The sequence below is a fragment of the Zea mays genome, chromosome 1 (assembly GCF_902167145.1).
Source record: "Zea mays cultivar B73 chromosome 1, Zm-B73-REFERENCE-NAM-5.0, whole genome shotgun sequence".
NCBI classification, from domain to species: domain Eukaryota; kingdom Viridiplantae; phylum Streptophyta; class Magnoliopsida; order Poales; family Poaceae; genus Zea; species Zea mays.
In genome coordinates, this window is record NC_050096.1 from 143,319,880 (window position 1) to 143,391,968 (window position 72,089).

Consider the following 72,089-nt stretch of genomic DNA (forward strand, 5'->3'; position numbering starts at 1 on the left):
GGACGAAACTTGTCCCTTTTGAGCCGAAGGCGAAAAACACATTCCCTTCTTTTCGTACACAACGAAGCATAAATCTGCTTTTTCATATTTGTCGAAGCCTTGTCATTGGAACTGAAGCAATTGTCTGTACTCTATGATATGATGATGATGATCCTATGTATGTATAAATGAATGTTTATGAATGCAATGTATGATGTGATGTATCATGCAAACGAATGCCCAAACACACACATACGAAGCCACATTCATAAGCTTCATTCCCTTAAGAATGACTGAAATCTCTTTGCCACTTATTTTTCGGTGTAAGTTCTGCATCCCCTTAGGAACGTCTTTTGAACATTTTTGCCTTCTATTTTGGCGGTATTCGCGTTGACTTTTCTCGCTTCGCCTTATATTTCGGTGGTATTTGGCTCTGCATTCCCTTAGGAACGACTTTTGAGCAGAAAACTTACGTTGCGCTCCTTAGGAACGGCTTTTTGTAGTTTCGTCGTGCTCTGCAACCCCTTAGGGACGACTTTCGAGCTTCTCCCTGTTTTTTTTCTCTCTGCACTCGATGGTGCATGGTCAGATTTTACATTTACATATCTTGGGGGATTTTGCTCTCGTAGAGCTGAATAAGAAAGGAGAAATTACAAACTATGGCCCCATTAAAAACCTTTCTCCCCATTTGGAAAGGAAAAGGGTGCCATAGGAAAAATTAAAAAGATTACATCAATTTATACATAATATCGTCGAAGTTCATCCACATTCCAAGATCTAGGAATGTTGTTGTCGTCCATGTCCTTTAATATGTAAGAACCGGGTCTTGACGAAGATACTACCAGAAAGGGTCCTTCCCACTTCAGCTGAAGCTTGCCTACTGTGTTAGGGTTGGCTACTCTCCGAAGCACCAGATGTCCTGGCTTAATGTCTTTCAACCGAACTTTTCTATCACACCATTTTATTGTTTCGGCTTGATATTTGTTGATATTTTCCACAGTCTGAAGTCTGGTCCCTTCTATAGTATCTTTTGCCATAGAATAATTAGCTTCGTCTTTGTTGGGGCGAAGGCAAAGACGCCACCCTTCGCTCGAGGCCTTCGCTGCAGCCGCTGGTCTGACAGAGACAAAACGGTCAGGGACACCCTTCGCTTGATTCGGCACTTTGACGAAGGCCTGCGGCGACGTCTTCCCGCGTGCGGCCTCGGACAGTCCCAAGGCCCACGTGTGATCTGGCCCATTGTAACGGGCCCCGCGTGGCCGCCTCTGTATTACGGGCCTAACTTGTAAAGGCATACTTGTAATTACAGCTTGTAACCCTGCTTTATGGGAATATTCTGGGGATAAACTAGGTGTCTGAGGGCACATGCGTCCTTAACACAAGGCGTTGGGCACTCAGATACCTATAAATACCCCCGCACAGTGCCCGTGAAAGGCTAGATTAACAGAGCTATTGCCCCCGAGCACGTAACCCTGTTGTCACCACTGTCCACCCTTGTTGGCCTTCTTGCTGCTGAGAGCAAGTTCCAACATTTGGCGCCCACCGTTCGTGCTACGACCAAACCACCCGCGATGGCACCCAAGAGAGCTAACCCGAAGGCAGACGAGGCTGCGAAGGCAGCATTACTTGCCGCAAGGAAGGGCAAGGCCCTCGCCCTCACCCAATCCACCCACCAAGAGCCCACCGACGACAATATTCCCCGCACCTGCGAAGACGACACCCTCCGCACCTGCGGGCCCGAAGGACAGTCGCAGCCGCCCCCAGGCTTCGCCCCACTGGAGGGCGCGGATCTCACCGAGGACGACGAGGTCCTCGGCGTCTCAACAGAAGAACAGCTACAGCTGGGCGCCCTGCGCCTCAAGAACCGCAACCTTCAGAGGCAGAAAGAGATACTGGAGGCCAAGCGCCAGCGTGTGTCCGCACTAGCCAAGGTGCGGCAAATGATACGCGACGAGGAGCAGAAGGCCCAAGACCTCGAGCGCGACATCACGCTGATGCAGCGCGAAGGCCACCTCGGTCCACAGCAAGAGCCACCCCTCCAGCAGCGCGCACAACCGGAGGACGCGCGCGAAGGCCACCTCGGCCTGCAGCATGGCCCACCCCCGCAACACCGGGCGCAGCCGGAGAACCCGCGTTTCCCCCAGCATGACTACGCCTTCCAGCACAGCGCGCCATTCCAAGGGGTCAACTACCTCGACGAGCGAAGTCCCCTGGCGCCACACCTGCAAGTGACACCTTGGCCAGCGAACTTCCGAGCGGGGGCGTATCCCAAGTACAACGGCAGCACCGACCCGGCACAGTATATAATGAGTTATCAAGTCGCCGTTGCATCCGCCGGAGGGGACGACGCCACAATGGCGAAGTCTTTCATCATCGCTCTAGAAGGCCCAGCACTCACCTGGTTCACCAGATTGCCCCCGCTATCCATTGATTCGTGGAGAAGTCTCAGGGACAAGTTCCTTCTCAACTTCCAAGGGTACCGTCCAGACACCGACGCTTTGGCCGAGCTCTCACTCTGCAAACAGCTGGAAAAGGAGACTCTGCGGGAGTACTACCGAAAATTTTTAACGCTCAAATCACAACTGCCCTCCGTCGATGATCAGATTGCTATCCACTACGCCATCAGTGGCCTTCGGGCTGGCGTCCTCTACAGCCACTGTATCAGAGATCCACCCAGGAACCTCCAGGAGCTATATCAGCTCTTTGAAAAATATGCCAAATCCGAAGGGCTCCACCAGCGCAAGGTTGAGTCACAGCGGAAGCCCAAAGATGCCCCGCAGTCTAGCCGCACGTGGACGAGGACTCCGCAGCCAGACTCCGGTCGAGATGGCCGCAGTCAACAGCAAGTGCACAACATCGCCAACCAGCAGCCTGCTGCTGACCCCCTCGTCGCCAGGAATATCCCCCCAGGGCCGCGGAAATGGAGCTCGTGGCAGGGGCCGAGGGCGAGCGCAGCCGCCGCGCCGGTTCTACTGCCTTTTCCACGGCGAAGACTGCGCCCACCAAACCAAAGACTGCCCCGAGACGAAGGCCACCAGAGACAGAATGGCGCGGGCGCAGCCAGCCGACAATCCCAGAATTGTCGCGCATAATTACCAGCCACCCCCTCCACCATATATCCACGCTCCCGCTCCGCATCCACCGCACCACGCTTACCAACACCATCAGGAAGTACAAATCGTACCTCCTCCACCCCCACCACCACACCAGCAACACCAAAACATCCCCCATGCCCCAAAACAGGAAGACTTCGCCGATCAACCATATCGCGGAGTCATTCACATGATAACAGGGGGGTCCAGCACTGACTTCGACACCAAGCGGCAGAAGCGGGACCACTACCGCAGCATCAACCATGTCGCGGTCACTAGCCCAGTCGTGCAGACGAAGTGGTCCCACATACCGCTAACCTTCGATGCACGAGACGTCGATCTGCGCAGCGCCCCCCACATTGACGCTATGGTCATCAATTGCAGCGTGGCAGGCTGGGACTTACACAAAGTCCTAGTCGACAACGGCAGTCAGGCGGACATCATCTTCCTGCACGCCTTCGACCGCATGGGTATAAGCCACAACTTGCTGAAGCCTTCGGACAACCCTTTGTATGGTTTCGGCGGCAAGGGCACCTTTCCAGTTGGCAAGATAGAGTTGCCCCTCTCCTTCGGTGTAGCACCCAATGCCCGAAGTGAGCAAGTAACCTTCGACATTGTCGACATGGTATATCCATACAACGCCATCATGGGCCGGGGCTCCATCAATAAGTTCGAAGCTGCCATCCACGGGTTGTACCTATGTATGAAGATACCAGGCCCGCTAGGCGCCATCACAATCTACGGCAACCAGCAGACGGCGCGCAACATAGAGCGGGACTTCGTGCCCGGTCAGAGGAACGTACACTGTCTCACGACCCAGCGCGAGGTCCCTGCGCCGGCCAGCCCAACCGACAAGCAGCACGACAAGGCACAGTTGCAGTGCCAAGCCGGGACCAAGACTGTCCCCCTCGATCAGGCCACGCCCAAGCAGACAGTCACTATCAGCGAAGACCTCACCTCACTTGAAGAAGAGAAACTTCTCTGCTGCCTGGCCAAGAATAAAGATGTCTTCGCCTGGTCCGCCCTCGATCTGGTCGGAGTCAGCCGATCCATAATTGAGCACAGCTTGGGAATTGACCCTTCGGTGCGACCCAAAAAGCAGAGGCTTCGCAAAATGTCAGACGAAAAGACAGAGGCCGCCAAGGCGGAGGTGCACCGCCTCCTGGAGGCTAAATTCATCGAGCCAGTGGCTTACCCCACGTGGCTCTCCAATGTTGTGATGGTGCAGAAAAAAAGCGGGAAATGGCGCATGTGCATAGACTTCACCAGTCTCAATAAGGCCTGCCCAAAGGACAATTTCCCGTTGCCGCGGATCGACAAAATAGTCGATAGCGCGGCCGGATGCGAGGTCATGTCCCTCCTCGACTGCTTCTCCGGCTATCACCAGATATACATGAAGGAGGAAGACAAGGCTAGCACCAGCTTTATAACACCCTTCGGCACTTATTGCTTTGTCAGAATGCCGGAGGGTCTCAAAAATGCCGGGTCCACCTTCTCCAGACTCACCAAAACAGTACTCGAAGGGCAGGTCGGCAGAAATATATTTACATATGTGGACGACATCGTCGTCGCCAGCAAGAATAAGGAGGACCATCTCGCCGACCTGGCAGAGACATTCGCGAACATGCGAGATGCACGACTCCGCCTAAACCCGAAAAAGTGCGTCTTCGGTGTTCACCAGGGCAAGATATTGGGCTACCTGGTGTCCCGCCGCGGCATCGAGGCCAACCCAACCAAGATCCAAGCCATCATCGATATGTCGCCTCCGCAGTCCGCCAGGGACGTCCAGCGCCTGACAGGCAGGTTGGCCGCTCTCAACAGATTCATCTCCAGGTCCGCCGAGCGAAGTCTCCCCTTCCTCAAAACACTCTGCGGCGCGAAGGACTTCGCCTGGGGACCGGAGCAAGCAGCGGCCTTCGCCTCACTAAAACAATACCTGTCGGAGCTGGCCATCCTCACAAGCCCCGACTCCTCGCTCCCCTTATTGCTCTATGTCGCGGCTTCGCCGCACGCGGTCAGCGCGGCACTGGTACAGGAGCAGACAGTCGAGGGCGCAGTCAGACAGTGCCCTGTTTACTATGTCTCCGAAGTCCTGACACCGTCCAAATGCAACATGACAGAGCTGGAGAAGATCGCCTACGCAGTTGTTATGTCCTCGCGCAAGCTGCGCCATTACTTTGAAGCATTCAAGGTCCGAGTCACCTCAGACAGGGGGCTCGGCGAACTATTCAGAAACCCGGAGGCATCAGTGAGGATTGCCAAGTGGGCAGCCGAACTCTCCGGCTATCACATCAGCTTCGAGCCCAGGACAGCTATCAAGTCGCAAGTCCTGGCAGACTTCGTCGTCGACTGGACTGGGCCAGTAACACAGCCGGACCCGTCCACAGAAAAGGTCTGGACTATCCATTGCGACGGTGCATGGTGTCATGCGGGGGCAGGCGTCGCTGCAGTCGTCACCTCACCAGCCGGAGTCAAAAACAGATATGCGGCACGCCTCAGCTTCGCTCTGGAATCCGACAAATGTACAAACAACATAGCAGAGTATGAAGCGGTTATCCTCGGCCTCCGCAAGCTAAGGGCCCTCGGAGTCACCACATGTATCATCAAAACAGACTCCAAGATAGTTGCCGGCCAGGTCGAGAAAGACTATGCAGCAAAAGACCCCGCGCTCATGCAATACCTCGCGGCTATCCGAAGTCTCGAGAGACAGTTCAAGGGATTCACCCTGCAGCATGTGGACAGGGCCAAGAACGAGGAGGCCGATGCATTAGCCAAGGCCGCCGCCAAGGGCGAGCCCCTGCCCTCCGACGTATTCTTTCACACCATCGGCACGCCAGCCGTCTGGAGCCCCGAAGGGCTCCAAATAACTAATGATAGCGAGGGCCACCGTATAGTCAACCTAATCATGACCGAAGACTGGCGGGCACCAATAACCCTGTTCCTACAGGGGTACTATCATCCAACCGATGTCAGTGAGGCAAAGCGCCTCAGACATCGAAGCCGGGACTTCGCACTGATCGAGGGCCAATTATACAAGAAAGGGGTCAGTCAGCCAATGCTCAAATGCGTCACCGAAACCGAAGGCATGCAAATCCTACGCGAGGTCCACAGTGGCACGTGCGGCTCGCACGCGGGGCCAAGGGCCCTGGCTGCAAAGGTGATCCGACAAGGGTTTTACTGGCCTGCAATGATCTGCGCCGCAAATCGAGTCACAAGGTCCTGCGAAGCCTGCCAGAAATTCTCTCCTCGGTCAGGCAACCCCTCGCAATATACAAAGCTGATTGCCCATACATGGCCTCTCCAGCGCTGGGGCCTGGACATTGTCGGGCCCCTGCCCACCGCTCAGGGGAACCTCAAGTTTGCCTTCGTAGCCGTCGAATACTTCACCAAATGGATTGAAGCGAGGGCTGTTTCCACAATCACATCCAAGACTGCCCAAAAATTCTTCTGGCAGAACGTTGTTTGCCGCTTCGGAGTACCGTCCGAGCTAACAGTTGACAACGGCAAGCAGTTCGACAGTCAAGATTTCAAGGATTTTTGCTTCTCCATCGGCACCAAGCTTGCCTTCGCTTCAGTCTATCATCCGCAGTCCAACGGGGTCGTGGAGCGTGCCAACGGGAAAATCTTCACAGCTGTCAAGAAGATGCTCCTCGATGAAAAAAAAGGCAGATGGACCGATTTATTACCGGAGGCAGTCTGGGCGTTAAACACAACTGAGTGCAGGGCAACCGGGTTCACTCCTTTCCGCCTTCTATACGGATCGGAGGCAATGACCCCCCAAGAAATAAAGCATGGGTCCCCGCGTACAGTTCCGTCAGCCGTCCCCGACGTGGACGAGCCAACTTCAAAAGATCTCATCGACGGAGACCGTGTCTTCGCCCTATAGGCCCTAAACAAATACCAAGCCCAGACCAAAGCATGGCGCGACCACGCAGTCATCCCAAGGGAGTTCAGCGAGGGGGACCTCGTACTCGTCCGAACAGCTCGGACGGAGTCCAAGGGCAAGTTGGAGCCCAAGTGGGAGGGCCCCTTCATAGTCAAGACAAAAGCTTCCCCCAGCGCTTACAGGCTCACAACGCCAAACGGCGAGGACCTGGAGCACTCCTGGAACATCGATAACCTTCGCAAATTTTTTGTTTGACCCATTTAGGGCTGATTTCGCCCTTGTAATTCGCCGCAATCAAACTTATACCGGCCCGCACTCTTTTCCTCCCGGGGGGTGAGGTTTTTAACGAGGCGGAGCCATGTAATATATGTGAGAAAAATCCCCCGCAAAAGCATGTGTCGAAAAAAGACCGCGACAACGGTCTTCGGCATTCGACCAATTCGAAGTCACCGCGAGGCTAAGCGTTAGCCACCCTCGCGTGCGACAAGTCCGCGCAGAAGTCGCCTAAGGGTGCAGCCGGACCAAGCACAACAAGTGCGCAAAAATCCCAAGTCTATCGCGAAGACTATCCGCGCAGAAGTCGCCTAAGGGTGCAGCCGGACTAAGCACAACAAGTGCGTGAAAATCCGAAGTCTATCGCGAAGACTATCCACGCAGAAGTCGCCCAAGGGCGCAGCCGGACTAAGCACAACAAGCGCGCGAAAATCCAAAGTCTATCGCGAAGACTATCCGCGCAGAAGTCGCCTAAGGGTGCAGCCGAGACTAAGCACAACAAGTGCGCAAAAATCCGACGCCTATCGCGAAGACTCCGCGCAGAAGTCGCCTAAGGGCGCAGCCGGACTAGCACAAGTGCGAAAAAATCCGAAGTCTATCGCAAAGACCCCGCGCAAGAGCCGCCCAAGGGCGCAGCCGACCTAGTACAACGAAAGCAGAAACGACAGCAAGACCAACTGTAATCACACCGGCACAGCATAATCAACCATACCAGACAAAGTACACAGCGCCCTCGCAGGCGCAGGCACGCGAGGGCACACAACTCCATTTTACAAGACCTTACACATACACAAGCGAGGGCACCACGCTCTACATCGGCTCAACCTTAGGAATAATTCCCATCTCCCTATAATTAAATAACATTATCCTAAGTTCCTCACCCGCAAAAAGACTTCGCAGCTCCCCTTCCCCTGCACCCGCGGCGGCCGGCAAAGACAGCAGCTCCTGCCGACCGGCCCTACTCACGCGAAGCCGAGCCCCTTCCTCCGCGTTAACCCTACGCTTTGCAACCGCCCTTCGTCGTCGGAGCCCGGTGCTAGGGCCTGGCACGTCTGGCGCGTCCGCAGCGTTTGGCACAGCCTCCGCCGCAGCCACGTCCAAGGCCGCAAAATAATCCAAGTCCTCCTCCGACGACTCCTCAGTCCACTCAACCGAGCTCCCAGAGTCAGTAAAATCAAAAAACTCAGATACAGACCCACCATATTCATTTCCATCTTCCGCGGTCGAAGCCGCCAAAAACTCAGTAGTAGCGGTTGCGTGCGCAGGCCCAAAATCTTGAACCTGCGCAGCAACCAAAATTCAGTACAACATCCAAAAATTCCCCAACCCTAATCACCCACTACGCCACCTGCGAAGGCCCTGCCGCCGCGGGAGCCTCCGCCGAGGCCTCCGCCGCTGCCTCCGCCCCCACCGCCGCGGGATCTTCAGCGCTCGGCACAGCAGCTGCGGGGGCATCGGGCGCGCCTTCGACCACCTTTGGGGGCAGGTCTTCGCCGGCCGCAGCAGATGCGGGGGCGCCTGGTGCGTTTTCCGCAGTCTCCGGGGTCGGTCCCGGGGCGACTCCAGTCGCGGCCTCCGCAGGGGTCGTCTCCGGGTCAGGCAACACGCTGTTCAGCGCCCCGAAGTCGTCCACCCGCTCGCCGCGCTCCGCCTAAGACAAAACGCACAAAAATTCAGCAAACACACGCACAGACCGCATCCAGCAAACGCCGAACAAACGACAACGTTACCTGAGCCCTCGCAGCCTCGGCCCGCGCCCTGACCACCTCACGACCGTACGAACCCCACATCCGGTCATAAAGGGCCCCGGCGGATTCCTTCACCACGGGGTCTTCGACCTCAAAGATATCTCGCCCAAAATCCTCATCTGCCTGGTCGAGGGCCTCAAAGTGCCGGCACCCTTCGCGAGAGAGTGCGTTCATCGCCGCCTCGCAGGTGACCAGGGAGGTGAACGACATTAACCCCGCCAAGACAGTGGGGAGCTCCTGCAGTTCCTCCTGCACCCATTCCAGACAGCGAAGCCCGGCCTCTCGCTCCGGCACCTCGAAGTCACCGGTCCGCACACCCAGCTCGTGATATGCAGTCATGAGCTGCGTGCGCGTCCGTTCGGCCTCCGCTCGCATCGCGGCCTCAGCCCCCTCCGCGCGGCTCTCCAGGGCAGTAAGCCGCCCCTGCAGCTCTCCGGCGAGCTCCTTGGCGATATTGCCTTCCGCCCGCACCAGCCTGGCCTCCGCCTGCGCAGCCTGCTCTTTGGCGATGGCTTCGTTGGCCTCCCTCCTCTCCCCCGCCAGCTGGCGCCGGAGGTCAGCCTTCTCCTTCTCCAGGGCGGCCACCTTGTCCGCCAGTTTGCGGCACTTGCTGTCGGAGGCCGACTTCTCACGGACAGCGTCAGCATGTTGCGTCCGAAGTCTCTCGACTTCGGCAGACAAAGCTGCCGTGAGGGCCCCCGACGCTGTGCGGCTGGTGAAGTCAGCCACCTGCAGAGCACACGTAAGGCCGTTGCTAAAAAAAATAGCTCAGCGGACCTGACTCAGCGCCTCCGTCGCCTGACTCAGCGCCTCCGTCACTCCTTTCAGCCGGCGGGTCGCCGCGCCCGCCTCGTCCCTGACCAGCGCGAGGGCCGACACCTCGCCTCCGACGCCAAGGGTCTCACCCCTTGCCTTCGGCGCTAGCGCAGCTGTCACGATCGCCGCGCCAGGCGCAGCAAGAGCAAGCTGGCCCTCGTCCGACCCTGCAACGCGTCAACAGATTAAAATAATAATAATAATAATAATAATAAATAATATATATATATATAGACTTACCCCCAAGATAATCATCCACATTAATCTCGGTGCCGAAGTCGGCAACGCGTTTGCCCGGCAGCGGCAACGTCCGAGCCGCCTTCGCAGCCTCCGCCACTCCGCTGGCCGGCGGCACCACCTTCGTCAGTCTGGGGCCTCCGGCGCCCACCGTTGCCTCCGGCGCCTTGCTAGGCGCAGAGGCGCCCGCCTTCGCCGGCAGCGGCGGTTTGCCTCCGCCGGAGGCCGCAGCCTTCGCCGGTCCCCGCTGCCTTTTCGGCCGAGCTTCGTGAACCCTGACAGTCGCCTGGCGTTTTTGCGCCGCCCCTTGGCGATCCTTGTCCATCACTGCCCACACAACAGCACCGATATTTTGCCCGTAAGGAAAAACTCTCCACCGATGAACCATACGAGATGTAAAACAGTCCTCCTCGGCCGCGCAGGGGATAGGAACGTCTTTAGGCCAACAACCCCCGGTAACCCTCAGCATCCGAGCCGAAGACTCCCGGAGCTCGGGCGAAGACATCCTTTCCCCCGGGGCCGCACACGTCCTCATTAACTCTCTAGCAAAACTATCAGACACCCCAAGTCCTCCCATCGCAGTACCTAATTTTCTCTTTTTCGAGGAGGTGGCGGCCACCAGCGCAGGGTCGCCTCCAGTCTCCACTGCCGGTTTCTTCCCACGGCGGTCCGCTTCGTCTTGACCAGGGTAGCCGTCGTACGGCAATTGATTTAATTCGAAGACTCTGTTCAAACGTTCATTTGACCCGCGGATATCAAAGCTGCGCTGGCCTTCCGTCCTCGCCACATAATGCCCCACGAGCCGCACCGCCAAGTCCTCCGCATCACGCACAAAGGCGGCCGGGTCACGGTTTCGCAAATTCAGTGCGAAGGCAGGACTTCGCACCACCCTTCCTCCGTGAAAAGGCATCTGGCGAGGGCATACTTCGCCCAGCGCCCAGCCGTGCGCCAAGGGCCATACCCCGTACGCCACGAACTCTTCAACTAAATCACGACCGCTGCTCTGACCGGCGGCGCACCGAAGGGCCCCTTCATCTGCATCCTCTTCTGCCACTTCAAAAGGCGGATACGCAGAGTAATAGTGAGAGCACATTTCAGACACGGGGAGTCCTTCATGGCCTTCGACAGTAGCCTCAGCAACGTAAAACCAAAATTCATTCCAATTGCCCCACTTGTTGCGGGCGCACGGAACCAACTCCACTACTGGCATTGTGGTCTTGCCGGTCTTCGGCGTGAATGTGCATGACCCGAACTGGGCAACTCCGTCCTCAACCATCCTTTTCTGCCAATGCAAACAATAATTCTTCGCAAAAACTTCAACTGACGGCTGTCCGCCGTACGAAGTCGTCGCCCAGACATACTTCGCCAGCGCCACTATGGCGTTCGGTGTCAGCTGATGTATTTGAACGCTGAATCTACGCAGGACTTCACCAACAAACCGGTGCGCAGGCAAGCGGAGTCCGGCGACGAAGAACGCCTCGAAAACAACCAACTCGCCCTCCGGCTCGGGGACTTCCTCCGTCCCCGGAGCACGAGCGACTTCGCCGCCAAAGTAGCCCAACCGCTGCATATCTTCAACACGGGCTGACGTCATCCGCGACACACCAAAATCAACAGAGTCGCCGGCGCGCAACTCCTCCACCATCACGCTACTCAACGTCTCCTCAGACGAGGCGGCGGCCGGCGGCGTGGCGTCGGCGGAAGAAGAAGAGGATGGCATTGCTACGTACCGTCGGTGGCGGCGGGCGGTCTGCTTCACTCGAGCCAGAACGCCGGCGAGCAAAAGGAGCAGCGGAGGAAGAGGAGCAGCAAGACGGCGGGCGGCTAGGGTTTTACGGAGCGCGGAAGGCAAAGTTCAAACAGCGCCGACCCCCGCCCCCTTTTATAGGCAGGGCGCGGCTCTTCGGGAAACCCGCAATCCGACAGGCCGCGACGCTTCGGGAAACCCGCAATCCAACAGTACGCCGTCCATCAACGGTCACATCAAAAACCCCCGCGGAACCACTTCGAGCGAGGGCAGCGTCTCCGCCATCTAGCGACGTCTTCGGCACCAGGTGACTTTGTCGAACTGGTCCCTCGGAGGGCAAATGTTGGGGCGAAGGCAAAGACGCCACCCTTCGCTCGAGGCCTTCGCTGCAGCCGCTGGTCTGAAAGAGACAAAACGGGCAGGGACATCCTTCGCTTGATTCGGCACTTTGACGAAGGCCTGCGGCGATGTCTTCCCGCGTGCGGCCTCGGATAGTCCCAAGGCCCACGTGTGATCTGGCCCATTGTAACGGGCCCCGCGAGGCCGCCTCTGTATTACGGGCCTAACTTGTAAAGGCATACTTGTAATTACAGCTTGTAACCCTGCTTTATGGGAATATTCTGGGGATAAACTAGGTGTCTGAGGGCACATGCGTCCTTAACACAAGGCGTTGGGCACTCAGATACCTATAAATACCCCCGCACAGTGCCTGTGAAAGGCTAGATTAACAGAGCTATTGCCCCCGAGCACGTAACCCTGTTGTCACCACTGTCCACCCTTGTTGGCCTTCTTGCTGCTGAGAGCAAGTTCCAACAGTCTTCTACCGAAGCTACTGTTCTTATTGACCCCGCTTTAGCCTCTTCGGGGGTTATAGCTTCGTCTCCAAATAGTAATTTGAATGGTGTAAAACCTGTTGATCTTGATATAGTTGTATTGTGGCTCCACACCAATTTAACCAACTCATCTGGCCACTTTCCTCTGGGCTGATTGAAGATTAACTTCATTATTCCCGTCATTATAATATCATTTGCCCTTTCAACTAGCCCGTTTGATTTCGGGTGCCTGATTGATGCAAAATGAATTTTTGTGCCGATCTGATCGCAGAAATCTTTGGAAGTTTAGCATCAAACTGTGTTCCATTGTCCACAGTTATAGCCTTCGGCACACCGAAGCGACAAACTATATTCTGCCAGAAGAATTTTTAGACTGTAGCCGAAGTTATTGTAGCCAAAGGCTTCGCTTCGATCCACTTAGAAAAATATTCTACCGCGACCACGACATATCTCAAGTTGCTCTGCGCTGGTGGAAGTGGACCTAGCAGATCCAGGCCCCATCTTTGCAACGGCCAGGTTGGTTGTATTAGGTGAGTCAATGATGAAGGTTGCTTCTGATCTCTTGCACATTTTTAGCAATTTTTGCACTTTTGAACCAAATCTGTTGTGTCCGAAGCTGCCTTCAGCCAATAGAATCCTTGTCGGAAAACCTTTCCTAGAAGAGGTCTGGATCCAATATGAGATCCACACAGTCCTGCATGTATCTCCTTCATTAGTTCTATACCTTCGGTTCTGGATAAGCACTTGAGAAGTGGGGAACAAACTCCATGTTTATATAATTCTCCCTCTATTATGACATATGGTTTTGTTCTTGCTTCCATTCTTTTGTTATAAACCTCATCATCCGAGAGACAATTACCCTAGAGGAAAGATATAATCTCAGTCCTCCAATCTTCACTATGGACAGGAGATATTGTGAGCACTGCTCTTTCGAGGAGTTCCACCGAAGGTGCTCTTATTGTCTCAAAAAATACTTCCGAAGGTAGAGGAAGCCCTGTGCCGCTGACTTGGCTAGTAGATCAGCATGCTCATTTTCCCCTCTTGGAATATTCTTAACAGAAAATCCTTCGAAAGAAGCTTCAAGCCTTCGAACTGTGTCCAGGTATTTCTCAAGCTTCGGATCTCTTACCTTGCAACTCTTGTCAACATGACCAGAAATAACTTGAGAGTCGGTTTTAAGGACTGCCCTTCTTATTCCCATTGCCTTTAACTTTCCAAGTCCCAAAAGTAAAGCTTCGTATTCAGCAATATTGTTTGTACAACTGAAATCAAGCCTTGCTGCATAGCATGTTCTGACTTTGGAAGGTGCAACTAGGACAGCAGCCACACCTGCACCGAAGGTTCCCCAGGAACCGTCGCAGAACACTGTCTAAGCTTTGGCATCTTTATTTGCTTCTTCTTTCTGAGCCCCTAGCGTCCAATCATCAATGAAGTCTGCTAACGCCTGGGACTGAATTGAGGATCTATGCACATAGTCAATAGTGAATTCGTTAAGCTCTGCAGCCCACTTTCCAATCCTTCCAGTAGCTTCTCTGTTCCTCATGATATCCTTCAGAAACTGTGATGAAGGAACAATTATGTGGTATGCTTGAAAATAATGTCAAAGCTTCCTGGATGCCATTTACACAGCATACAACACCTTCTCCAACTCTGTATAGTTTTTCTTTGATAAACTTAGAACCTCGGAGATAAAGTATACTGGGGCTTGATTTTTAATTTGTCCTTCAAGCTTCTCCTGTATAAGCGCCGCACTCACTGTAGAGTGCGAAGCTGCCACATACAATAGTAATGGAGCCCCTGGCGCAGGTGGAGTTAAGCGCGTTTAGGAATGCGAGGATAGCGAAGAGGCATCTTACTATACTTCTTACGCTCATGGCACGTCGAAGTTGTAGACTCGGCGCCAGACGTGGAAGGTGATGAAGAGTCGGTCTCGTAGTAGACCACTGTCGGGGACCATAATTAGGGGTACCCTCAAGACGCCTAATTCTCAGCTGGTAACCCCCATCAGCATAAAGCTGCAAAGGCCTGATGGGTACGATTAAGTCAGGGATCAGTCCACACGAGTGACTCGATCATGCTTCACCCGAGCCTAGCCTCGGCCAAGGGCAGCCGACCTCGAGAGACTTCCGTCTCGCCCGAGGCCCCCTTTTTATGGCGGACACATCACCGGCTCGCCCGAGGCCTTGGCTTCGCTCAGAAGCAACCTTGACTAAATCGCCACACCGACTGACCAAATTGCAGGGGCATTTAACGCAAAGGTGGCCTGACACCTTTATCCTGACACGCGCCCCCGGCAGAGCGGAAGTGACCGCCGTCACTCCACCGCTCCACTAACCAGTCTGACAGAGGGACAGCGCCGCCTGCGCCACTCCGACTGCAGCACCACTCGACAGAGTGAGTCTGACCGGCAGTCAGGTCTTGACAAAGGCGCCACGGCGAACTCCGCTCCGCCCGACCCCAGGGCTCGGACTCGGGCTAAGACCCGGAAGACGGCGAACTCCACTCCGCCCGACCCCAGGGCTCGGACTCGGGCTAAGACCCGGAAGACGGCGAACTCCGCTCCGCCCGACCCCAGGGCTCGGACTCGGGCTAAGACCCGGAAGACGGCGAACTCCGCTCCGCCCGACCCTAGGGCTCGGACTCGGGCTAAGACCCAGAAGACGACGAAACTCCGCCTCGCCCGACCCCAGGGCTCGGACTTCGCCTCGGCCGAACGACTTCCGCCTCGCCCGACCCCATGGCTCGGGCTCGGCCACGGCAACAGAAGAAGGACTCGACCTCGGCTTCGGAGGAACCCCCACGTCGCCCTGCCTAGGGCACAGACCGCCACGTCAACAGGAAGCGCCATCATCATCCTACCCCGAATCGACTCGGGTCACGGAGAACAAGACCGGCGTCCCATCCGGCCAGCTCCGCCAGAGGGGCAATGATGGCGCTCCACAAGCTCTATGACGACGGCGGCCCCCAGCTCTCTTACGGAAGCAGAACAACGACAGCAGGGTCTCGACCGCTCCAACAGCTGTCCCTCCGCCAGGCTCCGCCGCACCCTCGACAGCCACGACATCACACCAGCAGGGTGCCCAGATCTCTCCGGCTGCCACATTGGCATGTACCTAGGGCGCTAGCTCTCCCTCCGCTAGACACGTAGCGCTCTGCTACACCCCCCATTGTACACCTGGATCCTCTCCTTACGACTATAAAAGGAAGGACCAGGGCCTTCTCAGAGGAGGTTGGCCGCGCGGGACCGAGGACGGGACAGGCGCTCTCTTGGGGCCGCTCGCTTCCCTCACCCGCGTGGACGCTTGTAACCCCCCTACTGCAAGCGCACCCGACCTGGGCGCGGGACGAACACGAAGGCCGCGGGACTTCCACCTCTCTCACGCTCGACTCCGGCCACCTCGCCTCTCCCCCCTTCGCGCTCGCCCACGCGCTCGACCCATCTGGGCTGGGGCACGCAGCACACTCACTCGTCGGCTTAGGGACCCCCCTGTCTCGAAACGCCGACAGTTGGCGCGCCAGGTAGGGGCCTGCTGCGTGCTGACGAACAGCTCCCCGTCAAGCTCCAGATGGGCAGTCTCCAGCAACCTCTCTGCCCCGGGACGGTGCTTCGTTTCGGGACTCTTGAGTTCATGTCCTTCGACGGCAGCTACGACATGATACTCCTTCCACCGCCGCGCGACTACGACAATGGCGGCCGACAACCCACCAGCCGGCGGCGGAATCGACGACGTCTTCCCCGCGTGGTGGAAGGGCAACATTCGGGCTCGCTCCGTTCTCTCCCCCGCCAACGGAGGAGGAGACGGGGCCGTCAAGGCCAGGTGGGAGGCCGCGCTTCGTCGGCCGTCGAGCAAATCGACGCCCCCGACACCCCGACGGAAGGCACGCCGGACGTCGACCTCGCGTTCAAGACGGAGGCAAGCGCCGTCCCCCCGCGGCACGCTGACCCCGAGCAAGAAGACAGCGCCGGCGCGCTCGCGGAAAGCCTGCAGGACGTCGCCCTCGGACCAGAGATGATGGTGCAACCAGTCCCCGATGTGACTACGTCGCTCCTCGTCGACCAAAAGGTAACGACTAACTCCCATCTTGCGTCATTTCGACTCGGCCTCAACCCGCCAAACGACCTCGTTTTGGCGGGCGCTCTCATTAAGGCGAGTGCAACCCCACTGAGGTTCCGTATGCGGTCGCCTTGGGACCGACTGACGGACGTCTCGACCTACGGGCCCTCTGGGTCCGAGGAAGATGACGATCCCAGCATCGGTTGGGATTTCTCCGAACTTGGCAACCCCAGCGCCGTGCGGGACTCCATGACCGCATGTGACTACTGCCTATCCGACTGTTCCGATGGAAGCCGCAGCCTTGGCGACGAGAGCTGCGGCCCAAGCCGCGAATGTTTCCACATCGAGCTAGGGGATCCCTCCGAAGGCAACCATCTTGGCATGCCGGAGGACGGTGATCTCCCTAGGCCGGTGCCTCGCGCCGACATCCCACGGGAGCTAGCTGTGGTCCCCGCTCCGGCGGGAGGTTACGACCCACAACTCGAGCAAGTCCGCGAGGCGCAGGCCAGGCTCAACGAGGGAACAGGAGCGCTTGAGCCGATCCGTCGGGACGTCGGACAGGCGTGGGTGGGCCAACCCCTGGCCGGAGAAATACGTCACCTGCCCCGAGGTCTCCAGCACCGCGTCGCCGACGATGTCAGGATCAGGCCGCCGCCCGCATCCAGCGGGGTTGGTCAGAACCTGGCAGCCGCAGCAATGCTCATCCGCGCGATGCCGGAGCCGTCAACCACCGAGGGTCGGCGAATCCAGGGAGAACTCAAGAATCTCCTGGAAGGCGCTGCGGCCCGGCGGGCCGAGAGCACTGCCTCCCGAAGGCAAGGTTGTCCCTCGGAACCTCATGCCACGACTTCCCGATTCATGCGGGAAGCCTCGGTCTACACCGGGCGCACGCGCAACACCGCGCCTGCGGCCCCGGGCCACCTCGGCAACGAGCACCATCGACGCGACCGTCGGGCTCACCTCGACGAAAGGATGCTCCGAGGCTACCACCCCAGGCGTGGAGGGCGCTACGACAGCGGGGAGGATCGGAGTCCCTCGCCCGAACCACCCGGTCCGCAGGCCTTCAGTCGGGCCATCCGACGGGCGCCATTCCCGACCCGGTTCCGACCCCCGACTACTATCACAAAGTACTCGAGGGAAACAAGACCGGAACTGTGGCTCGCGGACTACCGCCTTGCCTGCCAACTGGGTGGAACGGACGACGACAACCTCATCATCCGTAACCTCCCCCTGTTCCTCTCCGACACTGCTCGCGCCTGGTTGGAGCACCTGCCTCCGGGGCAGATCTCCAACTGGGACGACTTGGTCCAAGCCTTCGCTGGCAATTTCCAGGGCACATATGTGCGCCCCGGGAATTCCTGGGACCTTCGAAGCTGCCGGCAACAGCCGGGAGAGTCGCTCCGGGACTATATCCTGCGATTCTCGAAGCAGCGCACCGAGCTGCCCAACATCACCGACTCGGATGTCATCGGCGCGTTCCTCGCCGGCACCACTTGCCACGACCTGGTGAGCAAGCTGGGTCGCAAAACCCCCACCAGGGCGAGCGAGCTGATGGACATCGCCACCAAGTTCGCCTCTGGCCAGGAGGTGGTCGAGGCTATCTTCCGAAAAGACAAGCAGCCCCAGGGCCGCCCATCGGAAGAGGCTCCCGAGGCGTCTGCTCCGCGCGGCGCCAAGAAGAAAGGCAAGAAGAAGTCGCAATCGAAACGCGACGCCGTTGACGCGGACCTTGTCGCCGCCGACGAGTATAAGAACCCTCGGAAGCCCCCCGGAGGTGCGAACCTCTTCGACAAGATGCTCAAGGAGCCGTGCCCCTACCATCAGGGGCCCGTCAAGCACACCCTCGAGGAGTGCGTTATGCTTCGGCGTCACTTCCACAGGGCCGGGCCACCCGCCGAGGGTGGCAGGGCCCGCGACGACGACAAGAACGAAGATCACCTAGCAGGAGAATTCCCCGAGGTCCGCGACTGCTTCATGATCTATGGAGGGCATGCGGCGAATACCTCGGCTCGGCACCGCAAGCAAGAGCGCCGGGAGGTCTGCTCGGTAAAGGTGGCGGCGCCAGTCTACCTAGACTGGTTCGACAAGCCCAACACTTTCGACCAGGCCGACCACCCCGATCATGTGCCGAGCCCGGGGAAATACCCGCTCGTCGTCGACCCCGTTGTCGGCGATGTTAGGCTCACCAAGGTCCTGATGGATGGGGGCAGCTGCCTCAACATCATCTACGCCGAGACCCTCAAGCTCCTGCGCGTCGATCTATCCTCCGTCCGAGCAGGCGCTGCGCCCTTCCACGGGATCATCCCTGGGAAGCGCGTCCAGCCCCTCGGGCGACTCGACCTCCCCGTCTGCTTCGGGACACCCTCCAACTTCCGAAGGGAGACCCTGACGTTCGAGGTGGTCGGGTTCCGAGGAACCTACCACGCCGTGCTAGGGAGGCCATGCTACGCGAAGTTCATGGCCGTCCCCAACTACACCTACCTGAAGCTCAAGATGCCGGGCCCCAACGGGGTCATCACCGTCGGCCCCACGTACAAACACGCGTTCGAATGCGACGTGGAGTGCATGGAGTACGCCGAGGCCCTCATCGCCGACCTGGAGAACCTCTCCAAGGAGGTGCCAGACGTGAAGCGCCACGCCGGCAACTTCGAGCCAGCGGAGACGGTCAAGGCCGTCCCTCTCGACCCCAGTGGCGACACCACCAAGCAGGTCCGGATCGGTTCCGGGCTCGACCCCAAATAGGAAGCAGTGCTCATCGACTTTCTCCGCGCAAACGCCGACGTCTTTGCGTGGAGTCCCTCGGACATGCCCGGCATACCGAGGGATGTTGCCGAGCACTCGCTGGATATTCGGGCCGGAGCCCGACCCGTCAGGCAGCCTCTGCGCCGATTCGACGAGGAGAAGCGCAGAGCGATTGGCGAAGAGATCCACAAGCTAATGGCAGCAGGGTTCATCAAAGAGGTATTCCATCCCGAATGGCTTGCCAACCCTGTGCTTGTGAGGAAGAAAGGGGGGAAATGGCGGATGTGTGTAGACTACACTGGTCTCAACAAAGCATGCCCGAAGGTTCCCTACCCTCTGCCTCGCATCGACCAAATCGTGGATTCCACCGCTGGGTGCGAAACCCTGTCCTTCCTCGATGCCTACTCAGGGTATCACCAGATCCGGATGAAAGAGTCCGACCAGCTCGCGACTTCTTTCATCACGCCGTTCGGCATGTACTGCTATGTCACCATGCCGTTCGGATTGAGGAATGCGGGCGCGACGTACCAGCGGTGCATGAACCATGTGTTCGGCGAACACATCGGTCGCACAGTCGAGGCCTACGTCGATGACATCGTAGTCAAGACAAGGAAGGCTTCCGACCTCCTCTCCGACCTTGAAGTGACATTTCGGTGTCTCAAGGCGAAAGGAGTCAAGCTTAATCCTGAGAAGTGTGTCTTCGGGGTCCCCCGAGGCATGCTCCTAGGGTTCATCGTCTCCGAGCGAGGCATCGAAGCCAACCCGGAGAAGATCGCGGCCATCACCAGCATGGGACCCATCAAGGACTTAAAAGGGGTACAGAGGGTCATGGGATGCCTCGCGGCCTTGAGCCGCTTCATCTCACGCCTCGGCGAAAGAGGTCTGCCTCTGTACCGCCTCTTAAGGAAGGCTGAGTGTTTCGCTTGGACCCCTGAGGCCGAGGAAGCCCTCGGCAACCTGAAGGCGCTCCTTACAAAGGCGCCTGTCTTGGTGCCCCCGGCGAACGGAGAAGCCCTCTTGGTCTACGTCGCCGCGACCACTCAGGTGGTTAGCGCCGCGATTGTGGTCGAAAGGCAAGAGGAAGGGCATGCATTGCCCGTTCAGAGGCCGGTCTACTTCATCAGCGAAGTGCTGTCCGAGACTAAGATCCGCTACCCACAAGTTCAAAAGCTGTTGTATGCTGTGATCCTGACGAGGCGGAAGCTGCGACACTACTTCGAGTCTCATACGGTAACTGTGGTGTCATCCTTCCCCCTGGGGGAGATCATCCAGTGCCGAGAGGCCTCGGGCAGGATCGCAAAGTGGGCGGTGGAAATCATGGGCGAAACGATCTCGTTCGCCCCTCGGAAGGCCATCAAGTCCCAGGTGTTGGCGGATTTCATGGCCGAATGGGTCGACACCCAGCTGCCAACGACTCCGACCCAACCGGAGCTCTGGACCATGTTTTTCGACGGGTCGCTGATGAAGACGGGGGCCGGCGCGGGCCTGCTCTTCATCTCGCCCCTCGGAAAGCACTTGCGCTACGTGCTGCGCCTCCATTTCCCGGCGTCCAACAATGTGGCCGAGTACGAAGCTCTGGTCAACGGATTGCGGATCGCCATCGAGCTAGGGGTCAGACGCCTCGACGCCCGCGGTGATTCGCAGCTCGTCATCGACCAAGTCATGAAGAACTCCCACTGCCGCGACCCGAAGATGGAGGCCTACTGCGACGAGGTTCGGCGCCTGGAAGACAAGTTCTTCGGGCTCGAGCTCAACCACATCGCTCGGCGCTACAACGAAACCGCAGACGAGCTGGCTAAGATAGCCTCGGGGCGAACGACAGGTCTCTGACGGGAGGAGCGCGCGACGCTTCACCTTCGCCATAATAACCGCGTCAGAAAAGGTACGACACGTCGCCCGATTTCGTATCCTTTTCCGTTTTCCTCTTTCTCTATCTCTTGCAACAGGGACCGGGAAAGGGGGATGCCCCGAAAGGGATCCTTCTCCGCGAAGGAACCGGGCTCCGAGCCCCCCACTACTGATCAGGGGTTCGAAGGCTGGCCCTCCGAAGGGTTCAACAGCCGCCTCAGATCGCGTGGGCCCGACACCCACTACTGGTCAGGGGTTCGAAGGCCAGCCCCCCGAAGGGTTCCATGGCCGCCTCAGGCTACTCGGGCTCCGCGCCCATTACTGATCAGGGGTTCAAAGGCTGGCCCCCGAAGGGTTCACAGTCGCCTCAGACACCGAGCGAGGGATGACCAGGGGTACGTTCGATACATAACCGAGGCTCGGGCTGCGCTCCCGAGGTACCCTAGGACATTTCCGAGACCAGCGGGAACGATCTTGTAACGGAATCCCATCGGAGGGAGGCATCGAGCCCTCGGACCCCGTCGCCAGGGGACCGGGTCCGGCAAATCACCCGCAGGTACTTTTGGGCGTGCCTCTGGGCCCCTAGCCGACCCCCAACGAACGGGGCACGGACGTCCACTCGGATTACCCGCTTGCAGCTCACCGGAGACACCATGTTCGGTGCCCATCGAGGGTAACATGGCGCACTCCCCCCCTCCTCCTTGCGGAAAGGCGACGTAGGGGCGTATGTAAAAAGTCGAGTCTGTCCCTGATCGTCCTCTCGCCCTGTGCGGAGGCTCGGGGGCTGCTCTCGCAAAAACCGGCTCCAGCCAAATTGTTGACAGCGTCAACATACCAGCCCGAGAGCTTGGGCCCCGACCGTGCACCCGGGCTACGGCCAGTTCGCATGAGGGAACGACCAGGCCAGCCGAAGCGTTACGCGAGGTATTAAGACCTCGAAGGAGTGTAACCACTCCTCCGAGGCCTCGGGGGCTACACCCGGCGGGTGCGCTCGCGCGCACCCGCCGGAACGAAAGGCAACCGAGAAAGGCTGGTCCCCTTGCAAAAAAGTGCGACAAAAGCCTCCAAGCGAGTGCTAACACTCCCTTCGAGGCTCGGGGGCTACTGTCGGGGACCATAATTAGGGGTACCCTCAAGACGCCTAATTCTCAGCTGGTAACCCCCATCAGCATAAAGCTGCAAAGGCCTGATGGGTACGATTAAGTCAGGGATCAGTCCACACGAGTGACTCGATCATGCTTCACCCGAGCCTAGCCTCGGCCAAGGGCAGCCGACCTCGAGAGACTTCCGTCTCGCCCGAGGCCCCCTTTTTATGGCGGACACATCACCGGCTCGCCCGAGGCCTTGGCTTCGCTCAGAAGCAACCTTGACTAAATCGCCACACCGACTGACCAAATTGCAGGGGCATTTAATGCAAAGGTGGCCTGACACCTTTATCCTGACACGCGCCCCCGGCAGAGCCGAAGTGACCGCCGTCACTCCACCGCTCCACTAACCAGTCTGACAGAGGGACAGCGCCGCCTGCGCCACTCCGACTGCAGCACCACTCGACAGAGTGAGTCTGACCGGCAGTCAGGTCTTGACAAAGGCGCCACGGCGAACTCCGCTCCGCCCGACCCCAGGGCTCGGACTCGGGCTAAGACCCGGAAGACGGCGAACTCCGCTCCGCCCGACCCCAGGGCTCGGACTCGGGCTAAGACCCGGAAGACGGCGAACTCCGCTCCGCCCGACCCCAGGGCTCGGACTCGGGCTAAGACCCGAAAGACGGCGAACTCCGCTCCGCCCGACCCCAGGGCTCGGACTCGGGCTAAGACCCAGAAGACGACGAAACTCCGCCTCGCCCGACCCCAGGGCTCGGACTTCGCCTCGGCCGAACGACTTCCGCCTCGCCCGACCCCATGGCTCGGGCTCGGCCACGGCAACAGAAGACGGACTCGACCTCGGCTTCGGAGGAACCCCCACGTCGCCCTGCCTAGGGCACAGACCGCCACGTCAACAGGAAGCGCCATCATCATCCTACCCCGAATCGACTCGGGTCACGGAGAACAAGACCGGCGTCCCATCCGGCCAGCTCCGCCAGAGGGGCAATGATGGCGCTCCACAAGCTCTATGACGACGGCGGCCCCCAGCTCTCTTACGGAAGCAGAACGATGACAGCAGGGACTCGACCGCTCCAACAGCTGTCCCTCCGCCAGGCTCCGCCGCACCTCCGACAGCCACGACATCACACCAGCAGGGTGCCCAGATCTCTCCGGCTGCCACATTGGCATGTACCTAGGGCGCTAGCTCTCCCTCCGCTAGACACGTAGCGCTCTGCTACACCCCCCATTGTACACCTGGATCCTCTCCTTACGACTATAAAAGGAAGGACCAGGGCCTTCTCAGAGGAGGTTGGCCGCGCGGGACCGAGGACGGGACAGGCGCTCTCTTGGGGCCGCTCGCTTCCCTCACCCGCGTGGACGCTTGTAACCCCCCTACTGCAAGCGCACCCGACCTGGGCGTGGGACGAACACGAAGGCCGCGGGACTTCCACCTCTCTCACGCTCGACTCCGGCCACCTCGCCTCTCCCCCCTTCGCGCTCGCCCACGCGCTCGACCCATCTGGGCTGGGGCACGCAGCACACTCACTCGTCGGCTTAGGGACCCCCCTGTCTCGAAACGCCGACAACCACCTTCTTCATTTTCTTTTTCTTCTTGTCACCCTTCCTATGTGACTTGATGGAGGAAGAGGATTCCTCCTTGTATTTGTCGCCGGACTCCCTTGACGGAGTCCTTCCCGAGCCTATGGCCTTGTCGCCCGTGACGATCTCCCTCTTGGCGTGATCTCCATACATCACTTCGAGTTTGTCAGACTCTTAATAAAGCACTGGCTTTGATACCAATTGAAAGTCGCCTAGAGGGGGGTAAATAGGCGAAACCTGAAATTTATAAACTTAAACTTGCACTAAGGCCAGGGTTAGCGTTAGAATTATATTCGAGTGCGGAAGATTGTTTCTCTTGCTAAGAGTTGCTCAATAGATGCGGATGACGTTTGGGAGCAAACTCAAATCAATCTTAGCAAGGAAACTTTAGAGAGAGGAAAGAGGACAAAATAAATCAAGCGAAGATCAAAGCAAGTGAACACAGTGATTTGTTTTATCGAGGTTCGGTTCCAAAGAACCTAGTCCTCGTTGAGGAGGCCACAAAGGTTGGGTCTATTTCAACCATTTCCCTCTCTCAAACGGTCACTTAGACCAGATGAGCCTTCTCCTTAATCACTTGGGTCACTAAGACCGCAAGGATCACCACACACTTAGGTGTCTCTTGCTAGCTTTACAAAGCACTTAGATGAATAAGAATGTGGAAGGAGAAAGCAATCCAAACGACAAGAGCAACAAAAGAACACAAATAATCCTCTCACAAGCCTCTAAGCACTAGAGTTGTTTTTGGGAGCTTGGAGTGGATTGAATGCCTTTGAATGTGTCTTGGAGTGTTTGGCTTTGCTCTTGCAATGAATATGGAGTTCAGAAAACTTGGATGCCTTTGAAGGAGTTGGTTGGGGGTAATTATAGCCTCCAACCACTTCCTAGCCGTTGACTGTTTTTTGTTGGCGATGGACACACCGGACAGTCCGCTGGTGCACCGGACATGTATTGTTCACTATCCGGTGCACGCCACGTCAGCACGCCCATTGGGGTTTGGAGCGACTTGACCTTTGGAATCTGCGCGCACTGTTCATCATTGTTCACTTTTGGCGGACGACCGTTGGTACCAGGTTACTATTGCTCCGTTGACTCACCGGACATATCCGGTGCACACCGGACAGTCCAGTGAATTATAGCGGAGCGCGCCCTGGAGATTCCCGAGAGTGGTCTGTTCGCTTGTGTGCGGGCCTGGTGCACCGGACACTGTCCGGTGCACACCGGACACTGTCCAGTGTGCCATTGACATCACACTCTCGTGTCTTGCTCCAAATTTATTTGAGTCCCCAACTTGAATTCTTGCTTGGTTTGTGTTGAACCTTTTGCACCTATGATAAATGATATCTAGGCAAACTAATTAGTCCACGTGGTTTGTGATGGACGTCAACCATTAAAATCGATTATAGGAAATGATTAAGCCCATTTCGCTTTCACATGTCACGGTGATTATCAAGAACATTATTAGGTAAATAAAAGTGATCAAGGGCACAACTTGCCTTTTTGGTGCAACTACAGGTACTTCTCCAATTGGAGCTTCAGGTTCCTCGAGACCTCGCTTCTATTCGTAGCAATACATATAGAGAGACAAATAATAGGTAAAAATAACATTACACCAAGCATGAGAACAAATTGTGTAATAACATTCCACGTGTCGCTACAAAATTTTAGGTTCAAGAACCACTAAAATCAGAGTTAAAATGGAGATGTTATGAATTTCTGAAGTTTCTAAGTTATTTCATATTAAGTTTTATATTTAAAACCATTTTTAACAATTAATTTATAAGAAAAACTGAGATCTATGTTGTGGGTCATATTCTAGATAAGTTTAGGGTCTATTTTCTAAAATTCTGGACCTCACGGTAATAGTCTTTGATTAGAGATGGACTGCAGATTATTTCCCCCCGACTTTGGGGACTCTTTAGCAAAAATCCACGACCGAAGTGGTATCCTCGCGACTGGGCCATCCATCCTGAGATCAATGGCTCAGATTTAATCTACGAAGGGGTACGCTCTGATGTAATCCTAGCCCTCCATCTCACAACTGGCGACCTGGATTTAAAAACACCTAGATCCAATCCAGATCGATGGATCGCAGATCAATGGCTCAGTTTTAACCAAGCATAACAGTTCACTTCTTCTAATTTGGGCCGTTTGTTCCGTGGTCGACGGCCAGCGCGTTATCTTCTCACCCAGACATCCGAGAACGGCGGCGCTGTCGGCCTCCATGGCAGACGGATGGCCGTAGCCACGCCATTCAGCGGTGTAAGGCCATAAACCATAATCCGAAGGCAGCCACACGATGCATACACCAATGTGAATCACACGGAGAAGTTCTTACCTGGAGCTCCAGCGATGAATCCTCTCATCACTGCAGCGACACCCGATGAATTGGTGACATCTGACATCCCTAACTTTCACGAGTCCTGACGAACCTCCTCGACCACATACTGCAGCAAATTGATGGCGAGGCTGAGCACATAATCGGGGTGGCGTCAATTCTCTCTCTCTCTATATATATATACGCTTGACAATGGATGCAGTCGCTTTCTAGGGTCCTGTGGAGGCCGCAATGGCTAGAGGAGAGGTAGGCGGCCATGTTATATTCTCGAGGGGTCGACACACGGGCTGAAACTAGGAAGATTTTGTGAGCCGCGCGAATCTTGGGCAGTTGTAACAACTTTGTTCGCGACGGACTTGACGGGGAAGAAGCTACTAGCAAATGGGCCCCGGACACCACTAACTTGTTGTTTTTTCGCGCGGTGAATGGGGTGGCTGAAGTGCGGGTCCCACGAGCTAGAGACGTGAAGCGTGAGACATTGGCGGGTGGGTCGCGAAGTCAGTGATGCGAGCGAATTGTGAAACTGGCCTAACGGCCCCACCTGCTCGAGCGCACCTCACGCAGATGACTAAGCAGGAGGCCCACCAGGCAGAGGAATTTGGCCAGCGCACGATAGTGACTGATCGGTGGGGTCTCCAAGTCAGCAGACGCGCGGCTGGAGTACTGCTGGATCGCACTGGTGATGCGGTTCTGGGCCGGAATGTAGGTTTCGGCCCAGACAAGGTAGTCTCTCTCTATATATATTTTTTATTTTCATTTTTTCCTGTTTTCTTTTTCTTGTTTTATCATTTCTCCTATTTCAAATATAGTTTGAACACCCAATTAAATGCACAATCAACAAAAAAGGCTCCGCATGCAATGCATGGTTGATTTTACTTATATACCAATTATTCATTTAGTCAAATGCCTCATATGCAACCCTTAGAGAATAGAAATGGTTATCTAATAATATTAACTCCTCGTGTAGAACTTTCATTAAGAGATGTTGTTTTTTAAAAAATATAGTTTAACAAAAAGTGGATAAATTAACTCATTTGGTGTAATATTTTATTAGAAAATATATTTACTTTGGGATAAGTAACTTGAAAGGTAATAAGATACTTATTAAAAGATATTTCAATTTAAAACTTTTAAAAAACTTTTATAAATCCTAAAATATAATTTTAGGGTGTTATACGTTGTCATCGCTAGTTCAGCGAGCCATACTCGAGTGCACTTGATACTTGATCGGTAAAGAAAGCGGGAAGTTTATGATGATATACGAAACTTACAAGCCACGTGTCGTCATAGGGTTACGTCGATCCGAACTAACTGAGAAAATGAAAAAGGATATCCACCCGAACGTTGTTGCTTGGAAGCTTCAGGTTTCGGCACCAGCATGCTAGCATGTCTGCTATCCGTCTCACAATCCACACATGACACCGCATCCCCTTTTGCCTTCCCAAGGCTATATCTGATCCGGAAATCGACTGCCTTTGACGTGCACAGATCATTCACCCTAACTTCACATCCAACAATTCCTTGCAAGCTAACGAATGGACACGCTTTCAATCCTCACGCCGTTGCGCGTGGCGAGGTGTCCATGTTGTACATATACGCGCTCGTTCCACGTTGTTGATCGATGTGCATAAGGACCCAGCGATCAGGAGCTGACTGTTTTGTCCTCCAGCAATCGGCCATGTCGTCCCTGGTCAGGTCGTTCGGGTCTCTCTACTCCCAGAAGCTCCGCTCCACCACCCGTCTCGGATCCGCGACGGCGGCGCCACCGCGTTTCCAGGCGTTGGTCCGATCGGGATTCTCGGGCTCCAGCCACGGGGGAGACGTGAGACGTCCGCCGGCTCGGCCGAGCCAGCATCAGTCTCAGGACAAGGAGCGGACGCCTTTCTTCATCTTGTGATTGCTCGACTGTTCTGTCCGTTGTACAGTTATTAGTGGGTCCCGGTGCGGCTCCTAATTCCTCTGCTGCACTGCAGGGCAAGGCTGGCCGTCGGTTCTATTCTTGCTGCTGCAGCGCCAATGCTGCATTCCAGATGGGCGTCGTTCCTGCTGATTCAGAGTAGAGCAAAGAGCCCTGTACCGCGCGCCGCGAAACTCTGCACCGATGCAAAATTTAACTCTGCGCCGATGCCATCAGGTGAGGTGGATATGGTGAAAGACACGGCGGAGGTAGTGGCGGAGGCCGTCGAGGACGCGGCCACCGTCGCAGAGAAGGTGTCGTCGGAAGTGGCCGAGCAGCTGCCCGAGAACGGGAGGCTGAGGACAGCGGTCGTGCTCCTGGAGCACGCGTCCAAGGAAGTCGCCGAGGAGGCACACCTTGCACAGAACATCATCCACAAGGTACACACCAGCTTGCAGTGTCATATGTTTGCTTGCGGAGCATAGAAACAACTCCCGTTCAGAAAATTGATAGGATTACACATCCTCATCTCTGTCTCAGACCTCTAAATGACAAACAAACAAATAAATAAATAAACAATGGATCGTAAAACAGAGCAAACAGAGGGCATCTATCAACAACAGCAGAGCGGCTCAGGTGCAGCTGCAGCTCCTCAGATCCACTTCCGGATGTCTAGAACACGACGGCGGCGGCTGCCACAGCGCCGGCGATGGCGACGAAGCTGATGGCGGAGGCAGATGCGGCTGTGCTCTTCTCCGTGACGGGCGCGGCGGCCGGAGTCAGAGCGGAGGCTCCCGCCGGGGCCATCGCGTCGCCAAATCCCGCACCGGCGGGGCTCGTGGCTGGAGCGTCGGCGGAGGGGGCGGACGCCGGCGACATCGTGGGAGGCGAGGGCGGGGAGGCCATGGGGGCCCTGGTCGGCGGCGGCGGGAGAGGGGCCATCTTGGGTGGCGCAGGGGCTGGGGCGCGCTTGGGCGACGCGGCAGGGGCCTGCGCCGTGGCCGCGACGGCAAAGAGGGCGAGGAGAGCAACGAGGACGGCGGCGACGCGGGCCATCGATCTCACCAAGTGACAGTGACTTCCTTCCTGGATTGTATAGTTAAAAAAACTTGGCGATGAGAGAAGGCCGCACGCGACGCCGTATTTATAGGCGAGGCGGCAGTGGCCGCTGGGTTCGTTTTCAAATACTTTCGGGTACTTATTAGCCGTTGGCCCTGGTTGCTTGTGTCCAGTGCAACGGCGGCACACGACGGGCCACCGGAAGCAGCTCGTGAATCGTGATAGGACATGGGACCGTGACGTCGTGCGCAACGGCTAGTTGTGCGTGAGCCAGGGCGGCCGGATCCTCGACGGACGGCGAAGATGGCCCTCTTCGCAGTCGGCCGTGGCTAAGGCCAGCTAGCCGTTGCGTGTCGTGCATAAAAAAGCCGCTGTCCCTGGCCGGCTTTCAAGCGAGGAGGCCAACCTGCTAGACTGGCAACGGAAGCCAAATGATGCCTGCCACGACGCCGCCGCACCGAAGCGCGCCCCCGGTGAATGCATAGTGTTGTGTTCAAAAGCAATCGTGTCGCCAGTCACGCAATGCTCTTTGTTTGGAAGTAAGATAATTGAAGGGCTATAATAATTTCCTAAACACGTCCTTAGAGAGGACACGTTTTTGGTAGGCTGCATATAGAGATGGCAACGGGTACAAACCCGATGGGTTTTGCCGTCCCAAACCCGTACCCGTGAAAAATATCTATGCCCATTAAAAAACCCGTACCCATGACGGGTTTGAGATTTTTCCCAAACCCGTACCCATCGGGTTAGCGGGTACCCATGGGTTACCCGCGGGTTTCATCTCCAATATACTTGTTCTTCTCATAATCAATAAGTATCATAATGATTAATGATATCATGATCCAAAATATATGTAATGAACAACAAGTTCATGATTTGGTATAAATATTATTAGTATAGAGAATAAAATACAAATAATAAGTTGTATAATTAAGTGACCTTGCACTAAGTTATCCATCCACCACATATATAACACTAGTAAAAACTATAATAGCAAGCAAGCAACACTCTAACCGACTACTGATATATTCACCAATTGATAAAAATTATGAAGTAAATAAGGAATAACAAGTTTGTTGTTCGTTTATAAAATAAAATGACAATATGCACTAGGTTTGGTCGGGTTTAAAAAACCCACGGGTTCACGGGTTTGGGTACTATAGGAACAAACCCGTACCCATAAACCCGCCGGGTATAGATTTATGCCCATTAACAAACCCATGGGTATGAAAATTGACCCAAACCCGTACCCTAATGGGGTAAAAACCTATCGGGTTTCGGGTTTCGGGTACCCATTGCCATCTCTAGCTGCATATGGCCGGTCAGGCCGGTGAGATAACGTATGCTTGTTTAGTTACTTGTCTATGTATCTGGACACTGACAGACGGTATTTGATTGGTTATATGTCAGTGGTCACCTACACTGCGGGATGAAGTATCTAGCCCCGAGCCAGCTACGGAGAAACGAGTTTATTTTTTTATCTCGGGAACCAGGCTCAGGCTAGCCTGTTTGGAGCGGCCAGACTCCACTATGAAACAACCAAATGTGCCTAGATTGTCTCCAGCAGTAAATGTAGAATATGGGACGTGGAATTGTAGATACGCTGTTTGAAAATGTTTGCAGAGTGAAGTTTAAAATATGGGATGAGATAGGAAATGTGATAGAGGATCTACCGGAGATTGTCTTAAATCGTATGTTTGGTTCCTGGTTCAAACCTTGATGTAGGCCAAGCCTAGTCTGAACAAATGGATGCAAGTAATAATTAGCTCGGTTGTTTGGTTGTCTGCATTAAATGAGCCAGGATTCGCTAGACGTGTTTGGTTGATCGGACATGACTATATCTACTGCTGGGTGTGTGTTACTATCAAGTTTGACATGAAAAGAGATAGTAAAAGCTAAACAGCTTGAAAATTTACATAATTTACCATTTAAACATGGACAACTTGATCATAACAGATGAATTCTTGAAAATTTTACACAATTTACTAGCTAAACATCTTAAAAGATTTACACAATTTACCAGCTAAACATGGACAAAGATAGCAATATGGACAGAGATAGTAACATGGACAGCTTGATTCAAGCTTGACAACTTACATAATTTACCAGCTTGACAGAGTAGAAACAACTTGTTAGGTTACAAAATTTAACATGAATAGTAGTAACACCTTGACAGAGTAAGCTTGATAGTAGTTGTGGAAGATAGATATCCCCTACATCCTTATGAACGTAGAAACGCCTCATGGGCCGCCTGATGGCCTCCCAAAGGTTGCCTAGCAAGATAGGCCCTCGGGTCACAACCAGGGTGGACGAGCTCGACCCAGGGAAACGGAGACCGGACGTCCGAGTTATGCGCAGACCGGAACATTAATGTCTCACGTGAAGAGGTTGCGCACACCTAAAGGGCTAAATACTTGGTGTTAACTCGGCTGAAGAAGCGACCAGGCTCCGGATAAGCACAAATGCATTCTGCGTTAAAAGGGGATTCAGGTAGAGTGAGATATTGATCACAACTAGTAAAGGGGTAACCCTCTGGTTATCTATATAAGGATGAGGGGGTACCCCTATGAAAGCATCTCATCTTGTCACATCTAAGCACCACCTCATAGCTCATTAGCTTTCTCATAGCAACCACACACCACTAGATCAGAAGGAGAACTCATCCTCCACCGCCCACATCTCACATGTAATCCGTGTACACCAGTGAAATTTCAATACACAGCCTCGACAGGAAGTATGGTGTTACGCATTATAGCGGCCCGGACATGTATAAACTCTCGTGTGACCCGACATGCTCCCGCAGTACCATCGAGTCACAATCAACGACGTTGTGCTACTCAAAAGCATCACGTGGGGAACCCCGTGGTGCGTAGTCGGGCCATAAACATCGACAAATGGTGCGCCAGGTAGGGGTGCAACGTTGATCCACGACGAGTCCATGGCTATTATCTTCAACACCCTGGTCACCTTCAATGCTGGGGAGGTGTTCCGCTTTGGATCCCTCTCCTACAATGCAGATCAAGAAGGCATCTTGACCACATCACAGATCCATCCGAGATAAGATCTTCTCCGATGGCACCAATTGCGGGGTGGGTTCGTCCCATTTGACTCCAGCGAGAACTATGACGACGAACTCCAAGGTGCGAAAACCTCAACTAACTTCTACCCCGCACAGGATTGCGCCCACGTCGGACGGTCTCAGGGCCAAAACAATACATGTGGCTCGATCGGCTAAGGCTACACCCCTGTCACGGCGAACCTCTCTATCCACGCCACCCACCCGGGTGTGGATCCGGATGACTCGGCGAAAAGGAGTGGATAGCCCTGGCCCCAGCGTGGCTGTGGGAGCAAGACCAACAACTGTCTCGATCGATCCGCTCACATGGGAGACAGCCGGAGCGCAGGACACAACCCTAAGCTCTTTCTTCCTGGATGTCCTCTTTATCCAAGGAAGAGTTGAGGATGCTCCCATCTCCGACGACTAGCCCACTATACAAGGGGAGGATCCCCGCAGACTGAGGCACACTAACGTTGGAACAGGCGCCGTAACATGCGGCGTAACCATGAGGAAGGGGAATGGGATCCTGCTTAGCCTGTTTCCCTGAACGAGGCGTCTGAAGCAGGAGAGACTCCTGACGACAGGGCGCTCCACGAACGCCGCAATTCATGACATCGCGATCGTTGCCACACCTAGAAGAGCGAGTGGGAACAAGCGGAGCATGATGCCAAGCTCCGACGCGAAAACCCACTCCTTCCCCAATTTCTGCTGCCCGACTTCGCTCGAGCCCTGAACACGTTGAGTGAAGTCAACGGAGTTCAGGCTCAAATCGCCAAGGATACCGACTGATGCACACCTAGGCGCAGAAGCCTATCGACTGATGCACACCTAGGCGATGAACCATCTTCTTCCCCCCGCCCATCCGGCACTAGACATGCGCTACGTCATCAACAGTCGGCGAGACGCGTAGAGCAACATCAATGCTTTCACGCGATTGCCGACATGAAAGTGAGATGAGGCAGCGGGAAGAGTACGATCAAGACCATGGTGCACTAGCACGCATCCGCGTGACCAGGACAGAGTCGGTGGTAGCTTCTACGAACAGCCCAGCACCAGGCCGATCGGCTTAGGAGAGGCGGCATGATGCCCAGCGTCAGTCGCCTCCTAGGGACCGCCACCGCGACCACGCCCGAGAAGATCGCCATGAGAACCAAGAGACGTGCAGAGTCTCAGCCATTTCCCCCGGCTCCAGGCAATTCAATGCCCGCCTGACTTCAAGGTCTTGAATGTGACAAGTACGAGCCCAGAAAGATCTAGGCGGCTGGTTGGCCATCTATACGATCCATCGCCCAGGCCGCCGGGGCAATAGAGGACATCATAACAGCGTACTTGCCCATTGTTCTTGGTTAGGATGTGCTGCAGTGGCTCCGACATCTTCCTCGCCATTGCATCTACGACTAGGCTGACTTCTTCCACCGGTTGTAGAAAGGGAATGGAAATTCACGACAAACCGGTGGCAGAAGTTGGCCTAGTCGTAGATGCAATGGCGAGGAAGATGTCGGTGCCACTGCAGCACATCCTGACCAAGAACAATCTGAATACTTCTCCGTAAGGAAACAGCCTGAGTCCCCTAAAATAGATGCAAATTCACGACAAACAGGTCCTTACGGAGAGGTACTCAGGAAACAACCTGAGTCCACTAAAGTAACACAAGTTCATCATCATAATCTAGATAACATCATCGTATGATAAATGTTCTCATCATGTTCATTGATTAAAGTAAAGCAATGTCATGAAGCTAACCATAATAACCCAAAAGGTAATCAAGGAAAAGGTAAATACAAAGCTAGTCAATCCTTAGGTTTCAATTATGTAATGAAGAACAGTGAATTATAAAGTAAATAGGACATAATGGGTCAGAGGACACTTTTCTTCACCAGGTTGATGCTCAAGAAAGTATCCGGCAACACACTCGGGAACCACAGACTGCTCGTTGTCCACACAAAGCAATCATTCATTCGACACACTTGGGGAATAACAAAGAACATTATACCAAACATATGCAACAGATCAAACATAGGTTCTAGGGTAGATTACTATGTTTGAGGGTCTACTGTTCTCTAACTAAGTTTATCTCAATTAATTACTTTCCTAACTAGTTCTATCTTAATAAATTACTTAAGTAAAGTTATTCCAAGGATGGAGTTACACTGAATGAATTTGAGTTTACAAAATTACACACTTGAACATCCATTAGGGCTTTACCCTTTTATTTTATTCTTTAATAAAGACTGTATTACTTAAATTAATCGAGAGTAGCCATGGAATTAGGACATGTAGGTGAATATAATTTAAACAGATAGAGAATAACATTATGAACATTTTGCAATTTGAACCATCCAATTTGGAGTTCATATGCAAAAGATATGAAATTCACAAGTTTTAGAATTCAAAAACACTAAATTAGACCCAATTCTGTGATAAAAATAAAGGCCAGGGGCTTCTCTGCAAGAAACTAGGGGCCTGAGCGCTAGAAACAGGACTGCGGGTTATAGTACCTGAAAACCGAGAGTTCTTTTTACAAAACGACAAATCGAAGGGGTATCAGATCTTTGAAGTTGTTAGATCTCGGATCGACGGCCAGGATCAACACTGGCGGCCGGGCGCGCGGGCGCGTGGACATGAGCACCTGACAAGTGGCGCTCAGGGCAGGACACAACGCTGATGCGCGGGGCCCACAGGACAGCGGCGCGCTGAGAGGGCGGGGCGCTCTGGCCACCAGATCTCGGATCAATGACCCTAGTTCAACGAACCATGCAAACCATTATCCGAACAATTGGGCCATCGGATCAGGGGTGAGTGGCCAGGATCAGGCGTACAAGGATTCAACAGTCCCTGGCCGGCCAAGGGCAGTGCTGCTTGCGCTCGCGGCGGTGTTGCCGCTGGAGGCGAGGCAGGCTGGGGTTCTAGGGGTGCTGGGGTGGTCTGGTAGGTCGAGGAGGTTAGGGAGGGCCCAATGACCACTATGGTGAAGCTTGGGTCAGGAGGACAAAACCGAGGTGGGCAGACAACGGAGGAGGACCTTGGGCAGACTGGAGACCACTCCAACGAGCAATACCCACCGCGGTGGGGGATAATCCGGCGCACCGAGGCCGGCATGAGCTTTTGCGAGGGGGGTAGGAGTGCTCTATGCCTAGGTTTGGGCACGGGGAGGGGCTGTACCGGCCGAATGCCATGAAGGCACAACGGTTCGATGAGGAGTGGCGTCGGCAAGCCCAAATTCCTCATGGTGAGACAAAATTAGTGCAGAGGAAAGGCGAGGGAATGTTCCTTACCCAGAGGCGACGCTCGGGCAGCTTGGCATGGCGCGGGGGGACTTCAGTTGGCCAAACGAAGAGGAATTGTGGCGGCGGTGAACTCCATCCTGTGCAGGGGAGATGTTAAGCGCAGACGGGGTAGGGGGGTTGGTGAAAGGGGAACCACCGTAGATTTTCGGTGCGCAGAGCTCAGGCAAAGCTCACCGTGGTCGAGGCGATGGCAGAGGCCCGACGACGACTGCGGAATGATAGGGCAATGGAAGGGGCGGCGATGCGAGCTGGGTGAGAGCGAGGGCAGGGAGAGAGCGAATGAGATGTAGGGGTGAGCTGAGGGGGGCATGGGGTCTTTACCTAGGCGCTCGGGTGACGTGTGTGGGCGAGTCGTGGGGTGTGGGCGTAGTTTGACTGCATGGAGCTCACGTCATGGGCGCAGGCGCGGCGGTTGCGGGGAGGAGACAGGTCTGACGAGCAAGGCCCGCGAGTCAGCAAGGGGGCGAACGGCGCTGACAGGGCGGCCCCATTGGGCGATCGATCATACTCGGAGGAGGCCTTCTCTGAGTACTCTGAGTCGCCAAAATCTTTAGAAGGAGGACTTGGGGCGCTCTTGCGTTTGCCGTCGGTGCGGCGAGGCCAACCTCTGCCCCTCCTACCCCTGCCCATGGTCGGGTGGAAAGTGAGGGAGTGAGGAAGAAGAAAGCAAGTGTTCAAAGAACAAGTGAAGAAAACAACCAGGGCAAGCGGGCTATTTAAAGAGGCCGGGGGTGACTATCCACTTCCTACCCCGCTCGCCAAACAGTCGCAAGAATTCAATAAGCAATTCAAGCCGCTTGAAAAGAAGTCAGGCAACTGGCGCCGTTTCGCGTAACACGGTACCGGTTGGACCCAAGTCAACTGCTTAGGCAAATGATTACACATCTCCGTCACATCAAGTTACTACTTCAGGACAACACGATAAACACTCTGCGTACCAAGACACCCATTGGGCACACCCATTGGGTGTGTCGCCTAGAATTTTCAAAGATTTTCTGAATAAGTGATATCCACAAAATATACGCAAAGAATGTACCACGACAAAAGGAGGAGATCGGCTGAGATGGAAGGAAGTCCAAATGTGGTTACTGAAGCGCAAGTCCAATCAACAGAAGCATTGAAGCATAGAGCAGGTTGATGTCCAGCTGAGGGTCATCTGCCTCAACTAGCCAGATGTCCAATCTATCACCGATCAAATTGATTTCAGACCTAACAAGGCATGGACATATGGCATCGCCTGGTTATTCAGAAAATGTCAATTTCAAAAGCATAAGATGAAGACATTTCAATGGATTATTTCTAAAATCCACTCAAAGCTCGGGGGCTACACCCATTGGGTGCACCTTCGATGCACCCAATAGAACTACATTACCTTGAAGCCAAAATGTTGATTTCAAAAGCATAAGATGAAGACCTTTGAATGGATTATTTCTAAAATCCACTCAAAGCTCGGGGGCTACACCCAATAGAACTACAGTACCTTGAAGCCAAAATGCTGATTTCAAAAGCATAAGATGAAGACCTTTGAATGGATTATTTCTAAAATCCACTCAAAGCTCGGGGGCTACATCCATTGGGTGCACCTTTGGTGCACCCAACAGAACTACAGTACCTTGAAGCCAAAATGCTTATTTCAAAAGCATAAGATGAATACCTTTGAATGGATTATTTCTAAAATTCACTCAAAGCTCGGGGGCTACAACCAATGAGTGCACTACAGCAGAACAGAAATTAGGCCAAACAGCAAATCCATAGGCCAAACCAAGAATCTTTGGGCCGATTATTTCAAAATCAACTCAAAGATTGGGGGTTTGTGGGGGACAGATATCCCCCGGGTCCACTAGAAGGAGAAAGATCCTTGCATGGGGCCTCGAGCCAGTTACTCCGCAAGGCCATCTCTTCGTGGGCCGAACGAAGACTGCTAGCAAAATGGGCCGGCCCGAGAAGGCGTTGGGTTCCAGCCAGATAGTCCATCGAATCGAGCATTATCTCGAGAGACCGTTCGACTTTCCCGCGCCTAACACCCTCGAATGTCGGAGTGGGTCAGGGATGAGTCGGCGGGATTTTCGGGAGATTGGTTAGGTATGTTCACTATTAGTTAGGAGATATGTAATCATCATGTACGTAAAGAGTGCCCCCTGGTCGTGTATATAAGGCCCAGGGGGACCCCATCATTTTCATCTCAATTAGCCTTTCTCCGTTCAGGAGACGCCACTTGTAACACGCCACATATACAAACTCTCCCTAGGAAGTAGGGTATTACGCCTCTTAAAGCGGCCCGAACCTGTAGAAAATCGTCTGTCTCTCTTTCTCTCGTGCTCCTAGAACGAACCATTGAGCTACAATCAACAACACTGTCCTACCCAAAAGCATCGCAAGGGTAACCCTAGGTGTGCGGTCGGACACTAAACACCGACAGTGAGCGAGCGAGCGTCTCCTACAGGTGGGACCCACCTGTCAGCGGGAGAGGGCGCTTGGGCACGCGGGGGCGGACTGGGCCTGATGGGCCAAAAGGCCGAGAAGGGAAGGGATTTGGCTTCTTTACCTTTTTCTTTTATTCTGTATTTCCTAATTCCTTTTTCTTTTGTTTTTCTCTTTTGGATTCAAATTCAAACATGCCCAAAATTCAAATTCAAATAATTCAAACATGTGCATCAAACAAAAGAGTAATCTAGGTTTAGCATGATGCAACATTTCATGACTCTCGTAGGTTTTCATATAGTAAAGAAATAATTAATCTCCCACCTAATAGACATAACTCTAATAAAAAGAAGAGAGAAGAAAACTAGAGAGAGAAACAAGAGGTAACACCTGAATTTGGTAGGCATTAGAGAAGAAATTTTATACCCCCAAATTCAGGATGTTCCAAACCTTTCCCCCTTAAAAAGAATCTCGCCCTCAAGATTCAGGGTTGGCTAGCAAAGAGCTCGGGATATTTAGCTTTCAGATCATCTTCTCTTTCCCAAGTTGCTTCTTCCTCTGAATGATGGCCCTACTTGACTTTGCACGTTTTGATGGTGCTTCTTCGAGTGACTCTGTTTGCTGTTTCCAGAATCTGAGTTGGCTTCTCAATATATGTTAGGTCTTCTTGAACTTCGAGATCCTCAGTTGGCAGTTGTTCTTCTAGTACTCGCAAAAACTTCTTCAGCTGAGACACATGGAACACATCATGCACTGCTGATAGGCTCTCTGGCAGGTTAAGCTGATATGCCACTTCTCCACATCTTGCCTGAATCTGGTATGAGAGTGGGTTCAAGCTCAATCGTCACTCCTTGGGTGCTGTTTAGAAATCCGAGACTCAGCCTGTCGAATTCCTTTGCTAGTTCATATGGCATTGGATGAGCGACCATCATGTTGACTAGACTTTTTTGCTCAAAGCATCTGCAACAACATTAGCTTTGCCTGAGTGATAATGTATCTCCAGCTCATAGTCTTTGATTAATTCTAGCCATCTTCGCTTCCTCATGTTCAACTCTGACTTGGTGAATATGTACTTAAGACTCTTGTGGTCTGTGTAAACATCACACTTCTACCCATATAAATAGTGCCTCCAGGTCTTCATTGCATGAACCACTTCTGCTAATTCCAGGTCATGTGTGGGGTAATTACTCTCATGAATCTTCAACTGTCGGGACGAGTACGCCACTACTCTCCCTTCTTGCATTAGCACACATCTTAGTCCAGTGTACGAAGCATCACAATACACTGAGAATGACTTATGAACATTTGGTAGGATCAACACAGGGGTTGTAGTCAACTTCTTTTTCAATGCTTCAAAGGACTCTTGGCACTCTGGGGTCCACTTGAATTCAACTTTCTTCGCTAGTAGGGCTATCATTGGTCTGGCAATCTTGGAGAAACCTTCAATGAAACACCGATAGTATCCTGCCATTCCAATGAAACTCTTGATTCTACGGATGTCTCTTGGTGCTTTCCAGTCTAGAATGTCTGCCACCTTCGAATACATAGCTAATCCGTCTCAGTTTATGATGTGACCAAAGAACATGACTTTGCTGATCCAGAACTCACATTTGCTCAGCTTAGCATACAACTGATGCTCCCGTAATCGTTGCAATACCATCCTTAAATGCTCCTTGTGTTCTTCCTCATTCTGAGAGTATATGAGAATATCATCGATGAACACCACTACGAACTTGTCGAGATAGTCCATGAATACACCATTCATCAGGTACTTAAAGAAAGTGGGTGCATTTGTCAATCCAAAGGACATAACTGTATACTCATATAGCCCATACTTGGTGATAAATGTTGTCTTCGGTATATCCGAAGGTTGGATCCTGAGCTGATGATATCCTGACCTCAGATCTATCTTTGATAACACTCCAGCTCCTCTCAACTGATCAAACAAATCTTTGATTCTTGGCAGAGGGTACTTGTTCTTGATAGTGACTTCATTCAAGGCTCTGTAGTCAATGCACATCCTCTTTGTCCCATCTTTCTTCTCCACGAATAGAACTAGAGTGGCCCAAGGCAAAGTACTTGGTCTGATGTAACCTTTCTCTAATAGCTCGTTGATCTACTTCTTTATTTCCACCAATTCTGGTCCAGACACTATATAAGCTCTCTTGGAAATAGGGCGGTGCTAGGTTCAAGCTTGTCACACCCAGATTTTAGGGGTTCAAAACCTGGGCGCGAAATAATCACCAAGTGTGCTAGGATCAGGTCTCACACATATGATGACTCATGGTACAGAAATGAATGTCACATCATTAATATATAACAGAGTTCTGTACAAAATAGATACATAATTACATCATATGAAGACAACGATCCAGCAACGCAAAGTTGACCGGGAGACAACAACCTAGACCACTCATGGACTCATCACTGCATCCTTCATGCACCTCATCATGTGGTACCTATTCTTGACCTAGGGGGATGTGAGTACAACAAGGGTGAGCTCACATACGTTCATCGCTCAACAAGTTGTGGGGAATAATGTGCATGAACTCACCATAGGTGGGAGCTCATGTGAAGTGTAAGGCTTACCAAATGAGATGGTTAAAGCTGAGCATTGCTTTTAAAGCTGAAGGTGGCTTCGGCGATCCTTTGTATCATTTTGCCGAAGGTGTTTTTTCCTTGAGGACCTTTGGTGGAGAAGAAGACCCCCAACACTAGGTTATTTGTTTGACTCTGCAACCCCTTAGGAACAACTTTTGAGTGTTTTCACCTTTACTATGTGATTTTTATGATGTTGCATTCCTTAGAAACGACTTTTAAGCCTTCAACACCTTTTCTAGGTGCAGTGTGTAACATCTCTGGTGTTACGATAACTACAACCTTGGCATGTCATCATATGGATTGACATTAACTTGTTTAGTATACCTAGAATGCATTCACTAGGTTAAAAATCCAAACCAAATGTGGTGTGTTGTTTGTTGAGTAAGAGAGGTTTGAAAACCTTGTTTGAAATTGTATATTAACAAAGCAACTCCTAATCTAAAGATGTTTTGGCCATGAGATCTAAATACCAAAGTTGGATCTAAGAGAAAAGAACAACTTTGCTTTTATGTGATGAATTAGAGTGGATAGATCGCTTGGAGAAAAGGACCACACTTGAAACCCTAAACTAGCCCAAAAGTTGTCACACCCGGGCTTTAAGGGACAAACCCGGGTGCATCTCATACATGCGCCAAGAAGACAACATATATAATAACAGAGTGTATAGAGATGAATGTCATAATAACATCAGAGTATTTATTACATAGCGGAAGTCTTATTACAAAATAAAAGATAAAATATAAAACGAACTAAGGATCATCCTTGGCGCAAAAATCGACTGGGGAAACGCCACCTAGATCAGATCAAACTCCTCGCTTTGTGGCTCCTCCTGAACCACCTGTTCTTCTCCTATGGGGGGTGTGAGATAGCAAGGGTGAGCTCACACATGATCATAGCTCAACAAGTTGTGGAGAACCAGTGGCATGAACTCACCAAAGGTGGGAGTTCATGTGATGTGTAAGGCTAATCAACAACAGGGGTTAAAGCTGAGCATTGCTTTTAAGTAGTTGGTCAAAATTTTATTAGCAGTTACTAAATGTAAGTAAATACCAAACCTTAATAAAAATAATAGAATAAAATTAATAAATAATCCCATGCAATGCAAATGACAAATTGAATTTAAGTTCCATAAATTAATCATTAGAGAGTCCTGAGCTGCTCATGACCGCGAGCACGACTAGTATACCAGTTTTACACTTTGCAGAGGTTGTACCCTGTACCCACAAGTCGTGTATCCCATGTCACCAGGGTTAGCTAGACCCTTAGACACTACCGAGGTGAATGGCTAGGGATCCACTACGAGGCCTTTACAAAGTTCTAGTAGCTTCCGAAAACCCACTATAGTTTATGGGAAGAGCACTTGCAAGAATCCCCCGTCTGACCGCCATCGCAGCAAAATCAACCCGAGAACCTCCTTGCATGCAATTCCCTACTGCCCTTGCCCCTTTTGGGTAAGGTAGTCTTCCACTACCTTTCCTAGTTAGTTGGCCAAGGGCGTCCCATTAAACCCTCGTGGTGGCACGTGTTTCTCAAGTTAAGCTCCATGTTCCAATTAACATTTAATGATCTTGACATGAACATAAATAACATAACAGAATAATTGGAACATGGATATAATGAAATATTATCCCAAAACCATATAAAGCAATAGCAAAACTACCCAAGTGATTTAGGGGTAAACAAGGTAAAAAGGATAAACATACTAGGATGACCTATTGGGTCCCATCAAAATTAAACCTATGCATTGAATAGTGATAATAAAGAATATTATTGGGTAAATGAAGGTGATCAAGGGCACAACTTGCCTGGCACTTGAGATTCCAGTTACCAGTATGATCCTTCAGATCCTCGTAACCTCACCACTAGTCGTAGCAATACAAACAAATAGTGTATAGACAAAATTAACATCACACCAAACATAAGAATATACTGCATAATAATGATCTACATGTTGCTATGAGATCGTGGGTTCGAGAACTACTACGATCAGAATTACGGTTAAGGAGTTATGAATTTATAGAGGATTTGTGTGATTAAAATATTAAACTATATTATAAATTGGTTAATATAAATCATATGAGAGATTATTCTATAAATAATTATCTCAACTTTAATCTAAGTTATGAATTGACCATAGATTATTTTCTAGTAGTCCATAATGATAAGCAGTTTAACGAGACTAACCAACATCAATTAAATACAGATCTAATTATAAAATAATGAGACATGGTATAATAAATGTTGTTATTGCATAGTAAATATTCGTACTAGACTAACGCAACTTGAACGGATCAAATCGAATTATAACGGAGGAGTTATGATTTTCTGAAGATTTTATGTATTTGATATGGGATTAATTTGGAGATCAATTTTATTATTGTTTCATGTCAAAATAGTGGTACTATATGATGAACAATATTATTACAAAATTATAAGAATTGGAACGGATTAATTTGGACTTCAAATGAATTTTCTATGAATTAATAAAGTTTCTGAATTTATTTTGGCACTAAAATTCAATTCTTATAATTATTTATGTGATTTTCCCTGCCCTCTGGACTTCGCGCACAAAAAAGATAAGCACAGGGGCTAATTTGAATAATTCACCAGACTCAGTCCAACCCAAGGGTGGACGGCGGGTTTATTCTATAAAAACACAGGGGCCAATGTGTAAATTTGCGCCCGCGAAGAGGTATGGTTCTCTCTGAACCGTTGGATTAGAAACCAAGGGTCCAGATAAAATCCTCACTTTACCGAACCGGTACACGCCTAGAGCCGCCTGATCTAGATCCGATGGCTCCGAGATTAAAATGTCGCGATCTAATCCGAGCCGCAAACAACAAGATCAACGGCGCGGATCTCAGGAACGACTGGGCATGCCTGTGCCTACTCTCCACCGTCCATCGTCAGATTAACGACACATGTGTTTAGCAACCGTCGCGCAACAATGGTGCGGCTGACACCGTTATATCCCGCATGCAATCCATAGAGAAAGGAGGAGCTACTCGTTCAAGGACCCCACTTGGTCGTGGCGCGGCTTCACGTGCGGAGTGCGCACGAGTCCGGTCACCACCAGCAGGATTCTCGTGGGATTTGGTTGAGTCGGGGTGGAGCACAACCGAGTATTCCGGCAAAGTTGTTAGTAGTGCACGCGAGCTGACCGCGGAGGAGATGACGACCGCGTCCCTGACCAGATGGCCCCACCCACAGAGACCGGCGAGGGCGGCATCAAGAACTGGGTCGATGCGCGCGGCGGTCAACTGACCAATGGGTCCCTGTGGTCAGCGAGGGTCCACGAGTGCGCGTGTGATGAATGACTGACCTAGGGGATCCACGTGAAGCCACGCTAATTCAGCCGGGCCGCACAGGGATGGCCGGAATGGGTCGAGTCTGGTAAGGTAAGCCCATTCGCCAATTCCCCCTTCTTCTCTCCTTTTTCTTTTTGATTTTATTTTCTATTCTTTCTATTTTGAATTCCCAATTTGAATTTGGATATTTTTATGAGTTGCACCTTTGAGTAAATGTACAAATTCAAATCTTAATGTAGAAATAATATATTTTATTATATATTTTATTCTATTTTTTGTCACATAGTATTCCCTTTCTTCTTTTCCAAACTCTAGAATTTCTTTTAGGATTTAATTTCCCTTTGGAGTATTAACATACTTATTATTATATTTTTTTCTATATTTTTATATCATCACAAAAATGCACACAAAGTAAAATCCAGCATAATGCACATGTTAATTATGTGTTCTTTGTTCTATTTATCCACTTTTAACCAGTGTTGATCACATGTAATGAATAGTAGAGGCCACAAACTATTGAGATTATATCTAGTCTCTTTATTACACTTTTGAGTATTACAAATCCTACCCCCCTTAAAAAGAATCTCGTCCTCGAGATTAGGAAGGACTAGGGAAAAGTTGGGGAAAATCTATGCGAAGCTCTTCCTCTCTCTCTCCCAAGTAGCTTCATCTTCTCCATGATAGCTCCATTGTACTTTGCTCATCTTTTATCACCTTATTTCTTGTAACTCGAGTCAAGGTGTCAAGAATCTTGATAGGATACTCCGTGTAAGTCAAATCACCCTGAACAATGAGCTCTTCCATTGGTAACTGTTCTTCAGGGACACGGAGACACTTCTTAAGTTGAGACACATGGAATACATTATGCACATTAGATAGATTATCAGATAGCTCGAGTTGATAGGCCATCTCTCCAACTCGCCTAAAAACTCTGAATGGTCCAATAAAGCGAGGGGACAATTTGCCCTTGACTTTAAATCTCCTCATTCCACGAAGTGGTGACACCTTGAGGTACACATGATCACCTTCCTCAAACTCCAGTGGTCTTCTTCTATTATCAGCGCAACTCTTTTGCCTGGTCTGAGCTACCCTCAAATTCTCCCGAATTATACGGACTTGTTCTTCTGCCTCTTGTATAAGTTCAAGTCCAAAGAACTGTCTTTCTCTAGTCTGGTCCCAGTATAGAGGAGTCCTGCACTTCCTACCATATAGAGCCTCGAACGGTGACATCTTTAGACTGGCCTGGTAACTATTATTATATGAGAACTCGGCATAAGGTAGACTCTTGTCCTAACTACTACCATGCTGAAGGGCACAAGCTCTCAACATGTCCTCCAATACTTGATTAGTCCTTTCAGTCTGTCCATCAGTCTGAGGATGGTAGGCCAAACTAAAATTCAAATTCGTATCCATATTCTCATGAATACTTTTCCAAAATCTGGAGGTAAACTGTGATCCTCTATCCAAAATGATCTTCTTTGGTACAACATGTAGAGACTCAATCCGAGCCATATATAACTCTGCCAATTGAGATACCTTATAAGTAGTCTTGACCGGAATGAAATGAGCCACTTTGGCTAGTCTATCCACAATAACCCATATAGAATCATATCCTTTCGAGATGCGAGGCAATTCAGTAATGAAGTCCATACCAATCCCTTCCCACTTCCCTTCGGGTATCTTTAGTGGATGCAGTAGTCCAGCTGGCCTCTGGTGTTCAGCCTTAACTCTTTGACACACATCGCACATAGCCACATGTGTAGCCATATCTCTCTTCAATCCATACCACCAGTATTTCTGCTTCAAATCCTGATACATCTTGGTACTACCAGGATGAATAGAATAATCCAAGTCACGTGCTTCCTTTAAAATAGTCTCACGAAGGCTTTCAATCTCCGGAACACATATCCGATCCTTGAACCACACAATGCCTTGTTCATCTTCCGTGACTTCCGAACCTCGACCTTCAGTAATAAGATCCTTGATCTCTTGTATCTTAGCATCACTAATTTGTCCTTTGCAGATTTCTTGCTCCAAGGTAGGTTCCACATCAATAGTAACTCCTTCAGTGTGAGCAACTATCCCTAGGTTAAGTCTCCTGAAATCCTCTACAATCTCATCGGGTAGCTGGGCAACAATAGCTGAATGAACGTGCTCCTTTCGACTCAAGGCATCTGTAACCAAATTCGCCTTGCTCGGGTGATAGTGAATCTCCAAATCATAATCCTTAATAAGCTCCAACCAACGGCGTTGCCTAAGGTTGAGATCCTTCTGAGTGAATATGTACTTCAAACTCTTATGATCTGTGTATACTTGACACTTGGTTCCCATAATATAATGTCTCCAAATCCTAAGCGCATGTACAACGACTGCCAATTCCAAGTCATGAGTGGGGTAGTTCAATTCATGTTTCTGTAACTGACGAGACGCGTAGGCGATCACATGTCCTTCTTGCATGAGCACACATCCTAAGCCTTAGCCACATGCATCACAATAAATGTCAAATCCCTTCTGTAGATCTGGCATAACCAACACTGGGGTGACATCAATCTCAACTTTAGTTGGTTAAAACTATCTTGGTACTTCTCGTCCCACTTAAACTCTCTTCCCTTCTCCAGAAGTGAGGTCATAGACTGAGCAATCTTAGAAAATCTTTCAATAAATCTCCGATAATATCCTGCAAGTCCCAAGAAACTCTAAATCTCCGATAATATCCTGCAAGTCCCAAGAAACTCCGAATCTCTGTAACTGTAGTAGGTATGCTCCACACCACTATCCCCTTGACTTTAGCAGGATCCACTGATATCCTTCCATGATATGTTCAAGGAATGGCATCTCGTCAATCCAGAACTTGCATTTGCTATACTTGGCGTAGAGTTGATTATCTCGTAGCTTCTGTAGCACCAATCTCAGATGTTCCTCATGATCACTATCACTCTTGGAATAAATAAAAATATCGTCGATGAAACCACGATGAATCTGTCCAGATCATGAACACCTTATTCTCTGGATCCATAAAATAGGCTGGTGTATTAGTTAGTCCAAATGACATAACAGTGAACTCATATAAACCATATCGGGTCGATAAAATCGTCTTGGTAATATCCGATGGCCTAATCTTCATTTGGTGATAACCCGATCGGAGATCAATCTTCGAGAATACCCTTGCACCTCTCATCTGATCAAATAAATCTTCAATGCGGGGTAATGGATACTTGTTCTTCACGGTGACATCATTAAGGGTCCTATAATCCACACACATCCCTTGCGATACATCTTTCTTCTGTACAAATAGAACTGGCGCTCCCCCAAGGTGAGGGACTCAGACGAATGTACCCAGCCTCTTGTAACTCTGTTAACTACTTCTTAAGTTCTTTTAACTCCTCTACAGACATCCTGTATGCCCGTTTAGATATAGGTGCAGTCCTAGGTAGAAGATCAATCACAAACTCAACTTCCCTATCTGGTGGCATCCCTAGTAACTCCTCTAGAAAGACATATGGAAAATCTCTAACTGCACGGATGTTGCCACCCACAAACTTCTCATCTACTAAGAATGCCACTAATCTGGTGGTGGTAGTTACTGCAATCTCAACTTCAAATCTTTCTCCTTTGGAACTGGCGAGTTCTACGGTTTCCTTAGCACAGTGTATATACTGCCTTTGTCTTTCTTAACCATGACATACCAAGGATCAAGTCTATACAGCTCTCTTCTAACAATATAGGGGTAGCCCATATGGGTTAGAAATACAGGGTAAGAAAGGAAGAATTGTAGACAAGGCGAGTAATTACGAGAAATGTTACTGCAAGGATTTATTAACTAAGCAGATTAGTGTGTCACCTACTAAAGTTAATTCATTATATTATGGTGGTACATGGTAAGATGCCCGTCTATACTATTTCAATCAATCAAAGAAGCAAATCATGCATTGATCATCAGAACAATCAACCAACATTTTTAATAGAGAAAATAATTTTAATTTCGTCTTAGGTTCCCTGTCTCTGAAAAAGTTCATAGTTGTAGGATTCCAAGGTGTGAAATCCATCTTGTCTTAGAGTAGGAAAGATACGAATATTCAGAGTAGAACAACAAGAGGTGAGACAGGATCAAGATGAGATAAGTATAGAATGAATCAGAGTAAGGTAAGCAGGTAAGGGTTTGTCCATTTCTATCTAGGTTTCGTCCTACAGTCAACATTTCCTCTGATACCACTTCTGTCACACTAGGGCTTTAAGGGACAAAGTCGGATGCATCTCATACATGCGCCAAGAAGACAGCATATATAATAGCAGAGTGTATAGAGATGAATGTCACAATAACATCAGAGTATTTATTACATAGCGGAAGTCTTATTACAAAATAAAAGATAAAATATAAAACGAACTAAGGATTATCCTTGGCGCAAAAGTCGACTGGGAAACGCCACCTAGATCAGATCAAACTCCTCGCTTTGTGGCACCTCCTGAACCACCTGTTCTTCTCCTATGGGGGGGTGTGAGAAATCAAGGGTGAGCTCACACATGATCATAGCTCAACAAGTTGTGGGGAACCAGTGGCATGAACTCACCAATGGTGAGAGTTCATGTGATGTGTAAGGCTAATCAACAATAGGGGTTAAAGCTGAGCATTGCTTTTAAGTAGTTGGTCAAAATTTTATTAGCAGTTACTAAATGTAAGTAAATACCAAACCTTAATAAAAATAATAGAACAAAATTAATAAATAATCTCATGCAATGCAAATGACAAATTGAATTTAAGTTCCATAAATTAATCATCAGAGAGTCCTGAGCTGCTCATGACCGCAAGCACAGCTAGTATACCAGTTTTACACTCTGCAGAGGTTGTACCCTGTACCCACAAGTCGTGTATCCCATGTCGCCAGGGTTAGCTAGACCCTTAGACACTACTGAGGTGAATGGCTAGGGATCCACTACGAGGCCTTTACAAAGTTCCAGTAGCTTCCGAAAACCCGCTATAGTTTATGGGAAGAGCACTTGCAAGAATCCCCCGTCTGACCGCTATTGCAGCAAAATCAACCCGAGAACCTCCTTGCATGCAATCCCCTACTGCCCTTGCCCCTTTCGGGTAAGGTAGTCTTCCACTAGCTTTCCTAGTTAGTTGGCCAAGGGCGTCCCATTAAACCCTTATGGTGGCATGTGTTTCTCAAGTTAAGCTCCATGTTCCAATTAACATTTAATGATCTTGACATGAACATAAATAACATAACAGAATAATTGGAACATGGATATAATGAAATATTATACCAAAACCATATAAAGCGATAGCAAAACTACCCAAGTGATTTAGGGGTAAACAAGGTAAAAAGGATAAATAGACTAGGATGACCTATTGGGTCCCAGCAAAATTAAACATATGCATTGAATAGTGATAATAAAGAATATTATTGGGTAAATGAAGGTGATTAAGGGCACAACTTGCCTGGCACTTGAGATTCCAGTTACCAGTATGATCCTTCAGATCCTCGTTACCTCACCACTAGTCGTAGCAATACAAACATATAGTGTATAGATAAAATTAACATCACACCAAACATAAGAATATACTGCATAATAATGATCTACGTGTTGCTACGAGATCGTGGGTTCGAGAACTACTACGATCGGAATTACGGTTAAGGAGTTATGATTAGAGGATTTGTGTGATTAAAATATTAAACAATATTATAAATTGGTTAATATAAATCATATGAGAAATTATTCTATAAATAATTATCTCAACTTTAATCTAAGTTATGCATTGACCATAGATCATTTTCTAGTAGTCCATAATGATAACCAGTTTAACGAGACTAACCAACATCAGTTAAATACAGATCTAATTATAAAATAATGAGACATGGTATAATAAATGCTGTTATTGCATAGTAAATATTCGTACGAGACTAACGCAACTTGAACGGATCAAATCGGAATTATAACGGAGGAGTTATGATTTTCTGAAGATTTTATGTATTTGATATGGGATTAATTTGGAGATCAATTTTATTATTGTTTTCATGTCAAAATAGTGGTACTATATGATGAACAATAATATTACAAAATTATAAGAATTGGAACGGATTAATTTGGACTTCAAATGAATTTTCTATGAATTAATAAAGTTTCTGAATTTATTTTGGCACTAAAATTCAATTCTTATAATTATTTATGTGATTTTCCCTGCCCTCTGGACTTCACGCACAAAACAAATAAGCACAGGGGCTAATTTGAATAATTCACCAGACTCAGTCCAACCCTAGGGTGGACGACGGGTTTATTCTATAAAAACACAGGGGCCAATGCGTAAATCTGCGCCCGCGAAGAGGTATGGTTCTCTCTGAGCTATTGGATTAGAAACCACGGGCCCAGATAAAATCCTCACTTTACCGAACCGGTACGCGCCCAGAGCCGCCCGATCTAGATCTGATGGCTTCGAGATTAAAATGTCGCGATCTAATCCGAGCCGCAAACAACAAGATCAACGACGCGGATCTCAGGAATGACTGGGCATGCCTGCGCCTACTCTCCACCGTCCATCGTCAGATTAACGACACATGGGTCATCTTCCATCCCGCGCCTACAAGTCACGGCGGCGCGCCCAACCTACGGCGGCGGCGCCCACCGGAGAACCCCCAGCCGACTACCAGCGCCCGCAAACTTTCTACAGTATGGCCTACGCCTATGGGGCCAAAATTGAACAGGTCACAAGGTTACTTACCCATGGTGGGGCTGCGGCATACTGTGACCACGAAAGGAAATGGCATCGCCCAACAGTGAGAAATTCCCGACATCTTGGTCCAAGATTTCCCCCACGGCGAGGTATTAAACCTTCACAGCGCTTCGGCGGACTCCCGCAAAACTTCGCCGACGATCCCGTGCAGAGGCTGGCGGTAGTCTGGCCACGGCGCGGCAACGCAAACCTGGCGGCGCAAATCCTCTCGACGCCGAGCCGCCAAACAGTGATGGTAGAGAAGGTAAAAGGAGGGGAAGAAAGGAACAAGCCTAGGTCCACAACTCACTTTACAGACGCGAGGGTGGCAGGGGCGCAACAACCATCGCGCGACAATGGCGCGGCCATCACCGTTACATCCCGCATGCAATCCGCAGAGAAAGGAGAAGCTACTCGTTCAAGGACCCCACTTGGTCGTGGCGCGGCTTCACGTGCGGAGTGCGCACGAGTCCGGTCTCCACCAGTAGGATTCTCGCGGGATTTGGTTGAGTCGGGGTGGAGCACAACTGAGTATTCCGGCGAAGTTGTTAGTAGTGCGCGCGAGCTGACCGTGGAGGAGATGACGACCGCGTCCCTGACCAGATGGCCCCACCAGCAGAGACCAGCGAGGGTGGTGTCAAGAACTGGGCCGATGCGCGCGGCGGTCAACTGACCAATGGGTCCCTGTGGTCAGCGAGGGTCCACGAGGGCGCGTGCGATGAATGACTAACCTAGGGGACCCACGTGAAGCCACGCTAATTCAGCCGGGCCGCACAGGGATGGCCGAAATGGGCCGAGTCTGGTAAGGTAAGCCCATTCGCCAATTCCCCCTTCTTCTCTCCTTTTTCTTTTTGATTTTATTTTCTATTCCTTCTATTTTGAATTCCCAATTTAAATTTGGATATTTTTATGAGTTGCGCCTTTGAGTAAATGTACAAATTCAAATCTTAATGTAGAAATAATATATTTTATTATATATTTTATTCTATTTTTTTGTCACATAGTATTCCCTTTCTTCTTTTCCAAACTCTAGAATTTCTTTTAGGATTTAATTTCCCATTGGAGTATTAACATACTTATTATTATATTTTTTCTATACTTTTATATCATCACAAAAATGCACACAAAGTAAAATCCAGCATGATGCACAGGTTAATTATGTGTTCTTTGTTCTATTTATCCACTTTTAACCAGTGTTGATCACATGTAATGAATAGTAGAGGCCACAAACTATTGAGATTATCTCTATTCTCTTTATTACACTTTTGAGTATTACAAATTGAAACTTAAAATATAATGTGAGTTTGCTAAAAGTCCATATAACAAAGATGTAGAGCTTGCAAAACTGAACAACTTTTATATGTGGAGCTTTCCAAGTTGTGTAGAATAATTTTAAGTAATTTGCAAAAATTAAGAATTAGTCGGCTTTTGGATTTCTGAAAATTGTGAAAATTAGTTGATTTTAGACCCCCTATATCTTTTAACCCATGGGCTTTTGACAGAAGATCACTATAGCAAAATTGTAGAGTTACTGTATTAAGCATTGTGACCCTAAAACCATTTGGAACTGGGAGAAAAAGAGGCTCAAAACCTTGCTTTCAGATTCTGATGTTCTAAAATTTGTTCAGTTAATTGAAGTGCAGTTTTAGCGTTGTTTACCAAATTTTAGAGTTTTATTATGACTAATCCATGATGTTATGGTAGGTACTCTCTATAGAAAAGTGTTAGAGGGTAGTGTGGTGAGTAATTTCCATTAAGGTGGATCCCCTGGCCTTGCTTAAAAAGGGCAGAAAATGCTGCTCCTAGTCACTCTGTCATACATTGCTGTGCTGAACCTATTTCAGCTAGGCTGAATAGTTGCAGTTCGCTGGTTTGGTGCTCGATAACTTGAGGTTTGTTGAGCTTTAGCTAGTAACCATTAAAACAAAGTTGAAGACCGAATATCAGTGACTTACCCCAAAAGTGGAATTTAAAATCTAGACAAGATTGTTTAAAAGTTCATATACCAAAGTTGTAGAGCTTGGAAAAGTGAATAAGTTTATTATTTGGAAATTTCCTTATTTTATAGAGAAATTTGGAGTAATTTACGACAATTCAGTTTTGGGTTCATATTGGAATTGCTGAAAATTATATCAACTAATCAACTTTGGATCTTTATAGCTTTTGATCTTTAAACATTTGGAAGGTCATTGTGACAAAGTTATAGAGCTATATTAGGAGTGTAAGTTTGGTTAAGTCACCTAGCCCCAAAGGCATTTGGAACTTGGAGAAAAGCTGGTCCAAATTAGAGTTTCAAGAATTGTGAATCTCAGACAATATAAATTTGGGGTCTGATTTTTATATTTGATGCAAATTTTGGGCCCTTTTAGTTTGAAATCCAGCAGGTTTTAGTTAAGGGCCACTATATCAAATGTGTAAAGAAACTATAGGAGTTTAAAGTTTGCTAAGGTGCTAGCCCTAAAATCATATGCTACTAGGAGAAAAGGGGGACCAAACTAGGGCTGTCAGATTTCAGACTTCGTGCCAATTCAAGGACTGAAGTTTCGTGTTTTGGTCCAACTTTTGAGCTCTCTGCTGCTCTATCCATATAGTTATGGATTATGGCCACTATAACAAAGTTGAAGATCTACAATAGGGGTACTAACGTACTTACGACACTTTACCATAGAAGCATTTGGAACTGAGTGAAAAGTCTGTCAGAAATGGAGCTGACAGGTTTCCTAGTTTTCAAACCTGTAACAGTAGTCTAAGTCTGAATTCAGTGTTGTGTGACTGAAGTTGGACCATCTTTGTGGGAAATCTACATAGCTTTGGGCCATGGTGTCTGTATAGGAGTTTAAGCCCATATGATGGTGAATAAGTCTCCTTAAGTGACTTTGGTTTGATCCTACACAAAAGATGGAGAAAAAGTTGGCTCAAGTTGGACTGTCAGACTGTCTCTAACTGAGTTTGATTCAGTAACTGAATACTGTATCTCAGTGAAGGATGTCTAGTTTGGAGCTCATTTGTGATGAATGCAAGTGGTTTTGGACTGAAGTTGCTATAGCTAAGTGAGAGACCATAGTAATGAGTACATGTTTCCTAGAGTGAGTTGGACTTGGTTCCACATAAACCTGGGAGTAAAGCATCTCCAAATTTCCTCTGTCAGATTTGAGAGGTGTTGATTTAGTTGACTGTAGCTGAGAGAATTTGTGTGTTTTTACCTACCTTTGGAGCCCTATGGTAATTAGTACAGGGAGAATTGAGTTAGGAACTCTATGTCAAGATGAAAGAAAATGTCAAGGAAAACAAGTTTCATACAAGGAGTTGGCCTTGCTGCTGTGTCTAACTTCGAGAATAGTTCATTACAAAACCTTCTGTCAGACTTAGTGAGGGCTGTTGCAGAAAGCTGAAACTGGCATTTCAGTAGGGGTGTCTGATCTTGGAACACTGTAGTTTGGGATCCATGCATCTTTGCCTAAAGGATGCTATAGAAACTTTGAAGAGCTATGTATTGTTAACAAGTTTATTATGGAGTGTTGAGTCTGGTGCTGTGCAAAAACTCTAGTAAAATGTCCCCAAATATGTGCTGTAAGAATGTGCTAATCTGTCTCAGATTCAGACTACTGAATTGGGTTTCAGTGATTTGGTGTCAACTTTGAGGCATGGTAAGTTGTGATCCATGTGTCTTTGGCCCTGGAAGTCTATAGCAACCTTGAAGATCTATAATTAGTGAACAAATCTATTTAAGTGGGTTTGACTTGATTCCACACAAAAAGTGGAGTAAAACTTGCTTGAGGTTGGACTGACAGATAGTGCTTTAACTGCATTTGGTTCAGTTCTGAAATATGAAATTGTTGTATGGTGCCAAGTTTGGAGCCCTTTTGTGATCAATCCATAAGGTTTTGGACTAAGAATCTTATATTAAAGTTAAAGATAATTTAAAGTAGTACAAGTTTATTATAAGGTGTTAGTCTTGTTGTTGTGTAGAATTGGGAGAAGAGTGGGTTCCAATTTGGCTATCAGGGTTGGTGTTATGCTATTGTAGATAACTCAAGCAGAAAATTCAGTGAGTTTGGAATAAGTTTGGGGCACTGTAACTTTTGATCCTTGCATTCTAGGTCTTGGGTGATTAAAACAAGTTAATAGAACTATGTGTGGAGAGTAATGTGTATTAAGGGAGATGGGTCTGTTGCCATATGTAATTATGAGTTAACAGGGACTGAACATGAGGGTGATGAATAGGGCAGCAGGACTAGGGAACTGGATTCAGAGTGGGCTGAGTAAACTAAAGAAGATCACATATTCCCTACTGGTGTCACTTATGCATTTGGATGAAGATAAGCATGTGGTGCATAATAGAAGGCCTAGAGACTTCCATCTCCCCTAAAAATATCAGGATGGACTGAGTTGCGCAGTGAAGTAGTAGTGACTGGTTCAGTGTACTAGTGTTTGTGGAATTGAGATAAGTTTGGACAGAAAGGATATTAGTGATTTCACTTCAGCAGAGAATATCAAATTGGAACCATTTAAGCCTGTCCACGAGGGAGGCCTTATCGGCTCCCTCCCCTATTTGTTTTGTTGAACAAAGGATGATATTTTGGCTATGGAGGCTGACCAGGTTTAGTGTTCTTGGGCTGGTGTGGTGCGTGTGCATGTTTGCCATGTGTGTGTAGCTCCTGTTGTGTTGGCACCCTGGGAGTCCTTCCCCAATGTGTTTGTGTGCAAGGTCAGTTTCACTTGCCCATGTTCAGCTACCTTGAGATCCTGGTTCAGTGAAAGTTTCTTCTCTGCCCTCGAGTTCTATCCAAGGATAGCTACACAGGTGTTGTGGTCCTTGTGCTCCTGCTAGTATTAATACCCTCCCTATCAAGTTTGTATGGTTCTTTGCAAGAGAAGGTTAATCCCTAAGTAAAGATTTGGTTAAGTGTGTGAATAGAGGAGCAAGAGTATCAAGTGTACTATAGTCTTTGGATGATGTTACTTAATAGTTTTGGGGTTCTTGGTTGTGGTATTAGAGTGCTTAGCCTCTTGTAGTTCTGATAGTTTTGGTGTGCACCTTTAGATTGGAGTAGTCTTGTAATGCTTTATGTTATCCTTTTTGCAATTGCATAAGCATAAGCATCCATGATCATGTCATTTCATGTAGATCTCCCAACATAAGTAGTGAAGATTCAAGATGAAGTGGCAGCTGAAGAGGAGTCACTCCAGTACCTGCTCATCAAGTGGATGGAGCTATCTAACTAATGGTTAGGTAGAAGGATCTAGCACATCTTTACGGCAACAAAGGCAAGCCCCGGTGCATTTGCCCCATCCTTGTATTTAAAATGACTTTTGTACACCTTAAGTCTAATGAAATGTGCATTAATTTTATAGGAGTTGCTTGGAAACTATTTGATATATTGATTACCTTGAAATCCATTCCTTTTAAAGATACTTCTTTTCAAGTATCAAATATTATTTATAAAATTTCTTAGCCCTACTTAGATCTTGTGGATAGAGGTTGTCCTTTAGCCTAGCTCGAGGAAGGATGGCTTCTACCTACAAGACTATTTTCACCAGGATGATGGTGGGATCTTGCTACAAGGTTCCCTAAAATGTTCTATTCATCCTAAGGTACACAAATAAATCCTAAGGATGAAAGTACTTAAATCGAGACTTTGGCTAGGAACAGGTGATGTTTCGTCTAGGTTGTTTGAGGATTTTCTCGAGTGTAGGCCTGATGATCAATGACTATCTTAACTGGCCACATGCCCTAGTATGGGACACAGTAAGCTTGAAGACAGCTATTCCATACGTGAAAAGACAATCATGCACTGGGTGTGGGAGATGGTGGGAGTGGCATGTATCCTCGTAGCATAGTAGTTGGATTGTGGGGTAGTGTGCTCCTGGGTAGCGTGGACTAGTTCATGTTTTGGAGGATATGTGGGAATGGTTGACATATGCAAGGTTTAAGTGCTACATATGTCATGTGGTTAGAGATCCTCAGCTGAGTAAATCGATTCGGGTCACCGTTATATCCTCGGACAATGGAGACTTGATCACTGCCCTGCATCGTAGGTCAGGATGGAATAATGATAAGTAAAACTAATGTTCTATTGATGACATGATGAGATTAGACTAAATGCAAACAAGGTCTATTAATGCTTAATCTAGCATTAAAATGTTGAAAGTAAGGACTCATTTTAGTAAGCTTTTCTACAAAATATTAAAGTTGATTTTTGCTAAAAGCCTTTCCTTGATTCCCAAATCCAGTATATCCTTCAGAGTCATTTCCTTAGTCGGGTAAGACTTTTGAAAGTACACTTCGTACTTAGGGTTTTAGAACCCATATTGCTGCAGGTGACGAGAAATATTCTAGGTGTTCCTATGGTTGTAGGGCGTTTCTAGTCCAGAAGGAGGACTAGTTAGGTTTGTAATTGAGTTTAGAAAGGTTCTACCTTCCCAATATTGTAATTAAGTTACGCACTTGAGTACTATTAGGACTTGTAATAATTCTTTCAATGTAATAAAACTTGAGTTTTGGAAATGTAAAGAATGTTTGTAAAGTCTTCTGCTCTATCTCCAATGTATGTGTGTATCAAATGTGATTATTGTAATATACATGTTTTTGTGGGAGATCTCTGGGATAATGAGTTCAAGTTGTTGAACTTGATAACCTTGTTAAGTTATCTAGTACATGTGCATAGCCGTTTGAGGCCATTAAGGCTGGTGCATGTGAGCCTGATAACTTGGGAGGGTTGTCACATAAATCGTGTTTCTTTTTGGATTCAAGTGGTTCACTTAAGTGTTTTGCTTAAGTGGTTTCGAGATGATGATTAATGATACTTATTAGTTGGGTTTTGGGAATTGCTCACCCTTAGTAAATAGGTGTTGCTAATAAAAGTTGAGCAACTAAAATGCTGACCGCATAACCTCTCAGCCATCCTTGCTAAGCTTTGCATCTTTCCCCCTCTTGCTGAGCTCCCACCATAAATGTGTGCACCCTTGCTAAATTTTGATGTGAAGAGGAAGGCTTTGAGGAAGACGTTAACGAATTCTAGATCTATCGATGTGCAGGTCATCTTCCTGTGGGAAGTCACCCATGAGAACGGACGTGCTATGATGGAATAATGTTTAAGACAATTATGTCATTGAGTTGTAATAAGTACTCTACTTTTATTTACGTTTCAAGCATTGTCTTATAATATTTTACACTTGTGACGTCAACATATGCGTGGAAATGGATCCTGGCCCACATATTGTCGGTACCACAGAACTAGGATACCCCTTACCGTTGTATCAAAACACAGTAGCCACACGGTTATCTCTAATTGTGTGCCAAAGGACTTCCCCAATGGGTCTGAACCCCCATGTACGCATTCTGACCCCCTAGAAGCCAAAGGACCTCCACGCGTATGGAACGAACCCCCCATATGGGGTTCGGGTTGCCATCAGGGGCTCCCGGTGCTTCAGGGCAGAACATGCCCCCAAGCTCTGCTTCGAACACAGGCAAGGGTCCAGTGACGCCATGTGGCTTTTGGGCACAAGGTGTAAACCTTCGCATGGAAGCAAAGCCTTAGCCCGCATTAGATGCAAGGTGGCCGCGACGTACCCAGACCACGCGCAAAGTAATGGCAGGCTCGTGACAGCCCTCTATGACCGCCCCGCATGTTACCTAGGTGCACTATAGCATGGCAGCGCCACACGCATTAAATGCGTGATTAGAGCCCCGCGTGTTACGAAGGATGCTGTGTCACATACGCGTGTGACACCATCATGAAGCACCATTTAGACGGGTATTGGGTCTACTATAGTGACCGACCGGATGTGACAACACGAGCGACTGCGCAACGCACCTACGCATGCCAACATGACAGTCTATGCTACAACCTATGCCAGGGCCTTCACACGTATGCTTATAAGACTGGGCGAAATATTGGCTGGTCAGGAAATCTGCACGGTGACCAGGATAAGATCTCTGTCCACCGACGACATTACTTGTTCCATGTAGTATGCTTTTATTACTATATTCCTGGGCCCACCTGTCGTGACTCGGCTTCCTTGTATGTGCCCCCTTAGACTATAAAAGGGAGGGCACACAATGATACAACGGACAACACATAGAGACTCCCAAGCAATACAACTCCAAGTGCATGTAGGGTATTACGCTCCGGTGGCCCAAACCAATCTAACCCTGGTGTTCTCATGTTCTTCTAGCTAATCAGACAGTCCCTAGGTCCCCTCATCTCATGATCAGGGCGGATGCACTCTGCCACCCGGCCGGTGGATTTTCCCTCTGACATTTGGCGTGCCAGGTAGGGGGGCGTTAGGCTTAGATTTCTTTCCTGTTTTCCTTGCTCGTCATGATGGTACAGATCGTCAAGCATCACGACTCGTCCTTTGGAGACTTCCCTATGGGGGAAGAAGCGACATCTTCTATGCCACGGGGCTCTTACCGCCTAGCGGCTGGCACTGCTGCTGCACATGCTGCACAACAACACACACAGGGGCAAGCATCTAGGACCCCCTCGCGTGCTACTCCTGGTGTGGTGCTATTAGCAGCTAGGGAGTTGCTTAGCCACCCCTTGAGCTCTACAGCCTCACCGGGGCCATGGGGCAGTGGCGTGAAGATGTTGATCGTTTCCTCGGTATGGACCAGACCGCTCCTGGCTCAGCCAGAACTGGGCCACGACTATCCCAACGTCAATGCGAGGCATCGACATCCGTACACTCACCCTCAGTGAGGGGCGCATGGACTGATGACCTATAGGCAGAGCTCAACTATAGTAATGCGGGCAAGGATGCTCGTATCTCCCTGGAGAGGGCATGTGAGTGCCGACAAAACATCGAGGGTCGCAACCTCAACCAGGACTTCGGTAGAGCTACACCACAAACCCCATTGTCACACCCAGATTTAAGGGACAAAGCCGGGTGCATCTCATACATGCGCCAAAGAAGACAACATATATAATAACGGAGTGTATAGAGATAAATGTCACAATATAATCAGAGTACTTATTACATAGCGGAAGTCTTACAAGACAAAATATAAATATAGATCGAACTAAAGTCCATCCTTGGCGCCAGAAAGTTAAGTGGGAGACGACGACCTAGACCTCTCACGAACACATCGTAGCATCCTCCATGCGCCTTATCCTGTGGTACCTGTCCTTAACCTGTGGGGGGTGTGAGACAACAAGGGTGAGCTCACACATGTTCATCGCTCAACAAGTTGTGGGGAATATTATGGCATGAACTCACCAAAGGTGGGAGTTCATGTGAAGTGTAAGGTTGATCAACAAGATAAAAGTTGAAGCTGAGCATTGCTTTTAATAAGTTGGTCAAATTTTAGTAGCAGTTACTAAGTGTAAGTAAATACCAAACCATAATAAATAATAGAACAAAGTTAATAAATAATCCCATGCAATGCAAATGACAAATTGAATTTAAGTTACATAAAATAATCATGCGAGAGTCCTGAGCTGCTATTGACCGTGAGCTTGGCTAGTATACCATTTTTACACCCTGCAGTGGTTGTACCCTATACCCACAAGTCGTGTTTCCCATGTCGCCAGGGTTTGCAATTCCCTTAGACACTACCAAGGTGAATGGCTAGGGATCCACTACGAGGCCTTTACAAAGTTCCACTAGCTTCCGAAAATCCGCTACAATTTATGGGAAGAGCACTTGCAAGAATCCCTCGTCTGACCGCCATCGCAGCAAAATCAACACAAGAACCTCCTTGCATGCAACTCCCCTACTTCCCTTGCCCCTTTCGGGTAAGGTAGTCTTCCACTAGCTTTCCTAATTAGTTAGCCAGGGGCGTCCCATTCCACCCTCGTGGTGGCACGTGTTTCTCAAGTTAAGCTCCATGTTCCAATTAAAATATAATGATCTTGACATGAACATAAATAACATAACAGAATAATTGGAACATGGATATAATGAAATATTAACCCAAAACCATATAATGCAATAGCATAACTACCCAAATGATTCAAGGGTAAACAAGGTAAACAGGATAAACAGACTTGGGTGACCTATTGGGTCCCATCAAATTAAACCTATGCATTGAATAAGTGATAATAAAGAACATTATTGGGTAAATGAAAGTGATCAAGGGTACAACTTGCCTGGCACTTGAGGATCCAGGTACCAGGATGATTCTTCAGATCCTCGTGACCTCACTACTAGTCGCAGCAATACAAACAAACATGGTATACACAAAATTAACATCACACCAAACATAAGTACAAACTGAATAATAATTATCTATGCGTTGCTACGAGATCACGGGATTGAGAACTACTAAGATCGGAGTCGCGGTCATCAAGTTATGATGTGATTAAATGATTAACACCAGGTTCTATGTTTATCTTACAATTCTAGAGAAAAGATAACCTAAAGTAGTAATTAATTCAACTTTAATCTAAATTATAAATTGACCATAGATCATATTTTAGTAGATTATAAAGGTAAGTAGATTAACAAGAATAACCAACATAAGTTAAATAAGGATCTAATTATAAAAGAATGAGACATGGTCTAATAAGTGTTGTTATTGCATAGTAAATATTTATACGAGACTAACGCAACTTGAACGGATCAAATCGGAGTTAAAAAGGAGGAGTTATGAATATCCTAAGGTTTTATGTATTTGATATAAGATTAATTAGGAAATAAATTATAAATTGGCTTTCATGTCAAATCAGAGGCACTAATTGATAAACAATAATATTATAAAATTATAGAAACTGGAATGAATTGATTTGGACTTCATATGAATTTTCCAGGGATTAAACAAGTTTCCATAATTAATTTTGTGTTAAAAATCATTTCTTAAATGAATTTTTCTGTTTTCCTAGAGGCCAGGACTGTGCATCAATTTTCAGAGAGCACATGGGCTTCAGCACAAGATTCCCCAAGGCTCAGAATGTCCCTGCCAGGACTGCGGGTTGTTTTCTAAAAAGGGCAAGGTCTCTTATGTAAAATGCTCAGCGCGAAGGGGTATGAGGGCATCTGAGCCGCACGATCCAAATTGGACGCGCGAGATTAGATCTAGGTTTTAACGAAATGGTACGTGATCCCGGCCACCCGATCCAAGATGGACGCACCAGATCACATCTTAACCCATAACTGACCTCGGCCACCGAATCGTGGATCTGCGGCCTCGATTCAATATCGCGAAAGGTTATCGTCCATCTAATCGTAGTCGTCGACCCAGGATCAACGGTCCGAGGACATCTTCCTCCCTAGATCTAGGGGTACGGCGGCGCTGGCTTTCCCCCGCGGCAGATGCCATGGCTGGTGCAAGCCCCCGGTCCCCGAGACCCCAAATTCTATCCTGAGGTGTGCTAGACGAAGTGGAGTATAGGGGAAACAGAACAGGAGGTACATCACTAGAGATTTTGGAACAGGGATACCTCACCACAATGGTGAGCGGTATTGGTGCGTCGGTGTAGAATTTAAACCGCTCCAAGGTCCTCCCAGCGCCCTAGTGTCACAGATTTGGCTCCTTGCATCACAGTTAACCCGCTAGATCAACTGGCAGAAACACTTGGCCACGAACGTCGGATTGCACGGCGGCACATATCTCTCTTTCTCCCCCTGTTCTTGCGACCGTGGTGGCCCCTAGCTCCATCCTTCCCAGCACACCCACCACACTTGGAAATCAATGGAGCCCTCGCTGGGTTGGCAAAGAGATCGTGGCGAGCACACGCGTATTTATACAACCACAGCGGAGTCCGGATGAGGGCAATGATGAACGGATCCCCCGGTTTCCATGGGTTGTTACCGAGATCCACGGAGGGGGTTATGGGTGCATGCACTAGTTTGACGATGATGAAGGGGAGGGTACCAACCGGTGGGCCACAATCACTGGCAACCCGAGGGGAAAGGCATGGGAAAATTGAGCCTGTAATCACACAGTGGAGGTCACGGTACGAGGCTGGCCGCAGAGCTTGTTCAGGCAGACAAAGGAAGAAGAGGCTCCTACTTAAATGGGCCCACACGTCAGTGGCGCGGGACTGAGCCAAGGCTGACCGATGGGTTCGCAGCCTGGCGCGTGAAGGAGTTCGTCTCATCTGGTTGAATAAGGTGACAAGTGGGGCCCACATATCATTAGTGCAGTACCAAGGAAATAGGATGGAACGTGTGGGCTGGTGCGCAGCGTCTGTGTGGGCCGGTGGGAGCACAGGAAAAGGGAAAATGGGCCGCCCGCAAGGACTTTAGGCCTAAGAGCCAGGGTGGAGTTCTCCTCTTTTTTATTCTATTTTCTTTCCTTTATTCCATTCCCAAATTTAAAGGCAAGTTCAAATAAAGCTTGAATTCAGAATGCACAGCCATGAAAAATCCAGCATGCTAATGCAAAGTTTTATTTTTATTTATTTATTATCTTATTTTATCGATTCAACAAATGTTCTCTTAATATGAAACTCATATAAAAAAATACTATTTTAGGGGAACAAAATATATATCATCCTAAATCCTTTTGTGAATATTAATTCTATCTAGTTTTATTTATTATCCGATGTTCTTTTATGTAGATGGCAGATCAAACACTGACATCAACTCTTTTCCCTGTTACTTACAAGTTGGGTATTACAAATCCTACCCCCTTAACAGAAATCTCATCCTCGAGATTTGTAAGAAAGGAATACAAAAGGATTGGCTTCTAATTCGGCTTTTAGTATATGTTTCAGTTTCTGATTGGTTTTAATACAATTTTTTTATATCACAAATTATGAGGTGATTAGGAAAGTAGAGGTATCTAGCCACTTATTATGTAGGATAAAAGATGGGTAGGTTAAGGTAAGAAATATTACAGCAAGGAAAAGACTTTATCCGAAATGTTTAAGTCTTGATTGATCTTGAGATTCGCTTTGACTGTTATATCCTTTCTTGTCGATGTTGATCTTTTCTTCTCCAGTCTTGGTCTCATTGATTCGAGGTTAGTGTATATCATCGGAGTTGGAAAATATGGTTAAGATAGATATGGATGAGATAGACTACATGATGTAGGTCAAAAGTTTGTTTGATGCTAGGTGGGAATAGATAGATTATGCAATCCATCATGACTCTATTGGTTGGGTTAGCTCTTTTTGCTCACGGTTGAGTTGGTCTAATGTGCTAAGATAAGTTAACACCTGGCTAGTAAGGTCCAATCTCTTCTATCAGTATCACTAAACTGTTTAAGTAGACCACATCAGATTAGATCATATTGGATTAGATCACATTAGATTCTGTAATCCTATTTAAGAATATCATTTAGTTGAGCATATCAAGCTGACTTTATCTTTATGAAATTCTAGTATATTTTTTATCTAAGTGGAACTTCCAATTAGTGTATTTTTTATACACCCTTAAAATTCTTCATGCCATTAGCAGGTATAGCATAGAAAACAAGGGTACATCAGATTTTAGCTATTAGGTGAGTGTAGAGCAGGTTTGGGGTAAAAGAAAGTTCGGTAAGTAGGACTTTTATTTTGGGTGGTGGATCTTGATTCATCTGAAGATCTGTTTCTACTCATTTCTTTTATTGTCGAGGTTAACCTTCTTCTTGGGTCTGATTTAGGGACCATCGGTTGTGGTGTTGGATGCCATTATCCGACTTGAGATAACAATTGCGGTTACATGGGGGTAGGTAGGTTAAACAGAGTTTTATTTTGCTTTTGGGATAAATGGGTTGGGCAACTTATAGCATAGTCTAGGTCATGGTTTCACAGACGAGTTGGTTCAAGACACCAATTTAAAACCCATTTATAGGAATATGGTCTAATCTATGTTACCAATATTAACAAACTTGTTTAAGTAACTCCCTTTAGATTGGATCGTATTAGATTAGGTAGGGTCTAGATAAATCTACCAGGGTAAGATATATATTATTAGGATATGTTAGAATCTTTTGAGATAAGATGGATTATATGACGTAGGTAAGTCAGAATCTCTGTTAGGTTAAAACATAGGGGTTATACAACCATCGGATGGTTAAGATAGTTGCATGAGGCTGATTTGGTATGTCATTCTTAATTTAGTGCAGAGTGAATTAAATTAAAACATATTTTATAGGAGTAGAATCTCATTTATTTCATGAGTATTATCCTTCTTGGTAAGCAACTTTCATTAGATTAGCTCAACTTTAGCCTTCGTTAGGTTAGATTAATCTATCACATTAGATTAGATCTAAGTATGACTAGCTTCGACTAGATAAGATCCAATTAATATGGGTTAGATCATGATCATGGTGGGATAAGTCAAGTGGTTTTAGTCATGCAAATATAACTTAGATCTGATCACATTATTTTGGGTTAGATCCTGGTTGTTACTTTAGGATGAGTTAAGTAAATTGGTTAGGATAAGACAAATCTTTCAAGATAAGAAGAATCTATTAAGATGAGAGGATCTTGTAAGATAAGATGGATCTATTTGATATATTCTAGTGGGGGATATTCTTAGTTGATCTAGTTAATAATATATCTAGTTTAATAGATCCATTTTTAATAGGAAATATTATGTGTCGTCTATTTTGTAAATATTTCCCCTTATGTCTAGGTGTATATGTAGATGCAATTGTGGACATTACTCCCCAACCCATCACACTCAATCAAAGTTTCCTCCTCTCGGGCCGACGTCTTTGGTTTTGGGGATGCAACTTTTCTTTTTCCTTGGAGCAGCTGTCTTCGGCTCAGGGCTCAGTTTTTCAGAAATTTCTTTGTCCTTTTTAGCCAATTTGGTGCCTTCTTTGTTAAGGACGCTGGCAATCCTTTTTCTCTTCTGGCCTTCGGCATCTCCGCCCAGTTGCTCATAATCAGGGTAATCAAAATTCAAGGCATCTAGCACCCGATTCAATCTTCGTTTCGGGCGAGTGCCGAAGGCCGCAGTCATTAACTGATCTTCTTTCTTAGAGTAATTACCGAGGATATCGTTGCACATAATCTCGATTGTGTCCAACCACTCCTGGCAGGGTGTTTTAAAGTGTTTCTTAAACTTGTAGTGATAAGGCAATCGAACAAGTTCTACCTTCTTCTTTTCTCCCTCTAGCTTCGGCATCTCCCACTCCCTCAGTGTTGGGAACACTTTAAAAGCCAAAAATTCCTGCACTAAGTCTCTAGTGCCAATATGATCTGAAATCACTCGAAATTCAGCCAAAGCAATCTGGCTTGGGCTCCCCATTATCATGTTGCATCGGGGCCTCGTCTCTCCGAAGGTTAGTTCTAGCGGACTCTGGACCAATTTATCTTCATCTTCATCAACTTTAACATAAAACCATTCAGATTTCCATCCGGCTGGCCATTTGCTTCGGTAGCTTATCACTGGAAACTTCGTAGTCTTGCGATAAGCAAAGTTGTAGCAGCCAAAATATTCGTGCAGACCATCTCCTCTGGCTTTAGTCTGGTAGTGTAATTCATGAACTCGGCAGAAACCCTCACCGAACGGTTCCACTCCCTGGCTACAAAGGGCCCAAATATAAACGCTTAATCTAACGATAGCATTAGGGGTCAGCTGATGAAGGTAAACCCTAAACTTCTTCAGTACAATAGCAATCTTCCTGTTTAAGGGGAATCTTAAGCCAGCTTTAAGAAAACTTTGGAAGACTACTACCTCATCTTTTCCTGGCTTTGGGATAGTTTCTTCTCCACCAAAATGAATTAATTCCTTCTTGGCCTCACTGAAATAGCCCAGCTTCACCATTTTAGGGAGATCAGCTTCAGAGATGGTGGACTTTCCAAAATCCAGATGACTAGGTTTACTTGGCACCCCACAGCTGTACTCATCTTCGGAACCAGCTTCTTCAACATTAGCTTGTGTTGCTTCGGCAGCAGGTGTGTCCTCTGATGAAACCAGCCCAGAATGCCTCATTGCTTCGGAAATCGGCACGGTTTCAGTGGCTTCAGTCTCATCCCCATCACGCTCAACCCTAGCAGTGGAGCGTACTCTGGCCATTTGATTTTAAAGTTCTTGAAAATTCCTTGGAAATTAATAACCTTTTTTCTGAAGCTCTTCTTGTGACGAAGCAGCATCCAAAGTGGAGCTTCATTTGAATGCAAAAGTCAAGCTTTGGCTATGGTTAAATTTTTGGCAGCAAAACAGTGCAATAGCAATGAATGCTGTGGTAACTTCACACCTACCCGTCTGTTTATATAGTGCTGCAGGTAAGAAGGTGAATCGTCAAAGTCTTTTACACCGGACAAACAGTCGCTCGCACCCACTGAACAGTGGGCCACAAAACCCGAGAAGGTGAACCTGCATGGTGGGACCGCTTCACGCTCGGAAGTTGTATTGTTTCCCGGCAACGAGCTCACGGATCAAGCTCGTTACGAAAAACGATCTAGCACCGCGAAGGGGCTACTGTTGGGACCATGCTTCATCGCCGAAGGTCCTACAGGAAGAAACACCTTCGGCAAAACCTGGTTATACGTAATACCAAAGCTACCGCTCATGAAGCTTCGACATCATAGCATATCCGAAGGTGAAGGGTCGAACCGACTTAAAGATGGAATGACTTTTTAGTCCATAAGGGTCTGAGTCATAATTGTAATCTTTTGTAAGGGGTATGATTGTAATTTCTTACAGGCTGTGTCCTGTATCTATAAATAGTGAACAGTACCCCTCTACTATTCAGGCAATCCTGTAACTGCTAACGCATTACTCTGGAGTTATTGTTCTTTGTCAAGGCAAAGGTATAATTGTAACGAAACATCATGTTTTAATATCTCAATTTATATTATAACATGAGTAAATGATGTTATTTATCCTTAATATTCTTTAACGCTTCATACTTTATATTTTGTTTCGCATTATTTTACTCCTGATTACGAAGGTAGGACCTTCGTAATTTATTATCTATGACCTTCGTCCGAAGCTTATTAAATCCTCAGGGAAATAATGCTTCAGCGGACGAAGGGCTTTGACATTTAACATTTTATGTTGCCTTATTCTTAATTCATAGCATTTGAGAACAAGTCCCCAACAGTATAAATACCTATAAAAATAGTTTTGTTTTTGTTCCTAAGAGTAGGTCTCCTATTCCTAAAGGTCACTTTAGGTACAGTATTTCAAAGTGTGAAATCCACATTTGTCTTTAGAAAGAAGAGACATAGAATAATAGAGTAAAGCGAAAATAGATGAGAAGAGATTAAGAAAAGTTTAGAAAAGAATTAGAGTAAGGTAAGTAGGTAAGGGTTTGTCCATTTCTATCTAGGTTTCGTCCTACAGTCCACATTTCCTGTGATACCACTTCTGTCACACCCGGATTTAAGGTACAAAGCCGGGTGCATCTCATACATGCGCCAAAGAAGACAACATATATAATAACATAGTGTATAGAGATAAATGTCACAATATAATCAGAGTACTTATTACATAGTGAAAGTCTTACAAAATAAAATATAAATATAGATCGAACTAAAGTCCATCCTTGGCGCCAACAAGTCAACTGGGAGACGACGACCTAGACCTCTCACGAACACATCACATCATCCTCCATGCGCCTCATCCTTTGATACATGTCCTTAACCTGTGGGGGTGTGAGACAGCATGGTTGAGCTCACACATGTTCATCGCTCAACAAGTTGTGGGGAATGATGTGGCATGAACTCACTAAAGGTGGGAGTTCATGTGAAGTGTAAGGTTGATTAACAAGATAAAAGTTGAAGCTGAGCATTGCTTTTAATAAATTGGTCAAATTTTATTAGCAGTTACTAAGTGTAAGTAAATACCAAACCATAATAAATAATAGAACAAAATTAATAAATAATCCCATGCAATGCAAATGACAAATTGAATTTAAGTTACATAAATTAATCATGCGAGAGTCCTGAGCTGCTCTTGACCGTGAGCTCGGCTAGTATACCAGTTTTACACTTTGCAGAGGTTGTACCCTGTACCACAAGTCGTGTTTCTCATGTCGCCAGGGTTTGCAAGGCCCTTAGACACTACCAAGGTGAATGACTAGGGATCCACTACGAGACCTTTACAAAGTTCCACTAGCTTCCGAAAACCCGCTACAGTTTATGGGAAGAGCACTTGCAAGAATCCCTCGTCTGACCGCCATCGCAGCAAAATCAACCCGAGAAGCTCCTTGCATGCAACTCCCCTACTTCCCTTTCCCCTTTCGGGTAAGGTAGTCTTCCACTAGCTTTCCTAATTAGTCAGCCAAGGGCGTCCGATTCCACCCTTGTGGTGGCACGTGTTTCTCAAGTTAAGCTCCATGTTCCAATTAAAATATAATGATCTTGACATGAACATAAATAACATAACAGAATAATTGGAACATGGATATAATGAAATATTAACCCAAAACCATATAATGCAATAACATAACTACCCAAATGATTCAAGGGTAAACAAGGTAAACAGGATAAACAAACTAGGGTGACCTATTGGGTCCCATCAAAATTAAACCTATGCATTGAATAAGTGATAATAAAGAACATTATTGGGTAAATGAAAGTGATCAAGGGCACAACTTGCTTGGCACTTGAGAATCCAGGTATGAAAGGGAAATGTGCCCTTGGGCCATTTCTAGTATATTTTGGTGATTAAGTGCCCAACACATATTGAGTGAGTAATTATATGCCAAATGATGGATGAAGTGCAAATCGACAAGAAGGTATGATTCTAGACATAGTACATTGGTTTTTGTGTACTAATATATTTGTCTAAGTGCTAGAATTAGAAAAAAGAGAAAAAGGAAAAGACTTGGCTGGAACAACCAAGACTCAGCGCAGTCTGGCACACCAGACTGTCCGGTGGTGCACCAGACAGTGTCCGGTGCGCCAGGCTGGCTTCTGGTGAATTAGACACTCTCGGGAATTCATCGGCGGCATACGGCTATAATTCACCGGACTGTCCGGTGGTGCACTGGACTGTCTGGTGAGCCAACGGCCGCTAGACCAATGGTCGGCCGCCAAATCCGCGGGCGATGCGTGGCCCGCTCCAACGGTCGGCATGGTGCACCGGACAGTGTCCGGTGTGCCAACTGCCGCAATTCTGCAACGGTCGGCTGTGCCATTTTAGGAAGGAGATATGCACCGGACAATGAACAATGGATGTCCGGTGGTGCACCGGACTGTCCGGTGTGCCACCCGACAGAAGGCAAGAATTGCCTTCCAAGAATGCCTCCAACGACTCCTAGCTGCCTTGGAGCTATAAAAGGGACCCCTAGGCGCATGGAGGAGACACCCAAGCATACTTTGAGCATTCTAAATCTTCCACACTCCGTCTCCACGCACTTGATTGACTTTCTTAGTGATTTGAGCTCCGTTCTAGTGGTGAACTTGTTGCGATTCATTCGAGCTCAAGTCTTGGCTGTGTGTGTGCGTATTGCTACAGATTTGTGTGTGTTGCTTCCCTCCCTTACTCTAGTGCTTTCACTTTGATCTTTGTTGTAAGGGCGAGAGAATCCAAGTTGTGGAGATTCCTCGCAAACGGGAAAGAGTATGAGAAAGAAAACAATCGTGGTATTCAAGTGGATCATTGGATCACTTGAAAGGGGTTGAGTGCAACCCTCGTCCATTGGGATGCCACAACGTGGAGTAGGTAAGTGTTATACTTGGCCGAACCACGAGATAAATCATCGTGTCTCTTGTGCTTGTTTTCTTTGTGACCATTGTGTTTCACAAGAGCTTGGTCCTTAGCCACGTAATTCCATTGTGCTAACACTTAACCAAGTTTTGTGGCTATAAGTTTAAGTTTTTACAGGATCACCTATTCACCCCCCCTCTAGGTGCTCTCAATTGGTATCAGAGCCGTTCTCTTCACGAAAGGGACTAATCGCCCGAAGGGATGGATCCTAAGGGAAAGGGGATGGTGGTCAACGACAAGGAGAAGTAGTCCTTCCTCAATGAGCCAAGGGACGACAAGCCCACTGACTCTGGCTCAAGTCATAAGAAGAAGAACGGGAAGAAGAGGAGGCACATCAAGAAGATAGTCTACTACGACAGCGACGAGTCTTCTTCCCAAAGAGACGACGACGACGAGAAAAAGAAATCAGTTAACTCAAACTTTTCTTTTGATTATTCTCGTATTCCGTTTAACTCCAATGCTCATTTACTTTCAATTCCACTTGGGAAACCTCCGCACTTTGATGGAGAAGACTACTCATTTTGGAGTCACAAAATGCGTAGTCACCTATTCTCTCTCCATCCAAGTATTTGGGAGATCGTTGAAAACGGAATGCTTTTTGATAGTACTGACAACCCCATTTTCATTAATGAGCAAATCCATAAAAATGCACAAGCTACCATTGTTTTGCTAGCATCCTTGTGCAGGGATGAGTACCACAAGGTGAGCGGCTTGGATAACGCCAAGCAAATTTGGGACACCCTCAAGATTTCTCATGAAGGGAATGACGCCACCATGATCACCAAGATGGAGTTGGTGGAAGGCGAACTGGGAAGGTTTGCAATGATCAGGGGGAGGAGCCAACCCAAACGTACAATAGGCTCAAGACCCTGGTCAACAAGATCAGGAGCTATGGAAGCACGAGATGGACGGACCACGACGTCATCTGACTTATGCTCAGGTCCTTCACTGTACTTGATCCTCATCTTGTGAATTCAATCCGTGAGAATCCTAGGTACACCAAGATGACGCTCGAGGAAATACTCGGAAAGTTTGCAAGCGGGCGTATGATGATCAAGGAAGCAAGATACGTTGATGAGGCATTGAATGGTCCAATGCCCATCTACGAGCCTCAAACCGTTGCTCTCAAAGCTACAAGTAGCAGGGAGGCGCTACCTAGCAAGGTGGCGCAAGTTGAGGCGGCCGGGCTAAACAAGGATGAAATGGCCCTCATTATCAAACGCTTCAAGACCGCATTGAAGGGACACAAGGAGTACTCAAACAAGAACAAGACTAAAGGAAAGGGTTCCTGCTTCAAGTGCGGTAAGATAGGTCATTTTATTGCTCAATGTCCCGAGAATGAAAATGACCAGGGAGACGAAAGACATGGGAAGAGGGAGAAAAAGAAGGCCTACAAGAAGGCGAAGGGCGAGGCGCACCTTGGCAAAGAGTGAGACTCGGATTGTTCTTCGTCCGACTCCGACAAAGAAGGACTCGCCGCCTCGGCCTTCAACAAATCGTCGCTCTTCCCCAACGAGCGCCATACTTGCCTAATGGCAAAGGAGAAGAAGGTAAATGCTCGAGAAACTCCTAAGTACTCTACTTCTAGTGATGAGGACTCTAGTGATGATGAAGTAGATTACACTAGCTTGTTCAAAGGATTAGATAGAGCTAAAGTAGAAAAGATTAATGAGTTGATTGATGCATTGAATGAAAAAGATAGACTGCTAGAGAGGCAAGAGGACATTTTGTATGAGGAACATGACAAATTTGTTAGTGTTCAAAAGTCTCTTGCCTTAGAGATTAAAAGGAATGAATTACTATCTTCTGAGTTATCTATTTGCAATGAATCTATTTCTAGCTTGAAGATTTTGAATGATGGTTTAAATGCTAAGCTAGAAGTAGTTAATAAATCTAGTCCTTGTGTAGAGCATGTTGTGATTTGTAATA

The 72,089-nt window shown here is 48.6% G+C and overlaps 2 protein-coding genes across 5 annotated transcripts; one reads left to right on the forward strand and one right to left on the reverse strand.

Moving 5' to 3' along the window:
• Positions 1–27,512: 27,512 nt before the first annotated feature.
• LOC100278970 (uncharacterized) lies at positions 27,513–55,965 on the forward strand. 4 transcript variants are annotated; one of them, XM_035965981.1, is made up of 4 exons: positions 27,513–28,168; positions 28,249–28,331; positions 28,410–28,612; positions 30,642–31,043. In XM_035965981.1, the coding sequence occupies exons 1-4, from the start codon at positions 27,897–27,899 to the stop codon at positions 30,840–30,842; spliced, it is 759 nt and encodes a 252-aa protein (XP_035821874.1). In that variant the 5' UTR covers positions 27,513–27,896; the 3' UTR covers positions 30,843–31,043. The 4 variants fall into 4 exon arrangements, with proteins under 4 accessions (XP_035821874.1, XP_020405367.1, NP_001145535.1 ...); NM_001152063.2 differs by lacking the exon at positions 30,642–31,043 and adding an exon at positions 55,744–55,965 and having other exon boundaries at positions 27,899–28,168; NM_001360924.1 differs by lacking the exon at positions 30,642–31,043 and adding an exon at positions 28,767–29,332 and having other exon boundaries at positions 27,899–28,168.
• Positions 28,624–29,289, reverse strand: LOC100274631 (uncharacterized). Its single transcript, NM_001365149.1, has one exon. The coding sequence runs from the start codon at positions 29,226–29,228 to the stop codon at positions 28,845–28,847; it is 384 nt and encodes a 127-aa protein (NP_001352078.1). The 5' UTR covers positions 29,229–29,289; the 3' UTR covers positions 28,624–28,844.
• Positions 55,966–72,089: the final 16,124 nt, after the last annotated feature.

Coding starts and splice junctions, on each gene's coding strand:
- LOC100278970 (XM_020549778.3), top strand. CDS start 27,897: ATGTGCATAAGGACCCAGCGATCAGGAGCTGACTGTTTTGTCCTCCAG. Junction 28,169..28,248: donor CGGACGCCTTTCTTCATCTT/GTGATTGCTCGA, acceptor GCTGCACTGCAG/GGCAAGGCTGGCCGTCGGTT. Junction 28,613..28,766: donor CACAGAACATCATCCACAAG/GTACACACCAGC, acceptor ATCGTAAAACAG/AGCAAACAGAGGGCATCTAT.
- LOC100274631 (NM_001365149.1), bottom strand. CDS start 29,228: ATGGCCCGCGTCGCCGCCGTCCTCGTTGCTCTCCTCGCCCTCTTTGCC.